This window comes from Balaenoptera musculus, chromosome 5 (genome assembly GCF_009873245.2).
Source record: "Balaenoptera musculus isolate JJ_BM4_2016_0621 chromosome 5, mBalMus1.pri.v3, whole genome shotgun sequence".
Taxonomy (NCBI): domain Eukaryota; kingdom Metazoa; phylum Chordata; class Mammalia; order Artiodactyla; family Balaenopteridae; genus Balaenoptera; species Balaenoptera musculus.
Genome location: NC_045789.1, coordinates 100,094,701 through 100,166,789, shown reverse-complemented (window position 1 = coordinate 100,166,789; position 72,089 = coordinate 100,094,701).

The following is a 72,089-nucleotide window of genomic DNA, read 5'->3' as shown; positions in this document are numbered from 1 at the left end:
GGTCAGGTACAAATACACTAAAATAGGAAGTTCTTGCGGGAAAGTATCTATAATTTCAGGGAGGTAGTGAAGAGGTGTTTCTCAGAGGTCAGCCTATTTTCAACTAAACATCTATTTAGGCATGAAAATCATAACATTGTCAGAAAGGAAACTGGATGGTGTTAGGTGTTGTGCAGAACCTCATGCCCTTCCATGCAGGCAGAGCTGTTACGGTAAGAAATATGACAGAACTGTCAAACATGCTTGAAGTCACCTAAATAAATGAAGAAACATAAGTATAATTGTGTACACTCTGTAAAGTCATAAAATGGCAGAAAAAGATAATCAAGATAGAAAACAAAAGACAAGTATAGACAGTATGGTTTAGCTCAAATCTTGATGCAATTTTATTGTCCTTATTTCATAGAGATATTCATCACAGTCATATTCAAACAATATGACCCCTCCTTCCAAGAATTATATATATAACTATATAACCCTATATATGTGTATATATATATATATATATCAGTCACTGAGAATATAGAGACCCAAGTTCCTGGAAGGTTAAAATGATTCCAAACTATGAAAGATGCCAGGGTCTCAGCCAAGTGTCCTGTGGTTTAATACAGTGCCAGTGGGAAACCAAACGACTAAGCAGGACCAAGGGATGAAGCCCACTTGGATAGACTGGGTGTGCAGTTGGAGAGGCTAATTCAATGGGTGAAGCATTTACCTGAGACAAACCAGATAATTAACTTATGGCAACACGGAGAGTTATAAGGCTTCCCTGGTGGTGCAGTGGTTAAGAAATCCACCTGCAAATGCAGGGGACACGGGTTTGAGCCTTGGTCCAGGAAGATCTCACATGCCACGGAGCAACTAAGCCTGTGTGCCACAACTACTGAGTCTGCACTCTAGAGCCCATGCACCACAACTACCCACGTGCCTAGAGCCCATGTTCCACAACAAGAGAAGCCACCTCAATGAGAAGCCCGTGCACCACAAGGAAGACCCAACACAGCCAAAAATAAATAAATAGATAAATAAAAATTTTAAAAAATAAGAGAGTTATAGACTTCATGAGCTATCTGGGAAAAATGATGCTGAGACATAAACTATTGTGCCCAAGACTTCTCATGAAGTAAGTGATGCAGGGAAGGGCAGTAAGGGGTCACAGTATCTGCTGAATAAATCTGGGGAAGGCAGGGCTTGAATATTCACAACCAGAGTTGCAGCTGTGCAGCCGATGGTGTACAGCACGGGTCTGTTAGAGAGAGACGTTTCCCACCCACTATAGCCACTGAACAGGCATTCTTTAAGGGACTAAGGCAGTGATTCTCAATTCAGGGTGATTCTGCTACCTAGAAGACATTTGACAATGTCTGAAAATATTTTTGATTACTACAACTAGAAAAGTTGCCACTGGCATCCCTCAAGTAGAGAACAGGGATACTGATAAATATCATACAGCATCCTACAGCCCCTATAACAAAATTTATCTGACCCTAATGTCAATAGCACTGAGACTGAGAAATCCTAGACTAGGGCAATGTTGACAAGCTTCTCAGAAATTCTCAGTGAGCAAGAGAAAAGGGACTTACTTGACATAAGGCGGGGGTGGGGATTACACTTCATGAGTGCCTGTTATGTGTCAGGTCCAGCACACAGCTACTCTTCAATCTCACAAATGAGAGTAGATATTATGACATTACTTTATAGAAAAGGAAATAGAGTTTCATAAAGAGAAGCAACTACCCAATAAATAACTTATTTTAGCTGAAACTTCAATCCAAACCTTTTAGATACAAAGCCCAGAGATGAGATGTCACTGGGAAAAAAATGCATAGTTATTTTTTTCTAGTTTCAAAATGGAAATCCATTTCATTGATCACTTACAATTTTTAACAAGGCAGGAAAATGTCATTGTGCTTGTGACTGGCTTTATGTGTCAATAATTTTAGCCTGATTTTAGTAGCTTTTAATAAATGTAGACACCATGCTATTAGGATGCTTATTTAAGCAAAGTTTATTTAACACTGAAATATCAGGAATAGCTTTATCAGGGAGGTAGGATTGCAGGTTACTTTTATTACTATCTAATATTTTTCTTGAATTTTGCAACTTTTTACAATAAGCATATATTAAAAACTATAAAGTTGCCAAATAGCTATATTTTAATGTAGTATATAATTATTTTAAGAAATACAGTAAATTGCATAGAGGACAGAGACTCATTTATTTTGGAATTATATGGATTTGTTGACCATGAAATCTAAAATTCCATTTCATTGAATATTTCCTTATGCATTACAGAAAATGGGGGAAAAAGGAACAAGGGGCACACAGTTTTTGCCTCTAAGCAGCTTGCAAAATTCCAAATAATGCAAATGTTTGGAGTGCTTTCTCCTCAGAGCTGCCCTTGAAGTTTCTGTGTATAATCCCTCAGCCAATTATAATTCCAACTTTTCCACAAATATTCCATCCACCATTATTGGATGTAATATCCTCTCTCCCTCCACTCTCATAGCACCTTGCTGGAATTTCTGATATAACATTCTAGCTGCATTATTATTAGCTTCCTCCCTAAAATTATGAGTCTCAAAGGCCAGGTTTTTATGCTTATTCAACTACATATTCCCTTATCACCTAATGCAGTGTCTTGCACATAGTGGAAAGTCAATAAATGCCTGCTTATTTGAAATAATTCCAGCCCTGGGGCCAAATGCTCACAGATTTCCATAATCTCAGAGAAGAGACAGGTGTGGAGGTGTTGCAGAGTGCCTGTGCTTAGCAGGCACGTTTATATTCGGGGTTAGTGACCTCTATTTTTAATTTACCGGATTTTTCTACAGTATCAACTTTTTTTCTTAAATAATTCCTTATTTACATCTGAAGATCAAAAGTCTTTCAAGCTTAAGTCTTGCCTACACACACATTTATGAGCTGTGCTCACAAAATGCTCAGGAACATTAAAAATTCCTGACATAAGAATATGTCGCACCACAAGGTTTTAAGATGAACCAAGTAAATAAATACGTAACTCGTTTGCGGAACGGTGCTAGACAGAGGGTTAGACTGCTGTGGCGCAAAGTTTAACAGGGCATCTAACAGGAGTAGATAAAATCCACTGAAACAATGAGCGAAGCCTGCCATCTACAGGCCAACAAATGTGTCACCATGTGGGTACTGGTAGACTTTGAACCCAGGGTGTAACAAGTCTTACGTAATACTCAGTATGGGAGCTCAAAGAGACGATTCTATGTTGAATTATTGGGAGCCAATGCTCTGTTTCTGTCCTTCAATGTCAGTATATAAGCAAAAAGTTAAAACTGTCTTAAAAGCGATACTCCCTTCCACCTGGTTCCCTGCAAAATCATTACTTTACAAAACTGAAGAAAAACTGTCTCCCATTTTTATTTTTATCATGATGCTCTGCACTTTTTAAAATTGTAATTATCTTTGTATATTTCTATCTTCCCAGGAGTTAGTTAATTCCTACAGTGCAAGGGACCTGTACAATTCATCTTTGTATGACCTCTTGCCTAGCCCAATGTCTGACATGTGGCAGATATTCTATAAAGATGTAATGCCTGAATGATTAAAATAATGAATGAATAAATAAATGAGAAAATAAATCAACAAACTAATTATTTCTTGGTTTCCTTGTTCCAAATCACATAAAAATTTATGAATAAAATATTGTAATCTAATATATATGTATATGAACACATACAGATTTATGTATAAATATGAATATATGTATGTGTACATATGTATGTATATATATTATATATATACATATATACATATCTTTGTGTGTATAGCCATTTGTTTTTCAACCACTATAGTAAATCAAGTGCTTTAACACTTTTTATTAAAATCCTGAAACCTGTATATTAAGATCTTATAAATTCAGCTTTAGGGCCTTGGCTATGTCATTTTATCAGACAGAATATTCTGAAAGATTCATTTTATTTATAAAGGAAACATGGCACCAAGGCCATAGTTATGGTTTCTCATTTATTTTGTCCTTTCTGTGATTGACCAGATAGCTCTCATCAGATGAAATGAGAGCCAAGGAAAAATGTTTAGATTATTATAGAGGTAGAATAAAAAAGAAGGTGCAGAAATAAGAGAAATATTGTTTCTTTTAAGAGAACTTGGTTCTCTTCCCACTTCTCTATCAACACAACCTTGAAGAAATTTTTTGCACTTTTAACCTTCAATTATCTTTAAAAAGAAGGGGCCACATGGATGGACCTAGAGATTGTCAACTGAGTGAAGTAAGTCAGACAGAGAAGGACAAATATCGCATGATATCGCTTATACATGGAATCTAAAAAAAATGGTACAAATGAACTTATTTACACAACAGAAACAGAGTCACAGATGTAGAAAACAATCTTATGGTTATCAGAGGGGAAAGGAAGGGGAGGGACAAACTGGGAGATTGGGATTGACATATACACACTACTATATATAAAACAGATAATCAACAAGGACCTACTGTATAACACAGGGAACTCTACTCAATACTCTGTAGTTACTTATATGGGAAAAGAATCTAAAAAGAGTTTTATGAAGACATATATATGTATATATAAAACTGATTCACTTTGCTGTACAGCAGAAACTAACACAACATTGTAAATCAACTATACTCCAATAAAAAATTTTTAAAAATAAAAAATAAGAAGAAGGGGCCAATATTCATTGTTCACTGCTGAGTAACAGGCACTGTGCTTGGCAGTTCTATGAACTGTCATATTTAATCTGCCCAATGGCCCTACATCTGGGAGACATCTACTGATACACCCATTTTATGGACCAGGAAACTGAGTCTCAGAGAATTTTTCTGCAGGGTTACATTGTGGGAGGTACACTGAACCCAGCTCACACCAGCTTATAAGAGCCCACTCTGTGTTCAGGGGTGTCACTTTGGTAGCAGAAATCAGCCACAGTGGAATTGTTTACAACATGTAAATCAGAAATTGCTAGGAAGCAGCCCTGGCCCCTGCCCTGAGAGCCAGCTGTTCAACATGTACCAGCACACCACAGGGTATGAAGCAATAATAAAAGTTTAAGAATACACAACTCTAAAATGTATGTTCATTCAACGGACTGCAGTACCCAAGAGTTAAGGAATTGTCCATTTAAGACTTATATAGAAATTTATAGTTGGTAAAAGAATATTTTACACACAAAAAAAGAACCTGATTTCCATTTCACTTTTCTTCCTCCCTGTTTTCTCCCCCACCCCTTCTCTCTATTCATCACTGCCACACACTGAGCTTCTGCTATGTGCTTGGTTCTTGACATAAATTGCAATATTTATAACACTGAGGAAAATAAGGTCTGGGTCAGTCAAGGGATTTAGAAAAAATCATGAATTAACTAAAGATGGAGATCTGAATCCAGAATAAATATTTCACTCTTTTTATCTGCTATGAGAGTCATATGGTTACATCTAACGGCTCATCATACTGAAAAGGAGAATTAAGAGTTAGGAGAAGAGGAGCTTCAAGATGGCAGAAGAGTAAGACACGGAGATCACCTTCTTCCCCACAAGTACATCAGGAATACATCTACACGTGGAACTGCTCCTACAGAACACCTACTGAACGCTGGCAGAAGACGTCAGACCCCCCAAAAGGCAAGAAACTCCCCACGTACCTGGGTAGGGCAAAAGAAAAAAGAAACAACAGATAAAAGAATAGGGATGGGACCTGCACCAGTGGGAGGGAGCTGTGAAGGAGGAAAGGTTTCCACACACTAGGAAGCCCCTCCGGGGGCAGAGACGGGAGGTGGCGGAGAGGGGAAGCTTCAGAGCCGTGGAGGAGAGCGCAGCAACAGGGTGCGGAGGGCAAAGCAGAGAGATTCCCATACAGAGGATTGGTGCTGACCAGCACTCACCAGCCCGAGAGGCTTGTCTGCTCACCCACCGGGGCGGGCGCGGGCTGGGAGCTGAGGCTCGGGCTGTGGTCGGATCGCAGGGAGAGGACTGGGGTTGGCGGTGTGAACACAGCCTGAAGGGGTTAGCGCACCACAGCTAGCCGGGAGGGAGTCCGGGAAAAGGTCTGGAGCTGCCGAACAGGCAAGGGACTTTTTCTTGCCTCTTTGTTTCCTGGTGCACGAGGAGAGGGTATTCAGAGCGCTGCTTAAAGGAGCTCCAGAGACGGGCGCAAGCCGCGGCTATCAGCGCGGACCCCAGAGACGGGTATGGGATGCTAAGGCTGCTGCTGCAGCCACCAAGAAGCCTGTGAGCAAGCACAGGTCACTATCCACACTTCCCCTCCCAGGAGCCTGTGCAGCCCGCCATGGCCAGGGTCCCGTGATCCAGGGACAGCTTCCCAGGGAGAACACACGGCGCGCCTCATGCTGGTGCAACATCACTCCGGCCTCTGCCACCACAGGCTCACCTCGCATCCATACCCCTCCCTCCCTCTGGCCTGAGTGAGCCAGAGCCCCCGAATCAGCTGCTCCTTTAACCCCTTAACCCCGTCCTGTCTGAGCAAAGAACAAACGCCCTCAGGTGACCTACCTGCAGAGGCAGGTCCAAATCCAAAGCTGAACACCAGGAGCTGAGCAAAGAAAGAAGAGAAAGGGAAATTTGTCCCAGTAGCCTCAGGAATAGCGGATTAAATCTCCACAATCAACTTGATGTATCCTGCATCTGTGGAATACCTGAATAGAAAACAAATCATCCCAAATTGAGGAGGTGGACTTTGGGAGCAACGATACATATATTTTTTTCCCCTTTTTCTCTTTTTGTGAGTGTGTATGTGTATGCTTCTGTGTGAGTTTGTCTGTATAGCTTTGCTTTTACCATTTGTCCTAGGGTTCTGTCCGTCCTTTTTTTTTTTTTTTTTAATTACTTAAAAAAAATTTTTTTCTTAATAATTATTTTTTATTTTTCATTTTAATAACTTTATTTTATTTTATTCTACTTTATTTTATTTTATTTTATTTTATCTTCTTCTTTCTTTCTTTCTTTTTTTTCTCCCTTTTATTCTGAGAGGTGTGGAGGACAGGCTCTTGGTGCTCCAGCCAGGCATCAGGGCTGTGCCTCTGAGGTGGGAGAGCCAAGTTCAGAACACTGGTCCACAAGAGACCTCCCAGCTCCACGTAATATCAAACGGCGAAAATCTCTCAGAGATCTCCATCTCAACATCAAGACCCAGCTCCATTCAACGACCAGCAATCTTTAGTGCAGGACACCCTTTGCCAAACAACTAGCAAGACAGGAACACAGCCCCATCCATTAGCACAGAGGCTGCCTAAAATCATAATAAGGCGACAGACACCCCCAAACAGACCACCAGACGTGGACGTGCCCACCAGAAAGACAAGATCCAGCCTCATCCACCAGAACACAGGCACTAGTCCCCTCCACCAGGAAGCCTATACAACACACTGAACCAACCTTAGCCACTGGGGAAAGACACCAAAAACAACGGAAACTACGAACCTGCAGCCTGCGAAGAGGAGGCTCCAAACACAGTAAGTTAAGCAAAATGAGAAGACAGAGAAACACACAGCAGATGAAGGAGCAAGGCAAAAAACAACCAGACCTAACAAATGAAGAGGAAATAGGCAGTCTACCTGAAAAAGAATTCAGAAAAATGATAGTAAAGATGATCCAAAATCTTGGAAAGAGAATGGAGAAAATACAAGAAACGTTTAACAAGGAACTAGAAGAACTAAAGAGCAAACAAACAGTGATGAACAACACAATAAATGAAATTAAAAATTCTCTAGAAGGGATCAATAGCAGAATAATGGGCAGAAGAACGGGTAAGTAACCTGGAAGATAAAATAGTGGAAATAACTACTGCAGAGCAGAATAAAGAAAAAAGAATGAAAAGAATTGAGGAGAGTCTCAGAGACCTCTGGGACAACATTAAATGCACCAACATTCGAATTATAGGGGTACCAGAAGAAGAAGAGAAAAAGAAAGGGACTGAGAAAATATTTGAAGACATTATACTTGAAAACTTCTCTAATATGGGAAAGGAAATAGTTAATCAAGTCCAGGAAGCACAGAGAGTCCCATACAAGATAAATCCAAGGAGAAACACGCCAAGACACATATTAATCAAACCATCAACACTTAAATACAAAAAACCAATATTAAAAGCAGCAAGGGAAAAAAAACAAATAACACATAAGGGGATCCCCATAAGGTTAACAGCTGATCTTTCAGCAGAAACTCTGCAAGCCAGAAGGGAGTGGCAAGACATATTTAAAGTGATGAAGGAGAAAAACCTACAACCAAGATTACTCTACCCAGCAAGGATCTCATTCAGATTTGAAAGAGAAATTAAAAGCTTCACAGGCAAGAAAAAGCTAAGAGAATTCAGCACCACCAAACCAGCTTTACAACAAATGATAAAGGAACTTCTCTATGCAGGAAACACAAGAGAAGGAAAACACCTACAATAACAAACCCAAAACATTAAGAAAATGGAATAGGAACATACATACCGATAATTACCTTAAATGTAAATGGATTAAATGCTCCAACCAAAAGACACAGACTGGCTGAATGGATACAAAAACAAGACCAGTATATATGCTGTCTACAAGAGACCCACTTCAGACCTAGGGACACATACAGACTGAAAGTGTGGGGATGGAAAAAGATATTCCATGCAAATGGAAATCAAAAGAAAGCTGGAGTAGCAATTCTTATATCAGACAAAGTAGACTTTAAAACAAAGACTATTACAAGAGACAAAGAAGGGCACTACATAATGATCAAGGGATCAATCCTAGAAGAAGATATAACACTTGTAAATATTAATGCACCCAACATAGGAGCACCTCAATACATAAGGCAAATACTAACAGCCATAAAAGGGGAAATAACAGTAACACAATCATAGTAGGGAACTTTAACACGCCACTTTCACAAATGGACAGATCACCCAAAATGAAAATAAATACGGAAATGCAAGCTTTAAATGATACATTATACAAGATGGACTTAATTGATATTTATTGGACATTTCATCCAAAAACAGCAGGATACACATTCTTCTCGAATGCTCATGGAACATTCTCCAGGATAGATCATATCTTGGGTCACAAATCAAGCCTTGGTAAATATGAGAAAATGGAAATTGTGTCAAGTATCTTTTCCAATTACAACACTATGAGATTAGATATCAATTACAGGAAAAAATCTGTAAGAAATACAAACTCATGGAGGCTAAACAACACACTACTTAATAACCAAGAGGTCACTGAAGAAATCAAAGAAGAAATTAAAAAAAACCCTAGAAACAAATGACAATGAAAACACAATGACCCAAAACCTATGGGATGCAGCAAAAGCAGTTCTAAGAGGGAAGTTTATAGCAATACAATCCTACCTTAAGAAAGAAGAAACATCTCAGATAAACAACCTAACCTTACACCTAAAGCAATTAGAGAAAGAAAAACAGAAAACCCCAAAGTTAACAGAAGAAAAGAAATCATAAATATCAGATCAGAAATAAATGAAAAAGAAATGAAGGAAATGAGAGCAAAGATCAATAAAACTAAAAGCTGGTTCTTTGAGAGATAAACAAATTGATAAACCATTAGCCAGACTCATCAAGAAAAAAAGAGAGAAGACTCAAATCAGTAGAACTAGAAATGAAAAAGGAGAAGTAACAACTGACACTGCAGAAATACAAAGGATCATGAGAGATTACTACAAGCAACTCTATGTCAATAAAATGGACAACCTGGAAGAAATGGACAAATTCTTAGAAGTGCACAACCTTCTGAGACTCAACCAGGAAGAAGTAGAAAATATGAACAGACCAATCACAAGCACTGAAATTGAAACTGTGATTAAAAATTTTCCAACAAACAAAAGCCAAGGACCAGATGGCTTCACAGGAGAATTCTATCAAACATTTAGAGAAGAGTTAACACCTATCCTTCTCAAAGTCTTCCAAAATATAGCAGAGGGAGGAACACTCCCAAACTCATTCTATGAGGCCACCATCACTCTGATACCAAAACCAGACAAAGATGTCACAAAGAAAGAAAACTACAGGCCAATATCACTGATGAACATAGATGTAAAAATCCTCAACAAAATAGTAGCAAACAGAATCCAGCAGCACACTAAAAGGATCATACACTATGATCAAGTGGGGTTTATTGCAGGAATGCAAGGATTCTTCAATATATGCAAAACAATCAACGTGATACACCATATTAACAAAATAAAGAGAAAAACCACATGATCATCTCAATAGATGCAGAGAAAGCTTTCGACAAAATTCAACACCCATTTATGATAAAAACCCTCCAGAAAGTAGGCATAGAGGGAGGGTTCCTCAACATAATAAAGGCCATATATGACAAACCCACAGCCAACATCGTCCTCAATGTTGAAAAACTGAAACCATTTCCACTAAGATCAGGAACAAGACAAGGTTGCCCACTCTCACAACTATTATTCAACATAGTTTTGGAAGTTTTAGCCACAGCAATCAGAGAAGAAAAAGAAATAAAAGGAGTCCAAATCGGAAAAGAAGAAGTAAAGCTATCACTGTTTGCAGATGACATGATACAATACATAGAGAATCCTAAAGATGCTACCAGAAAACTACTAGAGCTAATCAATAAATTTGATAAAGTAACAGAATACAAAATTAATGCACAGAAATCTCTTGCATTCCTATACACTAATGATGAAAAACCTAAAAGTGAAATTAAGAAAACACTTCCATTTACCATTGCAACAAAAAGAATAAAATATCTAGGAATAAACCTACCTAAGGAGACAAAAGACCTGTATGCAGAAAATTATAAGACACTGATGAAAGAAATTAAAGATGATACAAACAGGTGGAGAGATATACCATGTTCTTGGATTGGAAGAATCAACATTGTGAAAATGACTCTGCTACCCAAAGCAATCTACAGATTCAATGCAATCCCTATCAAATGGCATTTTTCACAGAACTAGAGCAAAAAATTTCACAATTTGTATGGAAACACAAAAGACCCCGAATACCCAAAGCAATCTTGAGAAAGAAAAATGGAGCTGGAGGAATCAGGCTTCCTGTCTTCAGACTATACTACAGTAATCAATACTACAGCTACAGTAATCAAGACAGTATGGTACTGGAACAAAATCAGAAATATAGATCAATGGAACAGGATAGAAAGCCCAGAGATACACCCACACACATATGGTCACCTTATCTTTGATAAAGGAGGCAAGAATATACAGTGGAGGAAAGACAGCTTCTTCAATAAGTGGTGCTGGGAAAACTGGACAGCCACATGTAAAAGAATGAAATTAGAACACTCCCTAACACCATACACAAAAATAAACTCAAAATGGATTAAAGACCTAAATGTAAGGCCAGACATCTTCAAACTCTTAGAGGAAAACATAGGCAGAACACTCTATGACATAAATCACAGCAAGATCCTTTTTGACCCCCCTCCTAGAGAAATGGAAATAAAAACAAAAGTAAACAAATGGGACCTAATGAAACTTAAAAGCTTTTGCACAGCAAAGGAAACCATAAACAAGACGAAAATACAACCCTCAGAATGGGATAAGATATTTGCAAATGAAGTAAGGATTAATCTCCAAAACATAGAAGCAACTCAAGCAGCTCGATATCAAAAAACCAAACAACCTAATCCAAAAATGGGCAGAAGACCTAAATAGACATTTCTCCAAAGAAGATATACAGATTGTCAACAAACACAAGAAAGAATGCTCAACATCATTAATCATTAGAGAAATGCAAATCAAAACTACAATGAGATATCATGTCACACCGGTCAGAATGGACATCATCAAAAAATCTACAAACAATAAATGCTGGAGAGGGTGTGGAGAAAAGGGAACTCTCTTGCACTGTTGGTGGGAATGCAAATTGATACAGCCACTATGGAGTACAGTATGGAGGTTCCTTAAAAAACTACAAATAGAACTACCATACGACCCAGCAATCCCACTACTGGGCATATACCCTGAGAAAACCATAATTCAAAAAGAGTCATGTCCCAAAATGTCCATTGCAGCTCTATTTACAATAGCCAGGACATGGAAGCAACCTAAGTGTCCATCGACAGATGAATGGATAAAGAATATGTGGCACATACACACAATGGAATATTACTCAACCATACAAAGCAACGAAACTGAGTTATTTGTAGTGAGGTGGATTGACCTAGAGACTGCCCTACAGAGTGAAGTAAGTCAGAAAGAGAAAAACAAATATTGTATGCTAACACCTATATATGGAATCTAAAAAGAAAAAATAATGTCAGAAGAACCTAGGGGCAAGATGGGAATAAAGATGCAGACCTACTAGAAATGGACTTGAGGATACTGGGAGGGGGAAGGGTAAGCTGAGACAAAGTGAGAGAGTGGCATGGACATATATACACTACCAAACGTAAAATAGATAGCTAGTGGGAAGCAGCCGCATAGCACAGGGAGATCAGCTCGGTGCTTTGTGACCACCTAGAGGGGTGGGATAGGGAGGGTGGGAGGGAGGGAGATGCAAGAGGCAAGAGATATAGGGATGCATGTATATGTATAACTGATTCACTTTGTTATAAAACAGAAACTAACACACCATTGTAAAGCAATTATACTCTAATAAAGATGTTTAAAAAAAAAAGAGTTAGGTGAAGACCCTACTTTAGTGGGTTTATGATAGAGAAACTGACATAACCTAGAAAATGTCAGGGCCACTTATGTCTTCGTTTCCTATTCTGCTGTGCTATACCTCCCCTACAGCAATGAATGCTTAACTTTCCAAAAAGGAAAAGGGAATGTAATTCTATTTAAGAGTAATAACTCAAATATTACTCTACTTCACCACGATCAAGGTCCTGACATAGTTTGAGTCCTCATGTAGTCCATTGTTGAACCACGTTGCTTGTCCATGGCCACTCCTTCACCCCTACACACAGTCAGGTTCAAAATACCAGCCACAAAGAGGAGATCAAGACAAACAAGAGACACTAGAGAATCAAGAGATGACTAGGGCAGAACACAACCCACTAATGGCATGTGGGCAACGTTTTCTTTTACTCCAGAGCCGACCGCAAATGAACATGTCCTAAGCTTCATTGTCCTTATCTATACGAAGCAGACAGCACTCTCCATTTACAAAGACTGCAGGTAAGGGATGTTAGTCCTTAGCAAGTGCATATACATAGTTAATGCACGATAAATAACAGCCATTATTTTTTCAAAAAGAGAAAAAAGTCACATTAAAAAAAATTAAGCATCCAAAATGGTGAAATAAGGTATTCTAGTGATCCCATATATTTCCCAAGCAAGTTAGTAAGAATTTGCAAAATCTTCTCCCAATTGCCCCATATCCCATATCCAGTGCCTGCTCTTAGTCTCACAAACAACCCCCTCCATACACTCTTCCCTGTATCTTCCTCCTAAAGCTAATTAGTATCATGCCTTGCTTCTTTTATAATTCTCTCTCCATGTTACCCATTATTCAGATTATCTACAAGAAAATAACAATGAACAGGAAAGAGGAGGGGCTCTGACTGAACAGGATTGGAGTCCTCTCCCTTCCTCCAGCACCTGCAGCTCTCTCCTCTCAAGCTTTGCGGATCTCACGAGCCCAGCAAACAAGCAGGCTTAGGTACTCTCCCTAGAGGATGAGGATGAGAGTACAGAAAGTTAAAATTCTCATTAGGGGTGGGAGGGAAGGAATGTGGAGAAAGGCTGGGGGCCCCTCACATGTTATTTGATCCTACTCTCATCACACTGGTGCTGGAAGGGCAAAATCTCCATAGGGTGTAGATACCAGGTCTTGGGCTCTGTTAATAACCTTGCACTAGAGTTACTTATTTTTCAGAATGGTCCTTGTTGCTTCCTCCTCCCCATCCTCCTCCTCATAAATGATTCACCTAAGGAACCTCAACTTATATTTGATGAAACTGTGCTCTTTTGAGATCCTCTCCTACATCTTAGTGTGACGTGCGTTTTACTTTGCCCTGCATTTATTTGTGGGTTATTATGGAGTCTACTGAGATGGACAATATACTGGAGATCTTACTTCACATGTTCAAGACTTTGCCATTTTTAATGGGCTTTCCCATAATCTCCATCTCCTCTTCCTACCCCACCTCTTCCTCTTCCTCCCCCTCCCCCTCCTCCTTTTCTTCCTCTCTTCCATTGAAACCTGCTACATGTCTAATAAAAATAAAATTTGGGTGTTTTTCTTTCTTTATTTATTTTTGGAAACCCAATCATTATCTTTACTCTCATTGAGACCTTATTTTCGAGGACTATTTTTACAAAGTGACTTTTATGGGCAATATTCTGTGCAACAGAGATTTTTCAGTCACTGTGGTAGAATCCAGAATACTGGGTTTCAAAGGTGGAATTGCTAGGGAAAGTGTGTAGGCCTAGCTGCTGCTGTTATCCTGACCTTATAAACCCTCTTGCAGGTGCCTGTCTCTTTGGCCATCTCAAATTGCCACAGGAAGAGGTGATGACAGTTTGGTTTCACCCAGTCCCTTGAGTTATGAGTAATTTTGCTAGACTCTTGTCATTTTCTGGCAGTTCTCATGAAGCTGTGCTGAATTTGCAAACAAAGGCAAAAGGCAAACAATGGTCTAAGCTGCTCTGAGATTGCCTCATTAAATTGCAGCCTGCTGGAAGCTTTCTGCTTATAGCAATGAACACATCTGAGCCTACGATGATGTCACCATCTAAAACCCTGTTCACATTGCTTGGAATGATAGAGCTGTCCCATGTGCAACTAAGCAAAAAAATTTTAATTCATTAAACATGTAAGGAAGGAAAAAGGAAAGAAAAGAAAACTGCCCCAGTTTTCAGGAAAGCTAATTTTCAGCTCTCCTGCTGCTATATCAGCCTTGTCACCAATAAGCAGTTTACCTGAGTTTTTCAAGACTCAGTTTAACCTTCTGGAACTTGGGTACACTGACACCCTTTCTGTTTGGGGAATCCACTGAGTCCTGCACATGTCTCCTGTTCAGAGATGGAGTTGTGTGACATGTTCTCCATAATCTTTTTAATTTCAGAAGTAGTATGCATTTGTGAGGTTATGGGAAAGCCCTTTAAAAATGGCAAAGTCCTGAACATGTGAAGTAAGGTCCCCAGGGTATTCTTCATCTCAGTAGCCTTCATGGTAACCCACAAACAAAAGCAGGGCAAAGTAAAACAAACGTCAGACTAAGATGTAGGAGACAATCTCAAAAGAATACAGTTTCATTAAATGTAAGTTGAGATCCCTTAGGTCAGCGGTCCCCAACATTTTTGGCACCATAGACAGCGCAGGGGTGGGGGCGGATTTTTCGGGCGGTAATGCAAGTGATGGGGAGAGGAAGATAAAGCTTTGCCCACTCGCCCATCGCTCACCTCCTGCTGTGTGGCCCGGTTCTTAATAGGCCACAGACCTGTAGCAGTCCGTGGCCCCGGAGGTTGGGGACCCTGGCCTTAGGTGAATCATTTAGTCTCTGAGAGTCAGTGTCCTCATACATAAATTATGATGAAATGGACCAATCTGTTATCCTCACAAGGTTACTAGGAGATTACAAGAGACTATTTTTATTTTAGTCTTATTATTTATTTTAGATAATAAATGTATTAAAAATTATTTTAAATAGATCATTTAAGAAAACCTGAAGTCTATGGAATTAGTTGTCCCAAGGGAAAAAGTGTCTAGTTATTGAAGAATCTTTCCCAAACACTATCTGGATTCATAGCCCTCTAAATTGAGTTAAGCCTGTGCTCAATCTACTCATCTATAAAATGAGGTAATAAGACCTAACCCACAGGGTTAAATGTGAGGCTTAATACAATAAAACAATGGAGAATGTGTCTGGTATATCTAATAAACATTTGTTTCCTTTACATTTCTTAACTCTTCTATGGCATGGAATTCCATGTGATTGTAGACATAAAAAAATGACATTAAGATCAACATTTTTGACAAACAGCAGCAATAACAGCCAAAGAAACAAGTATCCAGTCTCTAAGTTCTTGAATTCCAGAGGGAGTCCAACCTCCTAGACAGGTGTGAACCAAGCCTCATCCAGGGCAGGGACCCTGTGCACAGCAGCCTCCGTCTTGACCTGTTTGATCATAACTTCTGAAGGAGACCTGGGCTTCCAGGGTGGAGAGAGTTGTGGCAAAAGCATCATCACCAGCAACACCAAGAAGCTGCCTGAGCAGCGGTGCCCTCCTCTCCCTGGATTGTGCCCTCCCTGAGGATTACCCTTTGATCTTTCATTCTGCCCTTCTCTAAAGGACAAAAGATCCTTTCTATGAAGATACTAGCGAGTCACAAATTGGCCATCTCAAAACCTTCCTATGAAGCAAAAGTAGAAACTCACCCCTCCTTTCTCTCCTGAGGAGAGGTGCCCATACCCCATGTCTTTCTACAGAACAGAAAGTGGAGCTGCCTCTCCCAGGCCAGGAGGATACACTCTCCCTATTTAAGCAGAGAGAGAGAAGCTACCCCACGCCAAGTCAAGTAGACCCCTGGCCCAGAACAAAGCTAGCCTGTTCTGTGACCAGATGCCACTCCACACCCAAAACATGAGGTCCATCCCAGCCAGACACAGTACTTCCAATGGAGCTGAACCCTCAGGGGGAAGCCCACTGACTGAACAGTACCCTTTCCCCCAAAACCTCCCCCAGATAATCTGAACTAGATATGCCTTCCTGAACTGCGACAAGTGGCATGTGAGGCTGGCAGCTTGTCCCAGACTGGCCTCTCCCACCTTCATCCTCCATGTTCTTCTATGGACCAGATGTTCCTATTGCTGCTGATGATGATGCTGAACAAACCGTCTCATAGAAATTATGAGAGAAAGTGCCCTGAGGCCAGGTTTATGATAAGACTGAAGCTCAGTGGTGGTGCTGGTAGTGGTGACTCTCCCCTTGAGGGAGCATCCTCTTGCCTCCAGCCACAGCCTCCCACTCGACATTTCCTAGGGCCCCAGTTACCTTTTTTTAAATGGGTGCCCATACTGATCAATGTCAGGACAATTGATTCCTGAGATACACCCTATGTTTACAGCCACTAGGGCACCGATCCCAATCAGCGGTAGATGCAGGCTCTCAGCCAGCCAGAGAAAGAGAGAGTTGCTGCTGTCAAGGGCACCACCACAGCTGCTATGAAAGGCTGAGACTATGCCCTCGATCATCTGTAGCAGACTCTAAGGCCCCCAGCACTTCTATTTCCATCCACACTCTCAGCCCCTGAGACGTATTACTTCAAGTATGACCACAACATGTTGACCTTTGACTCCAGCTGAGTCAATCTCAAACTCATGGACGAGCTTTGTGGCAAGCAAATTGTTCTCATCAAATATAAAGAAATTCTGGGTTGATCAGAAACATAACTACTCACTGTGATGACTAGCCTCTTCCAGAGCAACTCTGCTTTGCTGAGGTGGAGAAAGCAGCCTTCATTGATGACCTGCATTGTCCCCAAAGTGACCTCAAAGTCACCTTGTCTTGTTCTCTGTGCTAAGCAAAGTTCTAGAGATGAATGGGAAACTGATCCAATAACCCCACTGTCTGAGAAATGTGATTTGGTGGCCAGAGATCTGGACATGACAGTGGGCAAGGGGAACAGGGGCCAACTCAGGGAACACCTGTCACTCCCACCCCATAACCTAGGAAGAGTGGTTCATACACAGAGATGTGGGGTCAGACAGAGGGGAATCCCACCTCATATCATCCACCTCCTCAAATACTCACTACAATAAATCATTCTTGGAAAAACAATTAGGCTTTAAAAGATATGCTGTACTATGTATTTTTGGAGAGCATTTGGAGAGAAATAGCTAGAAAAATGTCTTATTGGTACAGCAAAACAAGGTTTTATTTGCTATGCAATGTGTGTCTAAACATTGAAGTCTCCAAATATCATGCTATGATTTCTAACATCTCTCTCTTGAAAACAGCACTTTCCAGTAGGTCTTTGTCACTGTGGTCCCATTTAGCCAGTGAGCACTTCTTTTCAGCCAAGGTTGGTAACAGAACTGGAATGAAGAAGCCACAGCTACAACCTTAGCTCTCAGTGAAAATGATCTTAAAGACAAAGCCCCAGGCAGCATGATGACTTTTCTCTCAGTAAACATTTTTACAGATCATGTTTTATACATTCCACTCTTCACAGTCATTGCAGGGAACACTGAACCTGTGTCTATTTCACTCCAGATTATTCAAAGACTATTATGGTTGCTTACTGATGGATTAGACAAGAGGTTTTCGTTTTCTAAAAGGAAGAAAAGAGCAATTTAGTGTGAGTTCTTTGCTCCCTGCTCTATCCACACTTTTCTTATTTACCTTTGAGGACAATAAGAAAATCAAGTTAGACAGCTAGACCTAAACTGTGAGTCCTATGTAACAGCATATCTCAGCCTTGAGTCTAGAGAGTAGGGATATAGTTCTTGGAGGAAAATTAGAATCTTTTACCTGGGAGCTATTAATTCAATATACAAATTGTTATAATAAAATTGAGGTTATATTGTTGACTAAAATTTCCCTACTACACATGAAAATTCTTCTACTACTAAGAGAAGAGGGGTTGGGTTTATTTGTACTTATAACTTGTATTTGTAACATAAATTGGGTACACATATTGAGTAAATTATTAAGCAATGAAAATCAGTGATTGAGTACAGAGTACCCCATGAGGACAGCTAAATCAAAAACTAGAAAATCATGACCTTAGTGCTCAAGCCATGGAAGCATCAAAAGCTTTAGTTCAGTATATAAAACGTATCTATGCATGTGTGATTTAGATAGAAACATGGGAAAATTCAGAAGAAAAGTAACCAATAACATATGTCAAATTTCAATATGCCACAGTGTTTGTATAAGAAACATGCTTTAAAACTTTAGTCAAAAATTATCCACTCATGTATTTCCAATGTGTTTGCATATGTTTGTGTGAGCCAAACTAATTTCAGATTTTGTGTTGTAGTATTTAAATCCCAAATACAAGAATGTGTTCATATACTGATGTATTGGGTCTGAAAATATAATATATGGTATATATTTTTTAAAAAAAAGAGTGAAAGGAACATCACAAAGGGAATCAGTTGAAGTAATGCGAGTTAAGAATGCAGAGGGCATCTCAAGGAAGGAACACAAAGTTGGGATCAGACCAAATTCACCTAGTATCCCAGTGCCATTACTTATAAATGGCATGACCTTGGTAAGTTTACTTACGATTTCTAGAGTTAGTCTCTGAGATTCGGTCAATTTCCTCATTCGAAAAATGGTAGTAATAGAGGTGATTGTCAGGATAAGTTGAGATATGTTTACTTCTTTTAATACAAATTAATAATATATAATAAGTTTGAAGAGATACAGGTTTACCTCAGAGATATTCAGTTCCAGACTGCCACAATAAAGCGAGAATCACAATAAAGCAAGTCACGTGAAATTTTTTTAGTTTCCAAGTGCATACAAAAGTTATGTTTACACTATACTATAGTCTATTAAGTGTGCAATGGCATTATGTCTAAAAAAAAGTGTAGATACCTTAATTAAAAAATACTTTATGGCTAAAAAATGCTAACCAGCATCTGAGCCTTCAGCAAGCTGTAATCTTTTTTGCAATAGTAACATCAAAGATCACTGATCACAGATTACCATAACAAATATAATAATAATGAAAAACTTTGAATTATTGAAAGAATTACCAAAATGTTACACAGACACGTGAAGTGAGCAAATGCTATTGGAAAAATGGTGCCAATAGACTTGTTCAACCAAGGGTTGCCACAAACCTTCCATTTGTAAAAAATGCAATGCCTGTGAAGTGTGATAAAGAAATTTCACCTATTTCATAGAGCAGAGTCTTCTTGCAATGAATATCTCAGTTCACAATAATTCTGCCTCCTCTGGGGATAGCCCTCACATGTCAGTTGCCATGTTACTACTTAAATGACAGTCCGCCTCATGGCCATATTTGATGGATGAAGGGTATGCACTTAATCCAGTCTGATCCACTTAGATATCCAATGAAGGGCAGGGAGGCACAAAGAGACAGGAAGTCATAAAGCAGAGTCAGGTTAATGACAGGCTTCCAGGTAGAAGATTCAAGTGTCTCAGCTGTTCCAAGTTAGAATCTCCCTGGTTACTTTCCTTCCCAAGTTGTTGACACCCTCTCCTATTCCACCAGATACTTGAACATCCTTCCAAATATTTGCTTTTTTTCTTAAACTAACCAGGGTCAGGTTTTATCACTCAAAATAAAATGACATAAATAAAAACAGATCTGTACTAATATAGGCATCCTGCTTGAGTCCTCTGAACTTAAGAATCTCTTATGCTTGGCCACTATTGTATCACAGTGCTAGTAAAGTCCTAGTCAAAGAAGGGGAGTTTAATAAACATTGAAAGGATAGAGAAATAAATGAATGAGTGAAGAAATAAAATATATTTAAATAAATTATATGCAAAATTTTGCTCTCACTTTTTTATCTTCACTTGGGAGACAAAAGATGCATGGTCTTTAGTTGATTCTAAAATCAGTTCCTGTCCCAAGAAATTTGGCAAACTCTCGCTTAGAGAGTAATCAGAAGAGCATGGGATCAAGTGTCCTGAAATCATTTGTTAATAACCTCAGACATAGGAGGTATTGTGAACCTAGCCTTACCCTTGAAAGCCCCAGCACAGAAAGCTGGGAAAAATAAAGGCTTGAGCATATCTGAACAAATTAGAACTCTGGCTTCTTCTAACATCCCTTTTCACAAGTATTTGGTTTTCCAAATGTCCAATGAAACATGTCTGTCTTTTGGCATTTCTTTAAAAGGCCAGTCTTGACAATGACTGATGAGAGGGTCCAATAAAATAAATGTTTTCCCATATAAATTTGAAACCATCTGAGACAGAGTTAGAAATAAGGTCAAGGGAAATGAAAATCTTTTCTCAGCGACAATTAAAAGCTGTTTAGGTGAATGTGGCTAACTGTTAAAGTACAGTGCCTAATAACATTAGGATGACCCTCCCATACAGACACAAGCAGTCCTTGCTGGGGATGAGGTCTTTACCAGACTTCTTGCAGGGCCTCTGGTGCACCACAACACACCCGCTCTATTGATGGGCAGATTCCTAAAAGGAGGGAAGAGAAAAGGACTGAGTTGAAACTAACAATGGGAAAAATTGTGGAGAGTGGAAAGGGAACAGGAAGTTCATGTGAATGTGTTTCCCTCCACTTGGAAACAATAAGCACGGGAAAAGAAAGTTCCTCATTAAAATAGTGTTACTGCTATGTTGATATTTTTTGAGGGGTAAAGAGGTATGGTATAGAGAGGATGTGAAGGCTTTAAAAAAAATTAGATCTAGAATCAAGTTATAACCATGCCACTTAAATCTTTGGTAAGTTACCTGACCTCTCTGAGTACAGATTCTACATCTGTAGAAGCAATCAGTCTACACCCTTACACAGATTATGACAACATAACATGAGTATAACAAATGTGCTGAACATTTTTCCTGGCACAGTATTCAAATAAAATCCTTGAAAAATAAAAAGAAAATAATGAGGTTATAGTATCAGAAAGCCTATGACATAGCAGGGAGAAAAATGGGAGCTCAGTGCCTGAATCAAAGTTACTGTTAATGGCAGGAACATGTAATAAGAATTTATTATGTGCCAGGCAATATATTGCACAATTTATATTCCTTGTCTTATTTAAAAGAGATACTAACCATAGGGTATGAGTAGTGATATGCGCCCCTTTACACAGAAATGAAAACTAAGGACTGAAATGGCTACATAACTTAAGGTCAGCCAAGTGGGTAAGCAAGAAATTCAAGCCCATGTTGTCTGGGTTCAAAGACTGTATCTTTAACTATGACGGCATATTATCTCCCCATACTCAATGAGGAAATAAAAGATGCATAAATGAATGGGACGGAGGACCCTCCAGGAAGCAATGGGTCATCGATTTCAGCTCAGGCACTAAGGACCTTGATCATCTTCATATTCTTGCCCAAGGCAGACTCTGTGTTTCCACATGAAAGTTTCCTTTCCTCTTTGACCCTGGCAAGGCTACACCTGCAATGATGGATTAAACTTTGAACATTGAAAGAACTCAACAAACAGCTCCAAGAATAACAGTTCAGGTGAGTAGAAAGACTGATTCATAACAGGAATTTTAAAAAGGAATGAGTTTCAAAGATATTTCAAATCTTGGCCAAGTGACAAGAAAAAGAAGACCTGATTGTTATCTGTGCATATTTAAGAGCCTGGAAAAGAAGAATGACTGGAATGTATAATATTAGTTTCTTTTTTTTCTTTACTTTTTTTTAAAGTTACATTTAAGAAGCTAAGGTAAATCCAGGAAAGAGACCACAGAGGGACTAGACTTCGAAAAATGCCTTTAGATATTTAGGGCTGGACCCAGAGCTAAGATTTGGCAAATCTCTCACAGAAAAAAGAATAATGATTCAAAGGCTGGGGAAATATCCCTCAGTTTCCTCTTAAGGATTTTGTCATGTTCAAAGTGGATAAAGAAGGCTAAGTCCTAAGTCAATAGCAGGCTTATGTAAGTAGTACACTGTTGGCAGGGGTGAGAAAAAGAGAACAGCTAAGACATCCTGAAAGTTATTCTGTTTCCTCCAAGGGAACAGGTTTAAGTGACAGAAAACTGACATTGAGTATAATACCCAGTTCAAGTAAACTATTATGAATTCATTATTATGGGAAATCAGGGAAATTTGAAGGTAAATGCTTCCCATGGGTGTATCTGGGAAAAGGGGAATGGAAAACCTCTAGCAAATAGATCAACGTAGATTTAAGTGTCTACATAATGTTTGACATCATATTATTTGTTCAAGAATAATAATGATCATTTTGTTGAAATTTGATTTCTACCCAGTGAAGTGGGAAACACATAAAAAAAATCTCTGCAGAAAAGGCAAAGCAACATGCTCAGCTCTGTGGAATTGTTTTTGTTTTCTAATCCTGTCATTATCAACTTGGTTGCTTATCAGCTAATTTTCAGGAAACTAAACACTATAGTTGGGTTCTAAATTTGAAGGGCAGTTTTGATACTGAATTTCTGTGTAGTAGATTGTATTATTTTGCTTAAATATTCACTGATCTTAATCTCGCCCACCAATACAAGGCCCTTTCTTAGTGCCTTCTTTTAGGAGGAACAAAAATTGGGGAAGAAAGCATTGTTTCTTGGGGGATACACTCAAATACATATTACATTGTTTTTAATGGGTCATTAGGTAAAAACTCATAACTCCAGAAGGTAATTCAGAAGCACTTCCAACAACTACTTGTATTTTCACTTAGGATACTATGAAACAATACCAAAATATTAGCATTTACTGATTCCTCATCTCCCAATTGGTGACATTTTTCTTCTTAAAAACTGCCAATGATTTAAGCAGGATTTCTATCCCCAAATATTAGGAAGTTTTTTTTGGGGGGGAGGGGTGTGGTTTATCATCCATAGGCAAACACATGTGCATCACCTGGTCACTTATTCTAATTCTTGAGGTGACAACTCCCTAACTCAATTTACTTCTGAGTTAACAGTTGGTGATAAAATTCAGTTACAGTTGCTTCTTTCTCACTTAAAGCACTGATATTTGGACTTCTGATAGTTCCTAACAGAAGTAATACAAACCATAAGGCAAGTGAAACTTCTCAAGTTACAGTATAAGATGCAGAGATACCCCATCTCTTATAAAAATTCTCAGGGGAATGTATTAGACATTTGTGTTCCTATGGTATTCACACCCCAAGACAGACTCCCACATGGTATTCATGAATAAGGAAAGAAAATGTATCTTGATAAATGCCCAAGAAGCAGAATTATCCAAACACCTTCTAGCATCCTTTATGAATAAGAATAACTGATCATCAATGTAAACCAACAAAGTTACATTCAAATGTTAATTTTATAAATAATGCTTATTGTATCATTTAGAAAGAAGTAGGTTATGCTGCCATAACAAATAACCCCCAAATTTCAGTGGTTTAAAGCAATAAAATAGTTGTTTGTTGTCCAGGAACCATTGTAGATTGGCAAGGATAGGATCCTCCTCTGTTTCTGATATAGTTAGAATGCAGGGTTGGATAAAGTCTCACCATGTAGAAGATAACCTTGCTCCATAGCACAGAAAAGGGCAATATGGAGAATCACATCCCAGATAGTAAATTCTTCTGCCCAGAGGAGACATGTGTATTTTATTGACCTAGATAAGTGGTCTGATCATGTCTAAACTTGAGTGCATGGAGGAACTAAAATCTGACCATGTGCTCAGAGGAAGAGAACCAGAAATACTAGTGAGCAGAATTTGTATGCTACTTACAAAAAGAGTGTTATTCAATCGTTTGAGGGAAGCTATAGAGCTCTCTTCAGTGTAAAACTCATGAGGTTTATGACAATCTTGCATTTAATTGCAGACTGTTTTGTTGGCTCTCCATTTATCTATTGCTATTTATTTATCTTTTTAAAAAATTAAGCATCTCCTTAATTCCGATTCTATATGAGACTTCATAGATTTAAATATAAGATTTCTGCTCTCTATTTGCTCGATTTTTTAGGTAAGCTCAGGCTTCTCTAAAAACAAAATATATCCAACTCAGACAGGAGTAAAGCTAATCTGGGCAGGCTTTCTGAGGGACGTAACATTAGAGCAAACTTTCATAGCATGAGGAGGTGTTACAGAAGCACCTGGATGGAGAAGTGACAGAAGCATCTGTATTCCAGTCCAGAAAAATATGTTCCAGATACCTGTTGTAGGCAGATTCTTGGGAGGTATTAATTAAAAGCTCACACTTTTTGTCTCAAGTAAAACTTGAAAAAATTAGAAAAATTGCAAGGCTGTATTTACTATTTTAGAGGTCAGGGATTCAGATTTGTTACAAATGTGCACAAGGAAGCAAGAGATGGTAAGTATTCATCACTAAACTGCATATCTGAAAGGATGGTGGATGGGTGTATGGTGTCTTGCAGAAGGTTTTGATATGCACAGAGGTTTCACCAAGGAATGTGAACCAAATCCATCTAAAGAACTTAGAGGTTGCCCTGAGGCCTTAAAAGAACTTTCTCCTGTTTTCAATACCTCCTGCTTTCCCTGAAACCACTGTCAGAATGTTGAAAAGCCAGACTGCACTTGCAGAAAGAAAGAAAATATAGATAGTTGAGAGTGTAAGGAAGTCAGTTGGATAAGGATTTATTTGAATAATTATTATTTTATGTTATAATTATCTGAACACTGGTCTGTCTCCTTTTTTCCTGTAAGACCACTGCCCTATTTGAATAAGAGGTGAGTACTTCAGCGTGCCACTAAGCACCAATGTATCTTTTCACCACCGAGGACTTGAAACTTTGTTGAGAATACATGGAAAGCAGTCAAAAGAATATGGCTTTTAGAGACTTTCTAATTTTGAACCCAAGCACCATGAGAGCATATTATTTATCATTGCTGAATTCTTATTTCCTCAACTGTACAATGGAACCGATAACTACAGCAGAAATGTGGGAGGGTTAAATTAGATTAATCAAAGCAGAATAGTCCACATCAGTAACAATCTCCTCAGTATTACATTGACATTATCTTCTTCTGAACTCCTATAGAGGGAATACTTGGTTCCATCTAATTTAACATGCCATTATATACACTCAGCAGCATGCCATCTAACAAAGAATTTCATGGTGTTTTACAATTGACAGAATCTTGCATGCATTATCTTATATTCATGACCTTGACCCTTACCACCCTGTGAACAAGCTGTTGTCATCATCACATCCATTCACAGTTGCACAAACATGCCAAGTCATAATGATTATAAGTGACAGAGTAGGATTCATCAGAAAACCTGGAATTCAGCTTGAATTCTGACAAAAGCTGCTGCCTGATCTTAGAAAACTCACTGGCTTTTGAGTCTCAATTTTTTCATCTCTAAAATAGGTATAATTATGATTTAACTATATCATACAGTTGGTGAGAATATTAAGCAATATAAAATATAAAGCAATTGCTCAAGGTATATTGGTTCTCTTCCTTGAAATCTTGTAGTTTGCTCTGTAGTCTACTCTAAAGTCTATTATCTTTTTTATGCTATTGTCTGTTTTATCAAACTTGATGGACCAAGGAAAGGACTGTCCAAGAAATAAAATGTGATCACAGGAAATGTATATTTACACATTGTGCCTACATCTATATGTATATATATGTATATATATTTAATATAGTTATATAAAATAGTTCACATACATTTGTATATAAATTACATAGCAGTATTCACATTAGTATTAATACAAATAAATAATATTCATAATATTAGTTAGGATGATTATAAAATTTACCATGATACAGATTATATATAACAATATGAATTATGGATATAGAATGCGTATTTGGATATGGATATTTTGATATACTATGTTAAGTATATAGTATGCACAAGATGTGCTTATATTTTGTATACTTATCAGGACATTTTGGCATAGCTGGACTACAACAGGGCAACAGGGCATAGGTTATATATGCAAAAAAATAAGCATGACTACTGCACTAACACTGGAGTTGAATATTGCTGAAGGGAGGGGATACAAACATCATTCGCCCCTACTCCCAGGCACACACACACATACACACAGAAACACGCACACACAGCCCACCACAAAAACCAACAGTATTTATCTGTAAACAAAGGTTTACTTGAATGCAGAAAGGCTTCCTAAGATAAACAGAACCAATGTCCAGAGCCTTATCTGACCAAATGGCAGCTCATCTGGCCACCTGTCATGCTGAAGCCTCTGAGGTACAGATTTCTGCAATGATGACTAGGGGCGCTTCTGGTGGGTAGAATAATGACCCCCAAGGTTATCTATGTACTAATGCCAAATGCCTGTGAATAAGTTACCTTATATGGAAAAAAAGATCTGGTAGATGTGATTAAGAATCTTGGGATGCAATGATTATCCTGGGTTCCTTAGATGGGCCCAGTGTAATGACAAGGGTCCTTATAAGTGAAAGAGGGAAGCAGGAGAGTCAGAGTCAGAGTGATGTGGACTCAAGCCAAGGAACATGCACAGCTCTAGAAACTAGAAAAGTCAAGGCACAGACTCTCCTTTAAAGCATCCAGAAGAAACACAGTTCTCCTAACACCTTGATTTTAATCCCATAAGACCCATTACAGACATCTGATCATGGAGATTTTAAGGTAAAAAATGTATGTTGTTTTAAGCCACTCATTGTGTCAATATGTTACAACAGCAACAGGAAACTAATACAGTGCTCTCTCCCTCTGGCACCAGTGTTGCTTGGCCAGAGTATCACTGTCTCAGGGGTTACTCTCAGAAAGTGCTCCATTTATGCTTTGGTCTAAACCAAAGTGTGTTAAAGCTTCCCTGGCCTTTTGTGGCCTAGAAAATTACTGCCCATTGCCCCCAATATTTCACTCATTGTGAGTGTGTGCATCCCACAGATGTCTGTTTCACTAGTAGCTCACTGTTTCTAGGTCTGCAACATGAACCTTTGGGGAAAATGGGCTGGAGACAATCTGCATAACAGACACGGTGTTACAAGAATAATCAGCCTCTCTTCTCCTGTCCCAGTTGGGCCCACAGACCACATCTATTTGTCCAATACCATATCACCAATAGTGTCTGACTCATGGTGAAACTTAATACATATTTGTAGACTGACAGCCCAATCCTGGGCCAGCCTTCTGCAAATACACACCATCTTCCCTAAATTCCTCCTAACACCACCAAGGGCTTGCTCCTTGCCTCAACCACTACCCCTCCAGGCTACTCCTATACAAGACATAAGAACGTGGACTTATCTTTCAAGCATCCTAAACTAAACATGTTGTGGGATGAATTATGTCCCTACAAAAGATGAAGTCCTAACCCCAGGTACCTGTGAACGTGACCTTATTTGGAAATAGGATCTTTACATAATACAAGAAATCAATTCAATATGAGGTCATATTGGATCACAGTAGGCCTTAATCCAATGACGTGTCTTACAAGAAGAGGGAAATTTGGATCCAGATGTAAAGGGAAGGCAACATTGTGAAGGAAGTAAGAGGCAAAGATTGGAGTTATGCTGCCACAAGCCAAGGAATGCCAAGGACTGTCAGAAACCACTGAAGAGGAGAGGGGGCAAGATGGCGGAAGAGTAAGACACGGAGATCACTTTCCTTCCCACAGATACATTAGAAATACATCTACACGTGGAACTGCTCCTACAGAACACCTACTGAACGCTGGCAGAAGACGTCAGACCTCCCAAAAGGCAAGAAACTCCCCGCATACTTGGGTAGGGCAAAAGAAAAAAGAAATAACAGAGACCAAAGAATAGGGACGGGACCTGCACCAGTGGGAGGGAGCTGTGAAGGAGGAAAGGTTTCCACACACTAGGAAGCCCCTTCGCGGGCGGAGACTGTGGGTGGCAGAGGGCGAAAGCTTCGGGGCCGCGGAGGAGAGCGCAGCCACAGGGGTGCGGAGGGAAAAGCGGAGAGATTCCCGCACAGATGTGCGGCGCCGACCAGCACTCACCAGCCCGAAAGGCTTGTCTGCTCACCCGCCGGGGCGGGCGGGGCTGGGAGCTGAGGTTCGGGCTGCGGTCGGATTGCAGGGAGAGGACTGGGGTTGGCGGCGTGAACACAGCCTGAAGGGGCTAGTGCACCACAGCTAGCTGGGACGGAGTCCGGGAAAAGGTCTGGAGCTGCCGAAGAGGCAAGAGACTTTTTCTTACCTCTTTGTTTCCTGGTGCGTGAGGAGAGGGGATTCAGAGCGCCGCCTAAACGAGCTCCAGAGACGGGCGCGAGCCGCAGCTATCAGCACGGACCCCAGAGACAGGCATGAGACGCTGAGGCTGCTGCTGCCACCACCAAAAAGCCTGTGTGCGAGCACAGGTCACTCTCCACACCGCCCCTCCCGGGAGCCGGTGCAGCCTGCCACGGCCAGGCTCCCGTGATCCGGGGACAACATCCCCGGGAGAACGCACTGCGCGCCTCGGGCTGCTGCAACGTCACGACGCCTCTGACGCAGCAGGCTCGTCCCGCCTCCTCCGTACCCCTCCCTCCCCCCGGCCTGGGTGAGCCAGAGCCCCCGAAGCAGCTGCTCTTTTAACCCCATCCTGTCTGGGCGGGGAACAGACACCCTCAGGCGACCTACACGCAGAGGCAGGTCCAAATCCAAAGCTGAACCCCGGGAGCTGTGCGAACAATGAAGAGAAAGGGAAATCTCTCCCAGCAGCCTCAGAAGCCCTGGATTAAAGCTCCACAAACAACTTGATGTGCCTGCATCTGTTGAAAACCTGAACAGACAACGAATCATCGCAAATTCAGGAGGTGGACTTGGGAGCAGGATATATTAATTTTTCCCCTTTTCCTTTTTTGGTGAGTGTATATGTGTATGCTTCTGGATGAGATTTTGTCTGTATAGCTTTGCTTTATAATAGCTTTATTTTATTTTACTTTATTTTATCCTCTTTCTTTCTTTCTTTCTTTCTATTTTTTCTCTCTTTTACTCTGAGCCGTGTGGATGAAAGGCTCTTGGTGCTCCAGCCAGGCATCAGGGCTGTGCCTCTGAGGTGGGAGAGCCAACTTCAGGACACTGGTCCACAAGAGACCTCCCAGATCCACGTAATACCAAATGGCAAAAATCTCTCAGAGATCTCCATCTCAACATCAAGATCCAGCTTCACTCAACGACCAGCAAGCTACAGTGCTGGACACCCTATGCCAAACAACTAGCAAGAGAGGAACACAGCCCCATCCATTAGCAGAGAGGCTGCCTAAAATCATAATAAGGCCACAGACACCCCAAAACACACCACCAGACATGGACATGCCCACCAGAAAGACAAGATCCAGCCTCATCCACCAGAACACAGACACTTGTCCCCTCCACCAGGAAGCCTACACAACCCACTGAACCAACCTTAGCCACTGGGGACAGATACAAAAAACAACGGGAACTACGAAACTGCAGCCTGTGAAAAGGAGACCCCAAACACAGTAAGATAAGCAAAATGAGAAGACAGAAAAACACACAGCAGATGAAGGAGCAGGGTCAAAACACACCAGACCTAACAAATGAAGAGCAAATAGGTAGTCTACCTGAAAAAGAATTCAGAATAATGATAGTAAGGATGATCCAACATCTTGGAAATAGAATAGACAAAATGCAAGAAACATTTAACAAGGACGTAGAAGAACTAAAGAGGAACCAAGCAACGATAAAAAACACAATAAATGAAATTAAAAATACTCTAGATGGGATCAATAGCAGAATAACTGAGGCAGAAGAACGGATAAGTGACCTGGAAGATAAAATAGTGGAAATAACTACTGCAGAGCAGAATAAAGAAAAAAGAATCAAAGGAACGGAGTACAGTCTCAGAGACCTCTGGGACAACATTAAACACACCAACATTCGAATTATAGGGGTCCCAGAAGAAGAAGAGAAAAAGAAAGGGACTGAGAAAATATTTGAAGAGATTATAGTTGAAAACTTCCCTAATATGGGAAAGGAAATAGTTAATCAAGTCCTGGAAGCACAGAGAGTCCCATACAGGATAAACCCAAGGAGAAACACACCAAGACACATATTAATCAAACTATCAAAAATTAAATATAAAGAAAACATATTAAAAGCAGGAAGGGAAAAACAACAAATAACACACAAGGGAATCCCCATAAGGTTAACAGCTGATCTTTCAGCAGAAACTCTGCAAGCCAGAAGGGAGTAGCAGGATATACTTAAAGTGATGAAGGAGAAAAACATACAACCAAGATTACTCTACCCAGCAAGGATCTCATTCAGATTTGATGGAGAAATTAAAACATTTACAGACAAGCAAAAGCTGAGAGAGTTCAGCACCACCAAACCAGCTTTACAACAAATGCTAAAGGAACTTCTATAGGCAAGAAACATAAGAGAAGGAAAACACCTACAATAACAAACCCAAAACATTTAAGAAAATGGGAATAGGAACATACATACCGATAATTACCTTGAATGTAAATGGATTAAATGCTCCCACCAAAAGACACAGGCTGGCTGAATGGATACAAAAACAAGACCCATATATATGCTGTCTAGAAGAGACCCACTTCAGACTAGGGACACATACAGACTGAAAGTGAGGGAATGGAAAAAGATATTCCATGCAAATGGAAACCAAAAGAAAGCTGGAGTAGCAATTCTCATATCAGACAAAATAGACTTTAAAATAAAGACTATTACAAGAGACAAAGAAGGAAACTATATAATGATCAAGGGATCGATCCAAGAGGAAAGTATAACAATTGTAAATATTTATGCACTCAACATAGGAGCACCTCAATACATAAGGCAAATACTAACAGCCATAAAAGGGGAAATCTACAGCAACACAATCATAGTAGGGGACTTTAACACCCCACTTTCACCAATGGACAGATCATCCAAAATGAAAATAAATAAGGAAACACAAGCTTTAAATGATACATTAAACAAGATGGACTTAATTGATATTTATAGGACATTCCACCCAAAAACAAAAGAATACACATTTTTCTCAAGTGCTCATGGAACATTCTCCAGGATAGATCATATCTTGGGTCACAAATCAAGCCTTGGTAAATTTAAGAAAATTGAAATTGTATTAAGTATCTTTTCCGACCACAACGTTATGAGACTAGATATCAATTACAGGAAAAGATCTGTAAAAAATACAAACATATGGAGGCTACACAATACACTACTTAATAACGAAGTGATCACTGAAGAAATCAAAGGGGAAATCAAAAAATACCTAGAAACTAATGACAATGGAGACAAGACGACCCAAAACCTATGGGACGCAGCAAAAGCAGTGCTAAGAGGGAAGTTTATAGCAATACAAGCCTACCTCAAGAAACAGGAAACATCTCAAATAAACAACCTAACCTTGCACCTAAAGCAATTAGAGAAAGAAGAACAAAAAACCCCCAAAGTTAGCAGAAGGAAAGAAATCATAAAGATCAGATCAGAAATAAATGAAAAAGAAATGAAGGAGACAATAGCGAAGATCAATAAAACTAAAAGCTGGTTCTTTGAGAAGATAAACAAAATTGATAAACCATTACCCAGACTCATCAAGAAAAAAAGGGAGAAGACTCAAATCAATAGAATTAGAAATGAAAAAAGAGAAGTAACCACTGACACTGCAGAAATACAAAGGATCATGAGAGATTACTACAAGCAACTCTATGCCAATAAAATGGACAACCTGGAAGAAATGGACAAATTCTTAGAAATGCACAACCTGCTGAGACTGAACCAGGAAGAAATAGAAAATATGAACAGACCAATCACAAGCACTGAAATTGAAACTGTGATTAAAAATCTTCCACCAAACAAAAGCCCAGGAACAGATGACTTCACAGGCAAATTCTATCAAACATTTAGAGAAGAGTTAACACCTATCCTTCTCAAACTCTTCCAAAATTTGGCAGAGGGAGGAACACTCCCCAACTCATTCTACGAGGCCACCATCACCCTGATACCAAAACCAGGCAAAGATGTCACAAAGAAAGAAAACTACAGGCCAATATCACTGATGAACATAGGTGCAAAAATCCTCAACAAAATACTAGCAAACAGAATCCAACAGCACATTAAAAGGATCATACACCATGATCAAGTGGGGTTTATTCCAGGAATGCAAGGATTCTTCAATATACGCAAATCAATCAACGTGATACATCATATTAACAAATTGAAGGAGAAAAACCATATGATCATCTCAATAGATGCAGAGAAAGCTTTCAACAAAATTCAACACCCATTTATGACAAAAGTCCTGCAGAAAGTAGGCATAGTGGGAACTGTCCTCAACATAATAAAGGCCATATATGACAAACCCACAGCCAACATTGTCCTCAATGGTGAAAAACTGAAACCATTTCCACTAAGATCAGGAACAAGACAAGGTTGCCCACTCTCACCATTATTATTCAGCATAGTTTTGGAAGTGTTAGCCACAGCAATCAGAGAAGACAAAGAAATAAAAGGAATCCAAATCGGAAAAGAAGAAGTAAAACTGTCACTGTTTGCAGATGACATGATACTATACATAGAGAATCCTAAAGATGCTACCAGAAAACTACTAGAGCTAATCAATGAATTTGGTAAAGTAGCAGGATACAAAATTAATGCACAGAAATCTCTTGCATTCCTATACACTAATGATGAAAAATCTGAAAGTGAAATTAAGAAAACACTCCCGTTTACCATTGCAACAAAAAGAATAAAATATCTAGGAATAAACCTACCTAAGGAGACAAAAGACCTGTATGCAGAAAATTATAAGACACTGATGAAAGAAATTAAAGATGATACAAATAGATGGAGAGGTATACCATGTTCTTGGATTGGAAGAATCAACATTGTGAAAATGACTCTACTACCCAAAGCAATCTACAGATTCAATGCAATCCCTATCAAACTACCACTGCCATTTTTCACAGAACTAGAACAAAAAATTTCACAATTTGTATGGAAACACAAAAGACCCCGAATAGCCAAAGCAATCTTGAGAACGAAAAATGGAGCTGGAGGAATCAGGCTCCCTGACTTCAGACTATATTACAAAGCTTCAGTAATCAAGACAGTTTGGTACTGGCACAAAAACAGAAATATAGATCAATGGAACAGGATAGAAAGCCCAGAGATAAACCCACGCACATATGGTCACCTTATCTTTGATAAAGGAGGCAAGCATATACAGTGGAGAAAAGACAGCCTCTTCAATAAGTGGTGCTGGGAAAATTGGACAGATACATGTAAAAGTATGAAATTAGAACACTCCCTGACACCATACACAAAAATAAACTCAAAATGGATTAAAGACCTAAGTGTAAGGCCAGGCACTATCAAACTCTTAGAGGAAAACATAGGCAGAACACTCTATGACATAAATCACAGCAAGATCCTTTTTGACCCACCTCCTAGAGAAATGGAGATAAAAACACAAATAAACAAATGGGACCTAATGAAACTTAAAAGCTTTTGCACAGCAAAGGAAACCATAAACAAGACCAAAAGACAACCCTCAGAATGGGAGAAAATATTTGCAAATGAAGCAACTGACGAAGGATTAATCTCCAAGATTTACAAGCAGCTCATGCAGCTCAATAACTAAAAAACAAACAACCCAATCCACAAATGGGCAGAAGACCTAAATAGACATTTCTCCAAAGAAGATATACAGATTGCCAACAGACACATGAAAGAATGCTCAACATCATTAAAGAAATGCAAATCAAAACTACAATGAGATATCATGTCACACCGGTCAGAAGGGCCATCATCAAAAAATCTACAAATAGTAAATGCTGGAGAGGGTGTGGAGAAAAGGGAACACTCTTGCACTGTTGGTGGGAATGTAAATTAATACAGCCACTGTGGAGAACAGTATGGAGGTTCCTTAAAAAACTAAAAATAGAACTACCATACGACCCAGCAATCCCACTACTGGGCATATACCCTGAGAAAACCATAATTCAAAAACAGTCATGTACCAAAATGTTCATTGCAGCTCTATTTACAATAGCCAGGACATGGAAGCAACCTAAGTGTCCATCATCAGATGAATGGATAAAGAAGATGTGGCACATATATACAATGGATTATTACTCAGCCATAAAAAGAAATGAAATGGAGGTATTTGTAGTGAGGTGGATGGAGTTAGAGCTGTCATACAGAGTGAAGTAAGTCAGAAAGAGAAAAACAAATACAGTATGCTAACACATATATATGGAATCTAAGGGGAAAAAAAGGTCATGAAGAACCTAGTGGCAAGATGGGAATAAAGACACAGACCTACTAGAGAATGGACTTGAGGATATGGGGAGGGGGAGGGGTAAGATGTGACAGGGTGAGAGAGTGGCATAGACATATATACACTACCAAATGTAAAATAGATAGCTAGTGGGAAGCAGCCGCATAGCACAGGGAGATCAGCTCGGTGCTTTGTGACCACCTAGAGGGGTGGGATAGGGAGGGTGGGAGGGAGGGAGATGCAAGAGGGAAGAGATATGGGAACATATGTATATGTATAACTGATTCACTTTGTTATAAAGCAGAAACTAACACACCATTGTAAAGCAATTATACTCCAATAAAGATGTTTAAAAAAAAAAAAAAAAAGAAACCACTGAAGAGAGGCTCTAGGAGAAAGACATGAAGCAGTTTCTCCCTGAGGGTTTCCTGAAAGGAACAACCCTGCTGGCATCTTGATTTCAGACTCTGGCCCCTGTACTGTAAGGAAATACATTTCTGTTGCTTTAAACCACTGAATGTGTGATAATTTGTTGCATCAGTCCTAAGAAAGTAATAGGGTAAAGATAGTAGCTATGCTACTCAATATAATTCTACATCCATCCACATGCACAAGCCACTGCACTTTCTTGTTGATTTAGGTTGACAAAGATGAATCTATTTTTGCCATCCCAGCAGGAGGGGACCCTGTGCACACTCCCCTGCCTGGCAGAGTCCCCACTGGGGTAATCTGCATGCATTGACATCATCTGGTTATAAAGTGAAAGTTAACGTGGCAGCACAGCGGTGTTCCCGTTAACTACTGATTTGTTTTCTGATTTGTGTAAACACGAACTGAACTATCTGCGAAGCCAGGAGAAGGAAACCTCATCAGGGCGTCTTATAGGTTGTGTAAGTGTTTCCGACACCTAGGCCTCGCTGTACATACAGAATCCTATATCTGAGCTGCTTATTTTCTTTTGCAAACAAAAAGTTCAAAATTCTTAGCACACGATATTCATCTGAATCCCTCAGGGAAATAAACATTATGCACTAAAAATAAAACCAGCTACCCTGCAACCCAGGGACCCAATTCATACTACTGCCTCAGTCTGACAAAAGCAGGGCGGTCTATGGTCACAAAACCTAGGCAGTGAGAATATATTCTAGAGTTATCCTAAACTACCCTCAAAGTCTCAAAACCAAGTATAAACATGGCAGTGTCCAACACCCTAGGCTACCCAGTGAAGGGTATTTTTGAAATTTTTCCTCTTTATAACAGCAATCTGTCAGCCCAGGGGCCATTTGTATTTCTTCCCTGATCTTAATTGAATTCAGAGAATTAGTGAGATTGCCAAAGAGCAGGATTTCAATCAGATAAGGAATGACTGAAACCATGTAAAGTATAGGTCTTGGGAAAAAAACCTGGGAAAACAGAGAAGGTAATATTTCTCCAATTGCAATAACATTTCTTAGAACATGGAGATTCTAGGAGAAATCTAGTATCCTCTCTTTGCAAGTCATCAAATCCAACTTCCAGGGGGATTGGGGATATATTGTTTAAGGGTACAAACTCGCAGCCAGTAGATAAATGAGTCCTGGAGATCTAAACACAGTGTAATGATTATAGAAAACAATGTTGCATTATACTTCAAAGTTGCTAAGAAACTAGATCTTGTTACCACCACACAAAAGAAACGATAATTATGTGAAGTGATAGAAGTATCGGTTAGTGCTATGGTGGTAATCATATTGCAATATAAAAATGTGTCAAATCAATACTTTGCATACCTTAAACTTACATGCCATGTGTCAATTATATTTCAATTTTTAAAAAAATCCAACTTCCAATACCCTGTGATTACTCATTCAAGATAACATTTGAATGTCTTACTCACTCTGAGTAAAAGAGGCCAGGCATAACTAAGATGTACAATATGCTGTCCCTGTACTCAAGGTGATGACAATCTAATGAACAAGCTCTCACTGGAAGGTCTGCTTTGGAGTCTGAGAAATAGTTAGCCATCGGCAGCCAAAATATCTACACCTATTTTCTATCTCTGACACTAATAGTTATCTGTGTTGTAGTCCCCATATCTCTTAAAGCTCAGTTACATTAATATCAAAATGGGGAAACTTACTCGGGTTCCATTAGAATCTGGTTGGCTGATATCTTCATTGAGCTGAGTTGCCCACTCTCCCTGTACCACCAGCCTATCTCCACCCTCTTATATAATGGAGAAATAAACTTCTCTTGCTTGAGATTTTGTAATTTTTGTCTCTGTTATATGAGCTTAACCCATCCCTAACTATGCCCCCTTCCTGCCTCCATGTGACATTATCCTGTCCTTGTGTCAGGGAAGATTATGTTTTAGGATACACCATTTATCTCAATGATATCAATAACATCACTTCATGTCAAGGATTGTATTTGCAAGGATTGTACACTGAATGGTACATCATAATAAAGGTAGTACCTTTCCTGTATAAATTTTGACACTTTGAAAAGGTGAATAAATAATAAAGTTATAGGGCTTCCCTGGTGGCACAGTGGTTGAGAATCTGCCTGCCAGTGCAGGGGACACGGGTTCGAGCCCTGGTCTGGGAGGATCCCACATGCCGCGGAGCAACTAGGCCCGTGAGCCACAATTACTGAGCCTGCGCGTCTGGAGCCTGTGCTCCGCAACAAGAGAGGCCGTGATAATGAGAGGCCCGCGCACCGTGATGAGGAGTGGCCCCCGCTTGCCACAACTAGAGAAAGCCCTCGCACAGAAACGAAGACCCAACACAGCCATAAATAAATAAATAAACTGAAAAATTAAAATAATAATAATAATAATAAAGTTATATAATATGCTATAAAAAAATGGGGCAACCTTGCCTTTCTTACATTCTCATTAAGAAGATAAAGCACATGAGATCATTTTGAAATTCAAATCATCTAACAAGTATAATCTACATTTGTTACAGTTTTTTGATAAAGAGTGCTTTAGTATCTTCCCGAGTCCTTTGAAGCTCATAGCTTCATTGCCAGACAGCTCTGAACGTGAGGCTTTCTATTCTTATCTCATAGCTTGGCTCTCCTTGGTGGATAGATAATATTCTTGTGCCACACAAATCTTAAAATTAGACTGAATATTTTTACAGGTACCTCAAAAAGGAAAGAAAAAGCTAAATGTTAGTGAGAAATGAAGATTTTACTCAAGATTCCATAGGGAAGATGAAAATTCACATCACTCACTACAGAGCAAAGAACTGTACAATTGTCCCTTAAATCCTTAAATATTTCTGTTACCTTGGAAAACCTCTCTCTGGACAAATGGGTAAACTTTACCCTTCCTATATTGCCTTTGCCTTTTTCTTTGTCTCTCTTGTCTTTACTCAAACTCTTTATTTTCTTGTTTTCTGGAGAGCAACCTAAATATATATGTGTGTGTGTATATATATATAATATATAATATATATATTATATATATATATATAAAATATATATATATACACACACAGAAAGAAAGTATAATTAACATACCATATAATTCATTTATTAAGTGGTGTAATTTAATATTTTTGGTATAATCACAAGGTTGTGCAACCATTACCACCATCTAATTTAGACCATTTATTGCCACAAGAAGAACTCCCTTACCCACTAGTATTCTCTCTCTATGATCCTTCACCACACCACACTCCCCACACACCCCTAATCTATTGTCTCTCTCTCCAGATTTACTAACACTGGACATTTCATATAAGTGGAATCATACAATATATAGTTGTTTGTAACTGGCTTCTTTATTGTCAAGTAATATTCTACTGTATGGATATACCACACTGTATTTAGCCATTCATCATTTATGGACATTTGGGCCATTTCCAATTTCTGGCTATTATGAATAATGCTGCTATGTACATTCATATACAAGTTTTTGTGTGAACATATGTTTTTATTTTCTTAGGAAAATACTTAGGAGTGGAATTGCTAGATCTGAGGGTAACTTTTATGTTTGCCATTCTGAGAAATGGCCAAACTGTTTCCTAAAACAGGTGTACAATTTTACATTCCCACCAGCAACACATGAGGGTTCCAATTTCTCCACATCTTCATAAACACTCATATATCTTTTGATGTATTAGTGGATTGGAAGTAGAACCTTATCATGGTTTTTACCTGCATTTTCCTAATGACTAATGATGTCAATCAGCATTTTGTGTACTATTGACCATTGGTAAATATACTTTGGAGAAATGTCTATCAAAATCTTTTGCCCATTATCCTAGTCTGTTCAGGCCACTATAACAAAAATAACATAGACAGAGTGACAAACAACAAACATTTATTTTTCACAGTTCTAGCATCTGGGAAGTCCAAGATGAAGGTACTAGCAGATTCAGTGTCTGGTGAGGACCTGCTTCTTGTTCACAGACAGTCAATTTCTCTCATTGCATCCTCACATGTTAGAAGAGGCAAGGCACTCTCTGGAGTCTCTTTTATTAGGGCACTAATCCCACTCATGAGGGCTCCATCTTCATTATCAGCTTAACTCCCAAAGGCCTCACCCCCAAATACCAAAACATTGGGAATTAGTTGTCAACATATGAATTTTGGAGGGACATAAACATTCAGTCTGTAACAATGATAATTTGATTTATTTATCTTATTGAGTTATAAGAGATTTTTTAATGTAAAACTCCTTTATCACATATATAATTTGCCAACATTTTCTCCCATTTTGTGATTTGTTTTTTCTTTCTCAATACTAGTGTTTTCTGAACAAAAGTTCACATTTTGATGAGGTCCAATTTATTTTTTGGTCACTTGTGCTTTTGGTGTTATATCTAACAATTTACAGCCTAATCCGAAGTCACAAAGATTTACTCCTATGTGTTCTTTTAAGAATTTTATAATTTCAGTCATAATATTTTGGTCTATGATCCATTTTAAGTTAATTTTTGTCCATGGTATGTGGAAGACATCAACCTCATTTTTTTGTATGTGAATAACCATTTGTCTCAGCATCATTAATTTAAAAAACTATTCTATCCCCATTGAATTTCAGATCCCTTGTTGAAAAATAATTAACCATAAATGTACGGTTTTAGTTCTTGTTTTTAATTTTGTTCCATTGACCTATATGCCTAACCTCATGCCAGTTCTACACTGTATTGATTATAATTGCTTTACAGTAGGTTTTGAAGTTAGGAAGTGTGAATCTTCCTGCTTTGCTCTTCCTTTCCTAGTTTCCTAAAGTGAAAGTTTACATTACAAATTTGAGATCATTCTTTTTGAAATATAGGTATTTATAGCTATAAATTTCCTTCTGAACACTACTTTTACTGTATCCCATAAGTTCTGATGTGTTGTTGTTTTCATTCATATCTAGATATTTTCTAATTTTCCTTGTGATTTCTTCTTTAAACCATTGGTTATTTAGAATTGTGTTAATTCCCAAAGTATTTGTGAATTTCTCAAATTCCATTCTGTTACTGATTTCTAATTTTATTCCACTGTAGTCAGAATACATACTTTGTATGATTTTAATGCTTTTACATTGAATGAGGTTTTACATGTTCTATTCTGGAGAATGTTCTATGTTATACTGTAACTATGTTGCATGGAGCTCTCTACAGATGTTTGTTATACTTATTTGATTTACAGTGTTATTTAAGACTTTCATTTTCTTGCTTATCCTCTGCCTAGTTGTCCTGTCCATTATTGAACAAAGGGTATTAAAATCTCCTATTATTATTGTTAAATTATATATCCCATTCAATTCTATCCGTGTTTTCTTCATGTTTGTTGGAAACTCTGTTTTTAGGTATATATATGTTTATAATTATTATAATTGTTATAATTTTTTGGTGGAACAATCCTTTTATCATTGTGAATGTCTTTTTTTAATCTCTAGTAATATTTTTTGCTAAAAGTCTATTTTGTCTGTTATAAGTACAACCACTTTTTTGTGATTGATTTTCATGATATTATCATTTTCTATCTTTTTACTTTGAAACTACTTGTTTCTTTTAATTTGTATGATATATAACCTGATTTTTTAGCAATTTCTGTCTTTTTCTTAGATTAATTAATTCATATTTAATGTTATCACTGATACGGTTGGAAATACATATGCCATTTTACTTTGTTTTCTATATGTCTCATTTTTTTGTTCCTTTATTTCTTCTTTATTGTCTTTTTTTTTAATTGAGTCACTTTTCTAGTGTAACATTTTAATTTCTTTGTTTTAAATTATGTTTTGAGTTACATTCTTAGTGGTTGCTCTAGGATTTACAATATATATCTTAAGTTATCAGGAACCACTTTAGATTTGTACTGATTTTGGTCAAGTGAAAATAGAAAATTTACTATTACATAGCTCAATTTATCCCCTCTTTTTTATTCTATTATTCTTGTACATGTTACCTCTATTTATGTTACATACCCATAAATACATTGTTCTAAGTATTACCTTATATAATATTATGTCTATAAAAGAGGTTGAAGGAAGAAAGGTAAACAAGTATAGTTTTATAGAGTTTGTTATATTAACCTTCTTACTTTCCCTTGCAGGTTCTCTTTATTTCTTCTTGCAGTCTTCAGTTACCACCTGTTTTAATTTCTTTACTCCAGTGAAGCTTTGTTTCTACCTCTTTCCTTTTTGCTACTATTGTCAAATATATTACATTTCCATATAAGTCCAGCAATGCATTTATACAAAAACTGTTTTATACAACTGCTTTTTAAATCAGTTAAGAAAGGAGAATAGATATGCAGTTATACTGTCTTTTGTAATTACCTACATAGTTAACTTTAATGGTGCTCTTTTTTCAAATGGGTTAGAATTACTATTTGATCTCACTTGCTTTAATCTTGTAGAACTTCTTTTTGTATTTTTTGTAAGGCAGGTCTTTTTGCAATGGATTCTATTTTTCTGTTGTTGTTTAATCTGGGGGTTTATTTAACCTCTATATTTAAAAGACAGTTTTGAAGATATAAGATTTCTGTTTAACAAGAGAATGTGTGTGTGTGTGTTTCCAGCACTTTGACTATGTCGTTCCATTGCTTTCTGCCCTCTGTTATATCTGATAGAAAGTCATATGTTAATCTTTTTTTTTTTTTTTCTTGTATAGTATGTCACTTTTCCCTTTCTGGTTTCAAGATTTTTCTCTTTGTCTTCGTGTTTCTATATTTTGACTACAATATGCCTGTGTGGATAATATCTCTTGGTTTATCCTACTTGAAATTTGTTAAATTTCTTAGATGTGTAGATTAATTTTTTTCAAAAAAAATGTCTATAGCCATCATTTCTTTGAATATTTTTTCTGTCCCCTTCTTTCTCTCTTCTCCTGAAATGTCCATTATATGTTGGTACATGTAATGACATCTCACATTTCCCTGAGACTCTGTTCACTTTTCTTCGTTCTTTTCCTCTCTGTTCTTTAGATTACATAATATTTATTGCTATATATTCAAGTTAGATTATTCTTTGTTCTGCCAGTTCACATCATCTATTAATCTCCTCTAGTAATTTTTTTTTTCATTTTGGTTATAGTAATTTTTAACTCCAAAATGTTCATTTGTTTCTTTTGAATGATTTCTATCCCTACATTGATAGTGCCTGTTTAATAAGATATTGTCATAAGACTTACCCGTAATTTTTTAAGCATGGTTTCTTTTAGCTCTTTGAACATATTTATAATAGCTGTTTTGAAGCTTCTGTGTACTAATTATGACTTCATGGGCCCTTCAAGGCAATTGTATTACTTGTTTTCCTTTTCTCTTTTTAGGTCACAATTTTTTTGCATGTTTCATAATTTTTTTAAACAGTATATTTTAGATAATATATTGTAGCATCTCTGGATATTGACTTCTATCCCTTCACCAGGGGTTGTTGCTGTAGTTTTCTTGGTCACTTGTTTATTTGTTTAGCAACTTGACTCTACTAATCCTGCAAAGTCTATTTCCCCGACAGTGTGTCTCAGATAGCTCTACTCAAAATTTTTCTCTTGTTTTTATATTTTATCCTGGGTATGAGGAGTCACCCCTGGATTGGCTAAGGCACTTATTAATTAAAGGTTGTTTAACCCACTTGACAAGTTAGATTTTTACACTTTACTGTTAGATGCGTGTGTGGCTTTAAGACTACTATCATAGTTGAGGGATTAATATTTTTGTTCCACATTAAGTGAGGAGCCAAGTAACTTGGTTTCTTTCACCAATCATTCCTGATAGGGAAAACTTGAATGAACATAGTCTTCCAGACTCCCAGGAATAAATGTGATTTTGTTTTTGTTTGGGTCCCTATGACCTATCCTTGGGTCATAGTAGCTTAGTTTTCACTCAGTGTATGGTCAAAAGTTGTGTTTAATGTTTCTGTGCCATTGAGGTTCTTGTGCCATTAAGGTTCTTCTGCTTTGTGTTGATGAGGGTCTGTGTGTTGCTTGGAGATGCTTTCAAGTTTGCTCCACATCTTGCAATACTCCCTGAGTAGGTGCAGCCTACACATGTGCACAGACTTTCTGCCCTCTGGTTTAGATTCTGAACCATGGAAGGCCCTTCTTAAGTTGTCTCTTTTCTTAGTTCTCTCTATTAAAATTCTGGCTGATCTGCTATTTTATTCAGATTGTGGAGCTATCAGTCTCCTTTTAATTGTTCTCCACCAAGACCTCCATTGTTTTAGACAATGCCCTTAAGTATGGTGTTTCTCAAGCTACGTTCTAAATAAAGTTAGTCTCTGAAGCAATGAAGCTCTGCAAGAGTTTTAGTCAACTGCAAAGTTAGAGCCAGCATAGTCCACACAAGATGACCCTCATTTCTGTCACCAACTACAAATTCTGTGGTTCTCCAAACCACCCTCATTTTCTTTAATTCATTAGAAAGACTCACATAACATACCAGAAGCTATTATATTCACAGTTACAGTTTATTACAGAGAAAAGAAGCATATTAAATTAAGCCAAGGGACAGGACACATAGGGCAGAGTCTAGGAAAATTATCAAGTGCATAGCATCCATTGTCCCTTCCCTATGGAGTCACAGATATATTACTTTCCTGACACCAATGCACAACAGCACATACTGATGTCTTAATGAAAACTACAGAAATACAGACTTCATTAGGTCTCTTGTTATTTTCTAGCTAGTTCTTAAAGAGTTTGAGAGTCAGCAGACCTGAGCTTTCATTTTACAGATAGGAAAACTGAGTTTCAAGCAGATGTTATAACTGGTCTATGGTCACCAAAAGCATTGTGACATGTTGGGACTAAAGTCTAATATCCTGGGGTTCCTGTGAGCACTCGAGTATAAGATGCCAACCTGGAGTGTTTCATGTATTTTAAAGAAAATACTTTTGTATAGTAAGATAATATTACCTATTTAGGGACCCTTGTGACTTTCTTTTAAGATAACTTCCTCATCTATTACAGCAGTCTCTCCTCATGTAATGCCACTGTATATAGTTTCAATTTTTATGTCCACATCTTTTCTATCTATGAAATTTACACAGTGTTACCTAGCTTGTTACACAATCCACAGGAGAAGCCACAGTTCCTTACTTTCAGTTCAGCCCTCTTTGCCAATATGCCTCATTTTGCTGACTGTTGTTTCTATCAGAATCAAAGGATATCTCCTGTCCTCCTACCTTAAGCATCAGCAAGTGAAATTACAGCCCCTCTGGCTAATTATTCCTCTCTTAGGTCTCCAGCTTGATGCAACATTAGAGCCCTCATTCGCTCTTCATTTTCTTATGTATTAAATAGAGACAGTAATAACCTGACTTCCATTTGTCTTACAAAGTCACACCTTCACTTTTTCCCTACTTGCTATTTAGGGTGCACGCAATTTTGATTTTTGTTTTCTGATCTATGGATTTTGGAAGTGAGAGAAAGGTTAGGTACTATCTCTGGTGCCAAGGTACTGAGAAAAGCCCAGAAACTCCTATGTTCAAAAGCAGGTGCAGAAGATCAAAAGATGCCAGATACTCACAAGAAAGATGCCTCTGAGAATAAACATGCCTTGACTAAGACTAAATGATGAAATAATAGACAGATTCCTTCCCTCAAATATCTCACAGTGCTCATGGGATAAAAAAAATGGCTCAAATTGGGGAAAAATTATACAACCTTGCAGAGGAGAGGGGATGTTTTGTTTTGTTTTATTTTGCTTGTGACTTACATGAATGCTGTTTAAATGAACATGTTGGAACTAGATTGAATATGTCCACTCTCTTGCTTATATGAGGTGGCAGATATGACATCAATATAATTTATTAAGTCTGTGAACTAGAGCATAAAGTTTCTCTATTTTATCATGTTGCCACAAAGATCATAGCTACTAAATGGGTACAATATTTTTACAGTTCTTATGCCAACTTGGTCCTATCAACTGAGATAATTTTCATGTGGATAGAGGCAGACATACCACAAAGCTGAAGAAAATTACCTTCAGATTCCCTTATTTGCATGGATTTCTTAAGACATCCTGAGAGGTAATTTGTAATGGATTCACATGATTATATATTTCTGGAAATTTTTTTCAAAATAAATACTTTTAATCTCAATGGGTTAAGACAAATGTCTCTTTCTATTGCACTTTGACTTTCCTTCTGTCGTACTGTTCTTCATATGGGATGAATTTAATTAACTGTGGGCATTTTGGGATTCCATATAAGTGGAAATCTATGAACTCATCACTTTTTAATTAGTTGGATCTATTTATATCACTATTATGTCAGAAATACCATTACCACCCTTGTGCTAGTCACTCATACTGGTGGCATGGCAATTTAGGACCAAAGGTTCATATCATGACAAGTGTGTCTTTTGGTGTCCATAACTAGGAGTACACAAGTAATGTAAGAAAAAATGAATGAAATTTACAAAGTCAGAATTTAGTCTGTGAAAATACTTTCAATCATCAGACAAGTAAGTAGAAGGTAGTTTTCATTGATTCCTAGTCAAGACAGATTTTTCACTTCAAGAAATATATTAAGTAAAGTACAAATTTACATGATTTAAAATGAAAATTAAAAATACACCATGATTTTTTAATATTTTATAGGAATAATATGACAGAATTTATCAGAATTCCTGTGTTTCTAGGGCATGAATATATAGTAATACTGCAAACTATAAGCATGTCTGCAACAGCTCAAGGATGAAAGAAACTTAATAAAGGTGTTGCTAAATTTTACAACAATCCTAAATATTTTTACAGCAATACCTCTAGTAAGTTGTTAAGTTGAAAGGTTTCTAAATTATCATTCATAGTGATGCTAAATGTAGAACAACCATGGAATTAAAAAAAAATGACTTACCATTATCTTTTTACATCCTCCATGGGAATTATGTTATCAAATTCTTGTAATGTAAAAAGGTGATGAGTGTGCAGACAAAAGTGTAGGAAAGAAAAGGTATTATAAGGGATATGTCAGGAAATTAATGTATGAAATAGTACATTATTTTTCTAGATCTTGTGATATTGGCAATATTTGTCAGCTTGCTCAAATGTGACTTTTGCTGTGATCATTTTGTCCTAATTGAACACTTTACACCTAATTGTATATTTGTTACTATTAATACTTTTAATACTTAAAAATTATTAATACTTTTTAAATTATTTCCCCAATTTTTATAATCTTTCAGCTCTTCAAAACTTTTATGTGCCCCTGGGTATGAACATCATACATTATTCTTATCCTTCAACAATGCTCATAGCCAGGCAAAATGAGGTTTGCAAAAACATTGTGGAGAGCTAAGAGTAGAACTTGGCAAAATTTCCCATGCATTATAATTATCCAGAGGGCTTGTTAAATAAAACACAGAGCACTGGCTTCCTTCCCCAAAATTTCTGAGTCAGTGGGTCTTACACGGGGTTGAGAATTTGCTTTTCTGTAAGTTCTAAAGAGGTGCTGATACTGCTGGGACCACACCTTGAGTGACAGTGGTCTACACACTAGAGGAATATAAGTCATTAAAAATTAGCCAGGGATTTAAGCAGTAGGTGAGGGGATTAAACTCCTACTTTGTTGCTGGTGGAGGTTCTTGCTGGCTTATTAATAATAAAGTAGTGGGATAAAACAAAATAATAAAAACCAAGTGATATGTTAACTGACACCAAGGTTCCTCTTAGCAAAAGAATTAGCATGCCAAGATTTAGGAAGAAATCACAAACAAATTAAATCGAAATGCATAAAACTATCATAACAAATTGGAGATAAGGGGCAGGAGAATAAATAAAAAAGAGAAAGAACCCAGATAAGAGAAAAAGTTCTAGGAAGATGAATCTATGGAGATGGGTGATTCATGAGAATTTCAGATGAAGGAAGGGTAGGGAATTTCCAAGAGCAAACATGTCTAATATTCCATTTTAATTTGTTTCTGTTGCTGTGTTATAAATGTCTTATACTGCTTCAAGCATTCAGTAAAAGTCTACTTTATATGTACAGTCAGGCTTGTGATAATAGGGAGTAAAAGATGGGGAAACAAACAAATAAAATTTAAAATTAAGTAATGACTCCTGCTCAACATTCATTCTTTTGGAGAAGATTATGTATAAGGAGAGTCTCAAATCTATAACTTTTATGTGGATCTAAGATCAGATAAATAGGAGTGTAGTGCTGCCATGCCCACAGTGCAATTGGAAGCTGTAGAGCTGAACGGTGGGGAAAATAGAATGCGTATTTCATAAAAGCAGCTTTTGAGCACATAATTCAGGAGCATATGGGAGACAAACCCCATATTTCCAAACAATACTGGAGAAAAGTGACTGTTTTAGTTTGTAGGTCTATCATAATAAAGTGTTACATATTGTGTGGCTTAAACAACAGAAATTTATTTTATTTCAATTCTGGAGGTCAGACGTCCAAGACCAAGGTGTCAGCAGGATTAGTCTTCTCTCCTTGGCTTGTCAATGGCTTGTCTCTCTGTGTCTTCACATGGTTTTACCTTCATGTGTCTCTAGGTCCAAATCTTTCTATAAAGACAGTAGTCGTATTGGATTAGAGCCCACCCTAATGACCTGATTTTAACATAATTGCCTCTTTAAAGAATGTAGTCACATTCCATATTCATTATAGTCACATTCTGAAGCACTGAGAAATAGGATTTCCATATATTAATTTGGGGAGGATATAGTTCTGCATCAGAGTGACCTTTGAAGGGAGAAGGCTACATCCTGGATAACAAAAGTTAAAAAAAAATAGTAATAGTAGCAATTCAACCAATATTTATTGAACAAACTGTAGTTCTAGAAACTGAACAGTGAACAAAATCAATAAAAGAGTTAATTCAGACAAGCTAGTGTAGGGAGACAAATAATAAATAGCTACGTGGCATGGTGGGTGTTGATAAATTCTATGGAGAAAATTCTAGTAGAAAAGGAAACAGTAAATGCTGGATGGAAGGCCAGTCTGCTATATTAAATACAATATCCAGGAAAGTTCTCACTGACCAGGAACATTTAGGCAAAGACATGCTTAGAGGTTGAATATCAGTTGAATATCAAGTGATGATAATAATAACGTTATATGTACTTGCTATCTGTGTTATTTTACCAGCTTTTAGTGCCTATTGTATATTAGATATAGTTCTAAGCACTTTACATTCATTATGTCATCTTTAGTTATCTCAATAGCCTAATAAGATAGGGACTATTCACTCTCATCTTTTGATAAATGATGAACTTGAGGCTCAGAGAAGAGTGATTTTCTCAATATCACAAAGTATGAACAAGGCAGATTTTGATTCCAACATTTCCTGAATCCAAACCTAATAATCTCATGGTTTTACAATGGGTGTTTAATATATATGGGTCCAGATTTTTAAAGTACCAGCTGGTAGAACCATTTTGCCACTACATGTGAGATTTCACTGAGTTCAATGCTGCCAGATAACTATAACCTCACATAAATTATTTTATTCAAGGCTCAGTTTCTTCATCTGTGAAATGGGGTTAGCAGTGTTCTCCTCAGGGGATCATGGTGAGTATTAAGAGTTAATCTTTGTTAACCACTGAGCACACTATCTGTCACATATCAGTTGCTCAGAAATAAGAGTTGCTATCATCATCATCATCACCATCATCATCATCATCACCATCTACCATTGTCATAAAGGCTCTAGGTAACCTCCTATCCTAGCAAAATAATCCCATCTGTGAGATAAAAGGATTAGACTAAGTGATCTCCAAAATCCGTCCTACCTCTAATACTTTATGAGTCTATTTAAAATTCTCAAGTGAGGAAAACAGTGCTATTGAAATGCTGGAAGTGTATACTTGGTTCTAAATAGAACATAGACATGTCAAAGGACATTTGACATATTTCCCAGACATAGGTGAAGGTACAGAGAAATTATCTACAGTGAGCCTTTATGTTGATGAACGCTGAAGAGCTTGATGATTTGTGCTTTTCTGTCTGTCCTACTTAGAGTCAAAATTGAGAGTTGTGCATTTATAACAGGAACATTCATTCACAAATCAAGCTAGATGTAACAGAGAGCTCATTCAAAATGGGAACTTTTAGCCCATGACAACCACAAACTAGTACAAACATCTCTATAGAATGTCCTCATCCATGGAGGACAAAATAGGAAAGTTTCCAAACTTTTTCCCTCTAAGTTCTGGCTTGAATCTAATATTTTTCAATTCAATGTTATTTTTTTCTGAACAGAGAAAAATAGAAACTGGATGTTAGGCCAAAATCAAAACATGAAAAACAAAAAAAACTAAGAGATTATTTGGCTCTAGGTTTTACCCTATGTAGGAATGCCCAAAACATTGTCAGATGGTTCTGCCTAAATTCTATCAATAGCTGGTGATTCATTACCTTAGAGCAGCCCATTTATTATGTTCAAATTATTAGATTCTTCTTGAGCTTCTACTCAATATAAGAGAATGTGAGGAACTTTCTCCCCTGCCCACCCCCCCAAAGAGGAACAAGGATTCACAGCATTCCCACATAATAAAGGACCAGAGATAGAATCATTATGTGAAATAGAGGGCTGAACCAGCCAGGAACATATATGGATGACTGCTTATACCACTGTTCAGGAGAAGGGACGATAATGGATTGCATGCCTAGGTCTTCAAAGGATTTAAATACAGTTATATTCAAAAGGCTCAAAGAGATTAACCTGGACAGGGAGTGAAACACCTGTCCCACAGTCAGAAAACTATTAAAGATGTACTAATTTAGTGGTTAAATTCATTGCCTTGGGGTAGTTTGTTAAGGACCAATAGTTAACTGCAATGCTGTGAAACAGAGCTAAAGTCACCAATAATGTGTCGGATTCTCAACTGGAGAAACCAATGAACAAGACAGAAGCAATTACAAAATCTTTACATAGAGAGGTAAGGATGAAGTTTTAAAAAATTTCTTAGGAACCCCTCTCCTCAAGCTGAAGTAAAATTTCAAAATTTACTAGAGACACAGATGTCAATCAACCAGAGAAAATAAGAAAATAATTACTTCTGAAGAAATGGAAATAATAGCACAATCTTCAAAGGACTTAAAAACGGTTATATTCAAAAGCCTCCAAGAGATTAAAAATACATAAATCATCCAAACAAAAAAAAAATCAAAAAATTGGAAGCAAAGAAAGGTGAACATAAATCATAAGAGACCAAAAATCTATTAGAAAATTTTTAAATCATGGCTTTAAAAAGTCATTACACACTTCTAAGACACTTCTGTAATCTGAAAGAAGTAGTAAATTACAAGACAGTCAGACAAATTCTCCAAGAAAGTAGTCTAGTGAAATAAATAGTTAAAAAATAAGAAAGAGAAGTTAAGTGATATAGATGAATAGATTGAGAAATTCTAATGAAATATCGCAATCGGTACTGTAATAAGCTGCCCAAATCTTCCTTCAGTTAGGAATTTGCTGATCCAACTTCTGAGAATACTGTTGGCAGTGTGCATATGTCAGCGCTTTATGGGATTTCATCACCTACAAAGAACTGCTTTCCCCAACCTCAAAACACTTACTGGACTGGCCCTTATCCAATAACCAATTCATATGGGAGCATAAAGGCATGATTGTCCTGTTTTATTTGAGGATAATTCATGATGGCATCTTCGTGTGTTCACTCATGTTTCTTTCAGCTCCCTTCTATAGGTCTTGAGCCTAAAGATACTGCTTAAAAGACATTATGGATGCTAAATTCCAACTTAGCATTTGCTTCCCGAGAAACCCAATGGAGCCATTTAGTTCCAGCAATGACTCATGAAACCAGATGCTAAGACAGGATTTTACAACTGTATTGCTCACCACATGGATGCCAAGAAAGAATACATTTCTAGCTTCTGGCACAAGTGGGTGGTCTAATTGTTACAGTGAATAAGCTAACAAATGTGATTAAATGGAAATCACATAAAAAAGAAGGCAGAAAAAGGGAACAAAGAACAAAGGAGATAAATAGAAAGCAAATAGTAACATGAAAGACTTAAACTTAACTGCATCAATTATCACATTAAATGTAAATATTCAAATATCTCAACTAAAAGGCAGAGATTGTCAGATTGCATTTTTTTCAAGCAAGACCCAACTATATTGATTCTATATTTTAATTCTCTATATAATTTTGAGCTTTGTGTTGTAATGCAGATAAGTTACTTGGACACTTTGGATATTTAGGCTTTGCTTTTATGACATGTTGGATGCATCTGGGGAAGTGCTTAATTGAGGGTTTATATTTTCTGTTACTGAGGTAAGACTTTCCTGAGTTTTCTACCCAATTCCTCATGAATTATGGAATTTTCCAGTCTGACTGGTGAGAACAGGCAATATTTCTGGTCTAGTGTGAGTTCCAGGCACTGTCCTCAGCTGTCCTTTTGAATATTTCTTTCTGAAGTCCTGGATTATTTTCCTCACATGTATGCCCTGATCCTTCATGGAATAGTCTAATGGGATATTCAGAATGGGTCAGCTCTCTCCTCTCTGGCATTCTGTCCTGCAAATTCTAACCACTTTTTTTTCCCCTGGACTCTCAGCTCTTTCTCTGTTCCCCCACACCTGAGCCATGGCCTGGAGATTCTCTCAAGGAAAGGAATCAGGAAATCATAGGGTTCAACTCAAGTTTTCCATTTCTCATCAATCACTATCTTTTTCTTTTTTGCCTGATTTCCAATGTCTTGAAAACCAATATTTCATATATTTTTTGTCTTTATTCTGTTAGCTATTTCACACTGGGGGAAAATCTGAGGCTAAAGTCCCTCTTACCTTGTCTTACTTGAAAATACAAGAATGACATAATATGAAAGGAACAAAAGCATGGTTCAAACATTCATAAACCATGTGATCTCAATCCCATGAAAAAAATACATACAAATATTGGCAGATTATACAGCAAAGAGTGAAGAGGACATCTATTAAAATATATTCTCTTAAAAAATTACAGCACTGAACAAGCTTCAATTTCAAATTCAGAAAATAAAAGTCTTTTTAGAAAGTTTTTTTAATGTTATGGAACATTGGTTGTGTACAATGCTATTAAAAATTGCAAATTTCAAAACTCCATATAGCCATGGTCCCCAAGCTATGTGTAGAAGTTCCCTGGGATACCACAGTAAACTCTCAGTGGTGCTGCAGCATAGTTTACATTTTGAGAGAAATACAGTTATATTCAACATCTGTTGGATGCTACAAAAACTACTAGCTCAAGGTGGTTCATATTTTCAAAAGTAGTCTATGTTCCATTCCTTTGGGGATGTCATATCTTTGCAACACATACCTTTGTCAAGAGTTGCTATGATTAAAAAGTACTTGTGTAAACAGTGTGGAGCAGAAAATTAGGGTGGTAGTATCCAATCTAATTCCAAGGATTAGTGGAATCGAGGCATGCAGTGCTTGATAAGTGCACTGGTTTTATCCCATTAGTGGATAATTATAATTATTTAAGAAGCAAATAAAAATGTTATTTTTATTTCCATTTATTTATTATTTTTTCAAATGGCTATAAGTTTTGAGGACACAAATACTTAAGTTGTTTAGAAATAACTACTTAATAAGTGGAAATCTTAGGTATCTGTCCTAGGAGGTGCCATGAAAAACATTCTAAGATATTCAGTGTGCCAAGAAAGATGGAGACCTTCTACCAATAGCATGATAATACACATTCATACACACAAGACCAAAGGAAATACAACATAATGTTAAACATTAACAGTGATTTACTTACACAATCAGAAACATCATCTGTTCTTGTTTGTTTGTTTGGTCCTGCACTGCATTACCACTAGCGAGGATTAGATTCAGTTAAATGATTAAGACCAGAGACAAAGAGGAATGGTATAACAGCCATGCTCTTAAGGGCAGAATGGGCAATAACAAAACAATGGCAATGTTCATCAAGTGGGAAGAGGCACTGTTTTGGCAGGTGTAGGGAGTAAGTGTTAGATGAAATCTGTCAATAGACTTGAGGCAGAGATCCAGATGTAAGAAAATATTTGGCAGTAGGAAGAGCTCAAAACATAAGGAATAGATTCACAAGCAGCACTCTAGGACCAGGGAAATGCAGGAAAACATCACACATCAGCTGTTGAGGACCTGGGGTCCTGGGAAGTCTTTCCAAGCAGGCTCTTGAGAATGAATGTTGGGAGGACTTATATGAGGAAACAGGACAAGGAAGTTATGACTGGAACAAAAACACAAGTCATCTAATTTGGTTAGGGGCTAAGCCCTACTCACTAGCTTTAAGTCAAAGGCAGGATTGATGCTGAGCCCTTAAGCTTGAGTCAAGCTTATTCAACAAGCGTCCTAATCAGAGGTAGAGTACTGAACCAGATGAGGTTATGAGATATCATCTATGAAAATAAACTGTTTGACAGGTGATGAGGGAGGAGATAGCATGGTTGACTGCATTTGTTTTTAGCCTCTATCCTGACATTTTTGAGCTTTGGGGATTTGAGCAAATCAAACTCTTGAGCCTCATTTTCCCCCTCCATAAAAAGAGAACAATATTCCACCCTGACCCTGAAGGTTGTTATGAGATACAAGGAAGTTTTCCTCACCCAGGACTTAACCTTTTTTAATACAGAGAGTATCTTTGATTCACTACATTCATAAAACTGTCACTGTTTATTTCAACAACATATGTGAAATAGTTTTGAAATGTTTCTGTGTTCCAAACTTTAATGTACCAAACCTTCTTATTCTTCTTTTTAAACTATTGTGGTAAGAGCACCTAACATGAGATCTTCCTTCTTAAACGTTTAAGAGCAAAATACAGTATTGTTAACTATAAGCGCAATGTCGTATAGCAGAACCCTAGAATTTTTCTTATTTTATTTAAGTAAAAGTTTATATCTGTTGAACTGCAACTCTATTTTTCCCTGCCCTCAGATCCTTGGCAACCACCATTCTACTTTCTGTTAAGCAGAATCATGCAGTATTTGTCTTTCTGTGACTGGCTAATTTCACATAGCATATTGCCCTCCAGGTTCATCCATGTTGTCATATATGGCAGGATTCCTTTCATCTTTTAAGACAATAATATTCCGTTGTATGTATATACTACAATACATTTCCTTTATCCACTCATCTATTGATGAACATTTAGGTTGTTTCTTTATCTTGGCTGTTGTGAATAATGCTACAATGCACTTAGGAGTGCTAATAACTCTTCAAAATCTTGATTTCAATTCTTTTGGATATTTATGCAGAAATGAGATTGTTGGATGATAGAAAAAAATTGAAATTTATTTAATGCAGTCTCCATACTGTTTCCCATAAAATTTCTATCAAAAGTATAAATAAATTCCAATTTCTTCACATCCTTGGCAACAGTTGTTTTTTTTTTGATTTTTGATAATAACCCTCCTAAGGAGTATGAAATGATTTCTTACTGTGATTCTGACTGCATTTCCCTGATGATTAGTGATGTTGAGATCTTTTGATATACCTGACGAGCACTGGTATATCTTCTTCTGTGAAATTTCTACTCATGTCCTTCATTCATTTTTTAATCAGATTATTTATTTTCTTGCCATTGAGTTCCTTTGGTACTTTGAATATTAACCCTTTCTCTGATATGTGGTCTACAAATATTTCCTCCCTTTCCACAGGTTGTTTTTTTACTCTGTCAATTGTTTCCTTTGCTGTACAGAACCTTTTTAGGTTGATGTTTTACTTACCTATTTTTGCTATTGTTGCTTATGCATTTGGTGTCAGACACAAGAACTCATTTCTTAGGCCCAAGTCATGAAGCTTTTCCCTTATATCTTTTCTAAGAGTTGTATAGATTGAAGTCTTACATTTAAATCTTTAATCCATTTTGAGTTAATCAAACCTTCTACTCTCGTTGAGATCATTGCCATTCTTGAAATACTATCTGAAGGCTTCCCTGATGTGCCTGGTCAGAACTAACTTCTCCTTCCACAGTGTTTCCATGGCATTCTTCTTGGACGTACCTCCCTCCTTTCTGTTCTTTGTCTTTTCTCCCTGTACCAAAAATATATTGAGCATAAAAATGAATAAGATATTGTCTTTTTTAAGAATCTGCAAATTTTTCTATTAGGAGCCAGATGTTAAATATTTTAGTTTTTGTGGACAAAATATGGTCTTTGTCACATATTACTCTTTATATTTTTGCAGCCCTTTAGAAAGATAAAAATTATGCTCAGCTCATGGATTGTAAAAGATCAGACTATGGGCTGGATTTGTAGCATAGGCTATGGATTTTCAACTCTGTTATAGAAGGTCACAGTTTAATGAGAAAAAATAAAGAACAAACAGCTATAATAATGAGAAATCAAAATACAGGGTGGAAAACAACATACATACAACATTTTGGTAGCACAATAAGGAAATAACTAGCTCTTACATAGCATCTACTAAGTGTCAGGCCATGTTCTAAGTAACATACACATATTAATGCATTTAGGCCTTACAGCAAACTTATGAAGTAGGTATTATTATTAACTCTGTTTTATAGATGAAGAAACTGAGGCACAGACAGACTATATAACTTGCCCAAGGTCACACACTAGTAAAAGAAGATATTGAATTTGAACTCAGTGAATTTGTATTTAGTTCCTACTTATTGAACTCTAATCTACTTTATCCTTTATCTCTACATTGTAAAAACTATTTATTGTAATACTAGTTGTGACCCATCATTTCTAAGTGTTCCTTTTATCTATTTTTTTTTTCCTTTCACCCCTTAGCCAAAAGAATGTCTAAAGAGATACTTTTTGAGAGTCTTGAATTAGAATACATCTTTGTGTAATCAGTAATACTTTTTTGAAGGGATGTGGTCTGGAGAAGAGACAAAAAGGAGAGATTAAAAACTATAATGCCTAAGAGTATGAGAATTTTAAAATCTTAAAAAATGAAGCTGAACCCCCACCCCATGTACTTCATATATTGCAAAAGAATCCTAGATTCTCATCAATGGCCGTAAACGTGGCTGCAAGTATGTTTGGGGGCATGGGGCTGGGAAATGTGCAGCAGCCTTCTAATATCCAATGTGCATGGACATCAGTCCTTATTTCCATATCTGGGGGATTCTTCTGGCAAAAATAGTGCTGGATTTGGGGATTCTCAACTGGAGTTAAAGGAATTAAATTCTCTATCCATTTCCTATCTCTCTCTACATTTCATCTCACAATGTTCTCATACCTTCCTCTATTGCATTTCTATTTGTATTTACACAAAACATGAACCTAAAATAGAGATGTTTGCAATTATAATAATTAACTCAAACCTTTAGACTTTATGGAGTGCTTAAATGCATGTTCTTGTTTAATATTCACTTTTTATGTAGGGATAACATCAAAGATTACAGAAATTAAATGAATTTTGCAAGATTACACAGCTGATCACAGTCAGAGCCAAAAATAAAAATCCAGCTCTGGACAGTGAGCCCACTGAATTCTCTACATTCACTATTAATACACCTGTGGTATTTTGAAGAAAACATTATTCTCTCATTGTTTAAATATCAAGCAAACTTGGCAGGAAACCCAACTCTGCCATTTAAAGGTATGTAGTGTTAGATGAGATACTTTGTCTCCCTAAACCTCAGTTTTCTCATCTTTAATATAAAGGTTTTTAAAAGCTATAATTCCACTATAAACTGCACATACATGGAAGTCAATTAAGAGAAAGTTTACCTTCTTTTTTTCTTTTAAGAAATGTGGTTAAGACAGCAGAAGCAAGAAGAACTACATTCGCACAGCCTGTGAAATGAAAACCACATTCACAGAAAGATAGACAAAATGAAAAGGCAGAGGACTATGTACCAGATGAAGGAACAAGATAAAACCTGAGATAAACAATTAAATGAAATGCAGATAGGCAAGCTTCCAGAAAAAGAATTCAGAAAAATGATAGTGAAGATGAGGAAGGACCTCAGAAAAAGAATGGAGGCAAAGATCAAGAAGATTCAAGAAATGTTTAACGAAGACCTAGAAGAATTAAAGAACAAACACCTAGAAAAATTAAAGAACAAACAAACAGAGAAGAACAACACAATAACTGAAATGAAAAATACACTATAAGGAATCAATAGCAGAATAACTGAGGCAGAAGAACGGATACGAGACCTGGAACACCGAATGGTGGAATTCACTGCAGTGGAATAGAAAAAAGAAAAAAGAAAGAAAAGAAATGAAGACAGCCTAAGAGACCTCTGAGACAACATTAAACGCACCAACATTCGCATTATAGGGGTCCCAGGAGAACAGAGAAAGACCCAAGAAAGTATGTGAAGAGATTATAGTAGAAACTTCCTTAACATGGGAAAGGAAATAGCCACCCAAGTCCAGAAAGCACAGAGCGTCCCAGTCAGGAAAACCCAAGGAGAAACATGCTGAGACACATAGTAATTAAACTGACAAAAATTAAAGATAAAGAAAAATTATTAAAAGCAACAAGGGAAAAATGACATTAACATGCAAGAGAACTCCCATAAGGTTAACAGCTGATTTCTCAGCAGAAATTCTACAAGCCAGAATGGAGTGGCACGATATATTTAAAATGATGAAAAGGAAGATCCTACAAACAAGATGACTCTACCTGGCAAGGATTTCATACAGATTCAACAGAGAAATCAAAAGCTTTATAGACAAGCAAAAGCTAAGAGAATTCTGCACCACCAAACCAACTCTACAACAAATGCTAAAGGAACTTCTCTAAGTGGGAAACACAAGAGAAGAAAAAGACCTACAAAAACAAACCCAAAACAATTAAGAAAAAAGTAATAGGAACATACATATCGATAATTACCTTAAATGTGAATGGATTAAATGCTCCAACCAAAAGACACAGGCTCACGGAATGGATACAAAAACAAGACCCATATATACGCTGTCTACAGGAGACCCATTTCAGACCTAGGGACACATACAGAATGAAAGTGAGGGGATGGAAAAAGATATTCCATACAAATGGAAATCAAAAGAAAGCTGGAAGAGCAATACTCATATCAGATAAAATAGACTTTAAAATAAAGAATGTTGCAAGAGGCAAGGAAGGACAGCACATAATGATCAAGGGATCAATCCAAGAAGAAAATATAACAATTATAAATATATATGTACCCAACATAGGAGCACCTCAATACATAAGGCAACTACTAACAGCTGTAAAAGAGGAAATAGACAGTAACACAATAATAGTGGGGGACTTTAACACCTCACTTACACCAGTGGACAGATGATCCAGACAGAAAATTAATAAGGAAACACAAGCTTTAACTAACACAATAGACCAGACAGATTTCATTGATATTTATAGGACCTTCCATCCAAAGCCAGTAGATTACACTTTCTTCTCAAGTGCACATGGAACATTCTGCAGGATAGATCACATCTTGGGTCACAAGTCAAGCCTTGGTAAATTTAAGAAAATTGAAATCATATCAAGCATCTTTTCTGACAACAATGCTATAAGACTAGAAATCAATTACAGGGAAAAAAATAAATAAAAAACACAAACACATGGAGGCTAAACAATACAGTACTAAATAACCAAGAGATCATTGAAGAAATCAAAGAGGAAATCAAAAAAATACCTAGAGACAAATGACAACAAAAACACAACCTATGAGATGCAGCAAAGGCAGTGCTAAGAGGGAAGTTTATAGCAAAACAATCCTACCTAAAGAAACAAGAAAAACCTCAAATAAACAATCTAACCTTACACCTAGAGGAACTACAGAAAGAAGAACAAACAAAACCCAAAATTAGTAGAAGGAAAGAAATCATAAAGATCAGAGAAGAAATAATTAAAATAGAAACAAAGAAAACAGTAGCAAAGATCAATAAAACTAAAAGCTGGCTCTTGGAGAAGATAAACAAAATTGATAAACCTTTAGCCAGACGCATCAAGAAAAAGAGGGAGAGGACTCAAATCAGTAAAATTAGAAATGAAAAAGGAGAAGTTACAATGTAGAAATACAAAGCATCATAAGAGACTACTACAAGCAACTCTATGCCAATAAAATGGACAACCTGGAAGAAATGGACACATTCTTAGAAAGGTATAACCTTCCAAGACTAAACCAGGAAGAAATAGAAAAGGTGAACAGACCAATCACAAGCACTGAGATTGAAACTGTGATTACATATCTTCCAACAAACAAAAATCCAGGACCAGATGGCTTCACAGGTGAATTCTATCAAACATTTAGAGAAGAGTTAACACTCATCCTTCTCAAACTCTTCCAAAAAATTGCAGAGGAAGGAACACTCCCAAACTCATTCTATGAGGTCACCATCACGTTGATACAAAAAACGAAGATACTCCAAAAAAAGAAAATTTTAGACCAATATCACTGATGAATATAGATACAAAAATCCTCAATGAAATACTAGCAAACAGAATCCAGCAGCACATTAAAAGGATCATACACCATGATCAAGTGGGGTTTATCCCAGAAATGCAAGGATTCTTCAATATACACAAATCAATCAATGTGATACACCATATTAACAAATTGAAGAATAAAAACCATATGATCATCTCAATAGATGCAGAAAAAGCTTTTCTTTTTAACACCCATTTATGATAAAAACTCTCCAGAAAGTGAGCATACAGGGAATCTACCTCAACATAATAAAGGTCATATATGACAAACCCACAGCCAACATCATTCTCAATGGTGAAATATTGAAAGTATTTCCTCTAAGATCAGGAACAAGACAAGGATGTCTGCTCTCACCACTCTTACTTAGCATTGTTTTGGAAGTCCTAGTCACAGCAATCAGAGAAGAAAAAGAACTAAAAGGAATATAAATTGGAAAAGAAGAAGTAAAACTGTCATTGTTTTCAGAAGACATGATACTATACATAGAAAATCCTAAAGATGCCACCAGAAAACTACTAGAGCTAATCAATGAATTTAGTAAAATTGCAGGATACAAAATTAATGCACAGAAATCTCTTGCATTCCTCTACACTAACAATGGAAGATAAGAAAGAGAATTTAAGGAAACAATCCCATTCACCATTGCAACAAAAAGAATAAAATACCTAAGAATAAATGTATATAATGAGGTAAAAAACCTTTACTCAGAAAACTATAAGACACTGATGAAAGAAATCAAAGATGACACAAACAGATGGAGAGATATACCATGTTCTTGAATTGGAAGAAACAATATTGTGAGAATGACTATACTACCTAAAGCAATCTACAGATTCAATGCAATCCTTATAAATTTACCAATGACATTTTTTACAGAACTAGAACAAAAAATCTTAAAATTTGTATGGAGACACAAAAGACCCTGAATAGCCAAAGCAATCTTGAGGGAAGAAAATGGAGCTGGAGGAATCAGATTCCCTGACTTCAGACTATACTACAAAGCTACAGTAATCAAGACAATATGGTACTGACACAAAAACAGAAATATAGATCAATGGAACAGGATAGAAAGCCCAGAGATAAACCCATGCACCTATGGTCATCTAATCTATGACAAAGGAGGCAAGGATATACAATGGAGAAAAGACAGTCTCTTCAATAATTGGAGCTGGGAAAATTGGACAGCTACATGTAAAAGAATGATATTAGAACACTTCCTAACACCATACACAAAAATAAACTCATAATGGATTAAAGACCTAAATGTAAGACCAGACCCTATAAAACTCTTAGAGGAAAACATAGGAAGAACATTCTTTGACATAAATCACAGCAAGATCTTTTTTGACCCACCTCCTAGAGTACTGGAAATGAAACCAAAAATAAAGAAATGGGACCTAATGAAACTTAATAGCTTTTGCACAGCAAAGGAAACTATAAACAAGACGAAAAGACAACCCTCAGAATGGGAGAAAATACTTGCAAACAAATCAATGGATAAAAGATTAACCTCTAAAATATATAAACAGCTCATGCAGCTCATTATTAAAAAAACAAACAACCCAATCAAAAAATGAGCAGAAGACCTAATAGACATTTCTCCAAAGAAGATATACAGATGGCCAAGAGGCACATGAAAGGTTGCTCAACGTCACTAATTATTAGAGAAATGCAAATCAAAACTACAATGAGGTATCACCTCACACTGGTTAGAATGGCCATCATCAGAAAATCTACAAACAACAAATGCTGTAGAGGGTGTGGAGAAAAGGGAACTCTCTTGCACTGTTGGTGGGAATGTAAATTGATACAGCCACTATGGAGACAGTATGGAGGTTCCTTAAAAAACTAAAAATAGAATTACCATACGACCCAGTAATCCCACTACTGGACATATACCTGGAGAAAACCATCATTAAAAAAGACACATGCACCCCAATGTTCATTGCAGCACTATTTACAATAGCTAGGTTATGGAAGAAACCTAAATGCCCATCGACAGATGAATGGATAAAGAAGATGTGGTACATATATACAATGGAATATTACTCAGCCATAAAAAGGAATGAAATTGGGTCATTTGTAGAGATGTAGATGGACCTAGAGACTGTCAAACAGAGTGAAGTAAGTCAGAAAGAGAAAAACAAATATCATGTATTAACGCATATATGTGGAATCTAGAAAAATGGTACAGATGAACCAGTTTGCAAGGCAGAAATAGAGACACAGATGTAGAGAACAAACGTATTGACACCAAGGGGGGGTAAGCGGAGAGGGGGGCAGTGGGGGGGGGGCGGTGGAGGTGGTGCTGGGTGAATTTGGAGATTGGGATTGACATATATACACCAATATGTATAAGATTGATAACAAATAAGAAGCTGCTTTAAAAAAAATAAAATTCAAATAAAGAATATAATTAATCACATTTTACAAATTACAAAAAAAAAAAAGAGTTGTAGAAGTTGATCTATTATAAAATTTTTGCTCTGTCCACTAGATGGCAGTGTCTCTATAAAACTCAGCCTGAAACAAAGGACCAGCTCTTTTAAGGGCCTGGGTGTCCGGGCCTGTAAAATGCTTTCCTTGGGCATTAATAAAATTGTTATTGCCTCACTGTGGCTTCTGGGCACGTATACCTTGATCTCTCTTTTACCTGCCTTTCAGACCATCTTTAAGTGAATGAAGAAATATCTGAAGAATATGTTGAGGAAATCACTTTGTAAATTTATCAAGATTTTACTGTCCATTCCTAGCAATTTTTGGAAAGGTTATAAATTAACCAACATTAAAAATATCTCTTTATATTTTAGATTACACCTGACCCTCAAAGCTAGTGTGCTATTTTCTACTGTGGTGAAATTTTTGAGAGGCGGTAGGTGGGTTTTGCAGCCAGCAAAGATGACTTTTTCTGACATTAAGAGCGGTCAGGTCTTGGCATTAACACATCCTCATCCTTCATCATTTCTAGTTGCTATCATGAATGCTAAATGTCTCTTTTCTGAAGAGCTCATGCTTTTTCTAAAATGCTTGCATTCAATCATGTTTACCAAGAAGCAGTCAACTCAAGCTCAAACAACCTGTATTTGCTACTTATATTGTTTCAGTGCTAGATATTTCCATTTTTAGTTTTAATTTTAGTTGATAAAATAAAGATCAGAGAAGATAAATGACTTGCCCATGGTCTTGAAGCCCATAAGAAGAATAGCTGGGGTACTCTTAACTCCACAAAGGAGATTTCAGCAAAATACATTCTATATAACAGAAATATTTATAATACATTGAGTTGTGATCTGGGCAAATCCTCAAAACAAATATGGGCAAAATTCTCAGGTTAACAGTACACTATTTGTGAGAGGAACTAATCTTTTGACAGGATTTTTTCATGCAATCAACAAATATGCCTCGATGTCTACAATATGTCAAGCCCAGTACTAGACTCTGTTGTTATAAAGATGAATCAGATTTGTATGTGAGCCTCCAATCAGAAGGCTAGACTATAGGTGCCCCCAGCACCTCCACCCAGCAACCCCCACCCAGAGGATAGGGCTGCTCTTGTTTACAAAGTTTTGGAGATAAAATAAGCTAAAAACTGGTTAAGGTAATAGACTGTCAGGTGACTAGAATGTGGCCTTGCAGATAATATTTGTTTCCTTCAAAGTCCATCTGCTTGCTTATAGATTATTCCAAAAATGCTGCCGTATTATTGAAAACCATTGCCTGGAACTGATTTCAGATTAATTTAAATTTTTGTTCTGATTGTCTAATAACTATGTGATCAATTTGTGAAACTTAGAAAATAGATAAATTTATAAACTATTTTTTTTACTTCCAAGAATCCTTTCAGGATTGTTAATATTGTTAACAATTGTTAACAATTGTTAATTGTTAATATTTCGTTGTGCCTTCTTCTAATTTTACATCATCAAAACTTTTAGAATGCTGCATTTTAGTCTATTGTATAGATATGTCAATTTATTTAGCTCTTCCTCTAAAAAGAAAAATTGAAGATATTTCTAATTTTTCACTATTAAAACTAATATTGCTGTTATGAACATCTTTGTCTGCATTTTGGCTTTTTTGTTTCAGCTTGATTCCCTACAAGTGTTTGTTAAATAGTTAAGTAAAGGCATTTATTACTCTTTTGAGAGTGATCAAAAGAAAAAGCTTTTCATTTTAAAATAAAAATTTGGTCCAATTGCTTTGGGACCAAATTCTGATGTGAACATTTAAAAGGTGAAGATGGCTTCATTCCAAAATCTCCAGAGCAAAGACATTTTGTCTTGTGAAAGGCAAATAAACAATCCCCACTGCCTGGTGGATAAAGCCCTAATCCTTTAATCTGTCAAGGCAGCCCCTCCCATATTTCATCATAAACTGGGACCAAATCATATCTATAACCAGTTCTCCTATTACTGTTTAATTACTGCTTTATCTTCCTTCTTTCTCTACAGTTTGCCATTTTCTTATGCACATTATGTCTACCAGTCAGCTCATAATCTTCCTGTCCCATTCTCATTCTTGAATTCATAACCTTCCTCTCATATCCTTCCAATTTCAGTCAAATCTCACTTTGTCGTAACTGATCATTTTAGATAAAATTGACCCCTCTTCTGATAGAAAAGCAGAAAACTATTAAAGCATTCCTACAGAAAACAATTTAAACACTCATTATAATTTAATTGCATGCTTACCTGTACTATAGGTATGTGCACATTTATCTTACCTTCCCTGATAGAGTTCTCTCTGAGGTTGTGATTTATGCCTTTATAATTCATCTTAATGGAAGTCAACAGAACCCCACACAAGTGAGATGTGCCCAAAAATGTGGCCAAAAGATACTTTTGAAAGCTCTCTTCCATAAGTTCTGTAATCAATTCTTCTACCTGCTTTCCTGCTGTTCTTTGCAGCTCTTCTCTGCCTCCCCCATCCCCAATTAATCTGGCTCATCACTACTAGTTTTTAAGTCCTAGTACAATCATCTTCTGACTTGTCCTATAACCACTTTCAAGTCTGGTCTGACCCTTGCATTGAGAATAGTGCAAATTGACAAAGTCATACAGACACTGGTGTTTTCTACCTCAGAAGGTTTTTGTGATGAGATCGGATAAGATAGCCCACATGAAAGTGTGATATCACATGTCTGTAAAAGACATTCTTTCTTCATGAGTGTTATGGACTGAACGTTTGTGTCCACTCAAAATTAATATATTGAAACCCTAATCCCAATGTGATAATATTTGGATGAGGGGCAGTGGGGAGGTAATTAGGTCATGAGGGTAGAGCCCTCATGATGAGATTAGTGCCCTTATAAGAAGAGCTTGCTTCCTCTCTCTTTAGGCCATGTGAGGATACAATGAGAAGACGGCCATCTGCAAACCAGGAAGAGAGCCCCCACCAGACATCAGATATGCCAGCACCTTCATCTTGGACTTCAGCCTCCAGAACTGTAAGAAAAAAAATTCTGTTGTTTAAGCCACCTAGTCTAGGTTTTTTTGTTATAGCAACCAAAAGTGACTAAGATGTGGAGCCACTCCACAACTCAATATCATTTAAACAGGAAAGTGTTATCTCACATGAAGCTACTTAAAATTCTGTGAAATTGAACAAAACACACTCCTAATCTCCACTTGAATCAAATTCTATCAAACTAGTCAAGACAGCTGCTGCATAGTGCCTGAAAGGAGATGTCCATTCTTCAGGCAAAATTTAACATCACTAGGGCAAGATGTTATTGGCCTGCAGCAAAAATTGCAATGTGTCAGCTGATGTCCATGCTCAGAGGGATATGAATATTAATATATGGCAGATAGGACAACTGGAAAGAAGATATGGCAGAGGGTGGAAAAGGCACTAGACTCATTATTAAGAACTTTGAAGTTTCCCAGACCTAGCTTTAAATCCTGTTTCTGTCACCTGTCAGCTCTTTGACCTTGGGAAGGACACTCAACATATTTGCTCTCATTCTAAAATGTGAATAATTATGCAAAATTCTCAATTAATTGTATAAAATAATTCATATAAATGACTGTTATGGGTTGAATTGTGTTCCCCCAAAATTCGTTATGTTGAATTCCTAACCCCCAGCACCTCTAATTGTGTCTGTATTTGTAAGGTCTTTAAGGATGTAATTAAGTTAAAATGAGGTTGTTAGGGTGGGCCCTAATCCAATCTGATTTGTGTGCTTATAAGAAGAGATTAGGACACAGACACATTCAAAGGAAAGACCACTTGAAGACAAAGGGAGAAGATGGCCATCAAAAAGCCAAGGAAAGAAGCCTCAGAGGAAACCAACCCTGCCAACATCTGGATCTAGGGCTTCTAGCCTCCAGAATTGTGAGAAAATACATTTCTGTTGTTAAAGCCAACCAGGCTGTGGAACTTAGTTGTGGCAGTCCTAGGAAACTATACCTTAAGCACAGTAAAATGCACACAGTAGGCTTCTAATACAAGTCAGTTATTTTCATTAATTATTAATGTTTATAATCTAACATGAAAAAATAATTTTAAAAATATTATTTATATGATAAATAGCTAGATAAGGTTTCTTGCTTAAAATGCTCTGGATAAAATTCTTCTCAAATTAACCAGTTAAAGGAGTAACACATGCATTTACATTGAATATTTGGTTCAAAATATTGCCATGGCAATGGAACGTATTTTACTGAACCTTTTTTTTTTTTTAATAAAAACTTGGGAAGGTCTCCAAAGCCAAGAACCCCAGCCAGGTATGAAGGTAAAAGCAGTGCCAAGCTCTTCCTGTCAGAAGAAGCCAGTGCTGCTCTGTCAACAAAAGTGATGGATAGAGTAGCCAGGTCAGTACATTGAGTGAAGAAGCTATAATGGATAGGTCCAAAGGCATGTCAAAGAAAAACATTGCCTCAGAAAAAACAATTCAGAAGAGGCAGTCCTTGCTAAGACACAGCTTCTACCACACCCTTGGCTAAACGGAGGTTCTTCCAGCGTAGTTCCCCACGAGAAATTAGAGTTCAGTCAAGACTGCAGCTCCAGGTCTCATCACTATGACCCACGGCCAGTTTGTGCCTGACCAAGGTCCCTGTCATGTAGTTTAAGATGTGCATTTTGGCATTTTGAAGGCACCCACAGTGCACCAGGAACCATGAAATGCACTCCTGAATCTCAGAGAGAAACAAAATAGTGCTAAACCAAATATAGTAGGAAGCAGAACTGAGAGTCACATCCAGATCTCTTGTTTGTCTGCATTTCTTTTTGTGTATATATATATATATATATATATATATATATATATATTCATTATTACATACATATATGTTATTGAATTATAGTTGATTTACAATGTTGTATTAGTTTCAGGTGTACAGCCGTCCAGGTCTTTTAATTCCAAATTCTGCTCCCTTTTGTGGCAGGCTACTACAATAGTGTGAGGATGATGAGACATATAAAATATATATCTGGAATGTGTAAGCTTGAGGGAAATAAAAATAAATTCAGTATGAAAGCTTCCTTCTTAGAGAAGTAGCAAGGAAGAGTGAAAGATTTTTATTTGTTCCTTTTTCTTACAGTTAAGTGAGTATAAAAATTACCCTTCCCTTTCCCACAAGATTGTTACCAGGTTTAAATGAGAAAACAAAGCATGCAAAAGTGCACCACTTTATTTTAGGAAATATTGGAATTGAATGTAATGACTGGACTTTGGAGTCTTATGATCCTGGCTGGGCATCTGAGCCATACAACCTAAATCTGTAGTTATGGGCAAGTTTCTTAGGGTCTCTAGACCTCTGTTTCCTCATCTGTAAAATGAGAGTCATAGCAGCTTTTTTGCAGGGTTTTATGAGGATTAAATGAAAGAATTGATGTAAAATGTCTGGTATATAGATCATGCTCCATCATTTTACTGTCCTGTCTCCTCTGTATAATTATTTGGGATTGCATTTCTGGACTTCATCTTCCTACAAGAAAATGTCTCCGCAAATATTTGTTTTGTGTTTTACTTTTGTCTTTCCCTATCTAGTCTAGAGGTTACTCAGAAATACCATACAGATTACTAGTATTCTTTGGAGTGACTATTGGAAAATATTAACAGCCACTTTATGGATTCAAAATTGACCCCAAGAGGTGTTCCAGTATTTTGTTGTGTTATTTGGCTTCATATTTTCCCCACTGTATTTCACTGCCTACCGTGTTGGCAAGTGATATGGAATAAGGAAAAAATAAATCTGGGGCCAAAGCATATACTGGAATTCATCACTCATTTTAGGTAGCCTGAGGCTGCATCTATAATGTGCCAAAACAACCAATCTATTCAGAAAGAAAATCTTTCAAGCTGCTCATTTGCCATCAGGTCTCTAACAATTAACCTGATTCAATGAAGACATGGCCTTCATTTTTTAAATAATCTTCCTTTTATCTGTGTCTGGATTTTGTATGGTGATGACAAACTCCGTTGAGTCATAATAAGGAGAGATTTGACGGGAAATTTTATTTCCATTATCTACGTTTTTTAACTGACTGGCTTAAGAGAACCCAGTAATTTCACTTTCGTGTGTTTATTAAGGATTTAATATGTAGCCACAGTCTAATCATTTCCGACATGAATTTAGCTACGTTATAGTAAATCAGGGAAATGAAGCATGCTTCATAAATTTCATTACTATTAAAATAAAGGTCACATTCAAAGAAGGGGGGGGGCATGAGATGGAAATAAATGCCTGGTTTTAAATGTTTAGGGATTAAAATTTTAAATTGCACAGCTCAATTCTGTTAATATTGAAATGCATAATTTGAAACACTGGCGGATTCAATAAAGAGGATTCAGATGAAGGAGTCAAAGTTTTAAAATTTCCTTTAACTGATTGTGAATATAAATCTCTTGGGAAGTTCTTTAATAATGCAGATTCCTGGCCCCCATTCTGAAGATTTGGATTCAGTAATCTGGGGTAGGGGCATTGATAAAAGCCCCCAAGGGTTTCTGAAGATCACAGTTATAAATTAATTTGCTGTGTACTCATCTGACTTGCTCCCTGGTCTCCACTCTGGTTTCCACCAATATCTTGGGACCTTAGACTCTTCCTGTCTCAAAATCTTGTAATTACCCTAGTTGTAGGGATTAAAAGGGTCTCATATTTGTAGCTCCTATTACTAAATATCAAATAACCTGTGTGCCTGATGTCGAATAAAAATAAATTCAGACTTGTATAAAGAGGAACTTTATTCAAAAATACTACCACAAGAGGTCTGGATCTGCTTTTCAGAATATGTACCATAATGGAATGATTAACCATGAGAGAAGATTGCCTGAATAGGAGCAAAACTGTGAGGAAGGACTCAAGTTAGGAGGTTTGTTTTCAAGGAATTAGGGACAAGATATTTTGAGGAACTAAATATCAGGGCAGTGACAGCAAGAATGTGTAGCAGAGACAGAATTCAGGAAAGGAGTTAGTAGAGAAAATAAATGGGTTTTGATAAATTACTGGTTTTAGGAAATTAGAAGGAGAATCATCTCAATTTAATACCTAGCTCAAACAACTAACCTCTCAATGGTAACTCTTACCAAGGCAAGGGAAAGATAAATTTGGGGTACTGAAATGAGTTAGATTTTGAAATGTAAGAATGTAAGAGGGTCCTGTGAACTCGAGGAGAAAAATGCCTGGTAGGCAATTTAATACAGAGGAATGAAGATATGAATTGGGTTCTCAGAAATAAAACTGAAGATTATCAGTATCAGAAGAAGCTATGGGCATTGAATTCCATGGCTTCTAATACAGCAGCCACTAACCACGTGTGGCTATGGAGCAGCTGAAACATACCTAGTAGAGCTGAGAAGCAGAATTCTACATTTTATTTAATTAAATTAATTTATATTTCATTTGTCACACATGGCCAGTGGCTGCCATATTGAACAAAACAGAACATTTCCATTATCAAAGAAAGTGTGACTGGACAGCACTGGATTAGATCTCCTGAGGGCAACAAATAGGGAAAAGGGCTAGCAATTTAACCCCTAGGAATCCAACCATTTAAATTAAATTAGGATCTTAACTATTAGCAATAAAACCATGTTTGTTTCTTAGCCCTAATAACTCTATCAGATACCTTATTTTCCCATGTCCTGGTCTGAGTCTTCACAATCTAACCAATATCCTGTTTTCTCCAAGGTGGAGACCCTACATTGCTCTGGCCAGTCTTCTTTGTGAATATTGTCCTCCTCTACCCATGACTCAGCATAGCATCCCAACAACTCCATCCAGTCTCTCTAGCACCGACCATCTGCTAACCTTGAACTTCGCCAGTTAATTACTCATTGGCTATACTTGCCTGCCTTAGACCCTTACACCCAACCTAACACTGCTCTTTGCTCCCCATCACATCGGTCTCTGAATGCTCTTTTCTTGTTGCATAACTTCACTCCTTCATCTGACTTACTGTTTACTAAGAGAATAGCATAGTCTTCCGAATTCTCATTGTGCCAAAAGGAAACTCCCAGAGCATAATACGTCGCAATAAAAAGAGGAGCAGCCTGAGAATCTGGAGCCTGGAGCTCCATTGCAGCTGTCTTATTTTCTCCATGGTCTTGTACCAGAATGTCAGCCATTAAGGAGAGAAGAGCACCTGACATGACTCAGCCAGTTGGGGGACTTCACAAACTTCTTCTACAAATAAATTCCTCCATCTCACCTACAGTGGAGCTTTAGGACAACCAGCCATCTTAGCCTGTGATCAACTGGTTGCATTATTATCATGTTAACTTTAGTTTAAATATTTCCAAAAATATTTGAGATGGGGTTAAGAAAAAAATGTGGACTTTGGAATGAGACAGGTGATTTAGCCTAACTTTTTTCATCTGTAGATGGGATCTATATCTATTTGTAGGGTTGTCACAAATACAGAAAAAATTAGTTTAAAAGATCTGGTATATTAATCGTGACAGCTGGCTGTAATTGACAGAAGCACAGTTCCAACAAGCTTACACAAAAGAGGATTTATTATAAGGAAACATGTGAATCTCCAAGATGAGCTGAACAACCAAGCTTCCAAAACATAGGAGACAGAGCAAACTGGAGACCACGTGACTAGAGTCACTATTCACTCTCCACTTTCACTATTTTCACAATGCTTTTTTAGGTATGTTGACTCCATGTCTCTTACCACAGCTGGCTTTTCCTTGTAGCAAGGTGTATATGGTCACAGGGAGCGCCCAGTCTTACATCATCATGATGTCATCGTACCAATGGAAATGTCTCCTCTGTTGCAGCCCTCATGTCAATAACTCTAGGAAAGATTTTTCATTGACCTACTTTGAATCAGATGCAGTCATGCTGGACAAGGAGGTGAGACAGGGCAGATCATTTTCGAAATATATTTTAAAGAAGCAATTCACAGAAGAAGTAGATGCCACTCAAGAAAGACGAATTAGTTAGTGTTCACTCACCTAGAATATATTGTTGATGCTCAACAGTTAGTGTCAAAATGTATGCAATGTTTTGAGGACTTCATGATCTTATTAAATTATTAAGACCCTGATTAGTGGTCCTTGCTCTGATGTCAGTACATTTATCATACCTAAGCCGATTAAATATCAACAGATATCTTTATTAATAAAGGGCTATCAATACTCTATTATTTTAAAAAATGTTGGAATTTTGGGATGGAAACAGGCTGAGCTTGCCCCTGTTCCCCACTGAAATTCTAACCAATAAGAAGAGATAAGAATCACTATCAATTGATTTTTGAATTGAGTTCAAAAGGTAGAGTTCAAGGTCTCATGTTTATTAATGGTTTAACAAGAATTTAATCACTGCCAAATGCAGAGATTCTGTTAAACTTTATCAGAGGACAAGCCTGTAATATGAAAACAAAAAGGTATTTTCACTCCTAGCTCTGAAGCCTCTGGGTGCATTGTGCAGGACTTACATAGCTTCTACATGGGTGAAATATTACCAAACTGCAGAGACTCTGGATGTTCTGACAGAGGGCTGATCAGTGTAACAGACAGAGAAAAAAGACTGTAAGGCCAAGCAAGAAGCCAAGAAAGTGTGGACATATACTAAGTCCAAGTTCAGGGTGGTATGAGAGAGAGATCAGGAAGCAGAAGCATGGCCTTTCCACACTATCTCTATTCTCTATTGAAGTGCATTCCAATGCAACCCAGGCTACTTACTCCTCCAGAGAGAAGCAATATGCCTCCCACAGCCTTCCCTGTAAGGCAGATGGATTGCCAAAATTTCCTTCTTCTGCGTTATGATGTAGAGATACAGGAGAGGAGAAAGGTTTCCCCTAAATGTATTTTTGACATTGACTTTTATCTTAAATGATTGAAGAACTCCTAACCCCACCTCTCCATTAACTTCTTTTCAACTAGTTCAGGATATTCTCATTGGTGTCTTTCCTTTTCCCTCCAAAGCAGTCTACCTGAATTACTTCAAGGAACCCTTGTATCAGATGCAAAATGTTGAGAAACACTATTCCACCTGGTCTCATCCCCCAAAACAATCTGGTTCCCATCACAATGCAAGCCAATGTTAAGTTTGCACTTAACATGCAAACTATGGCATAAGCCAGT